Source organism: Cyprinus carpio, chromosome B19, assembly GCF_018340385.1.
Source record: "Cyprinus carpio isolate SPL01 chromosome B19, ASM1834038v1, whole genome shotgun sequence".
Lineage (NCBI taxonomy): Eukaryota > Metazoa > Chordata > Actinopteri > Cypriniformes > Cyprinidae > Cyprinus > Cyprinus carpio.
This window is the reverse complement of record NC_056615.1, coordinates 20,172,739-20,243,105: the sequence shown is the minus strand read 5'-3', so window position 1 is coordinate 20,243,105 and position 70,367 is coordinate 20,172,739. Positions and strand designations below refer to the sequence as shown.

General features: G+C 36.3%; 8 protein-coding genes and 1 pseudogene across 13 annotated transcripts; 6 read left to right on the top strand and 3 right to left on the bottom strand.

Annotated features, from left to right (window-relative positions):
- Positions 1–6,545: 6,545 nt before the first annotated feature.
- LOC109111889 (C3a anaphylatoxin chemotactic receptor) lies at positions 6,546–8,725 on the top strand. 2 transcript variants are annotated; one of them, XM_042745750.1, is made up of 3 exons: positions 6,546–6,739; positions 7,314–7,839; positions 7,935–8,725. In XM_042745750.1, the coding sequence occupies exons 2-3, from the start codon at positions 7,315–7,317 to the stop codon at positions 8,427–8,429; spliced, it is 1,020 nt and encodes a 339-aa protein (XP_042601684.1). In that variant the 5' UTR covers positions 6,546–6,739; position 7,314; the 3' UTR covers positions 8,430–8,725. The 2 variants fall into 2 exon arrangements, with proteins under 2 accessions (XP_042601684.1, XP_042601683.1); XM_042745749.1 differs by having other exon boundaries at positions 7,932–8,725.
- A 1,703-nt stretch (positions 8,726–10,428) lies between these two features.
- Positions 10,429–13,038, top strand: LOC109112360 (annotated as a pseudogene).
- A 1,244-nt stretch (positions 13,039–14,282) lies between these two features.
- LOC109111887 (C3a anaphylatoxin chemotactic receptor-like) lies at positions 14,283–16,944 on the top strand. The gene is made up of 3 exons (XM_019124879.2): positions 14,283–14,412; positions 14,818–15,370; positions 15,475–16,944. The coding sequence occupies exons 2-3, from the start codon at positions 14,819–14,821 to the stop codon at positions 15,961–15,963; spliced, it is 1,041 nt and encodes a 346-aa protein (XP_018980424.1). The 5' UTR covers positions 14,283–14,412; position 14,818; the 3' UTR covers positions 15,964–16,944.
- Positions 16,945–19,670: 2,726 nt separating this feature from the next.
- LOC109111888 (C3a anaphylatoxin chemotactic receptor-like) lies at positions 19,671–21,491 on the top strand. Its single transcript, XM_042745694.1, has 3 exons — positions 19,671–19,804; positions 20,247–20,784; positions 20,880–21,491. Exons 2-3 carry the CDS (start codon positions 20,248–20,250, stop codon positions 21,372–21,374), a joined length of 1,032 nt encoding a protein of 343 aa, XP_042601628.1. The 5' UTR covers positions 19,671–19,804; position 20,247; the 3' UTR covers positions 21,375–21,491.
- Positions 21,492–27,461: 5,970 nt separating this feature from the next.
- lim2.4 (lens intrinsic membrane protein 2.4) lies at positions 27,462–31,793 on the bottom strand. The gene is made up of 5 exons (XM_019124871.2): positions 31,386–31,793; positions 30,075–30,289; positions 29,470–29,619; positions 29,179–29,313; positions 27,462–27,795 (listed from the first exon to the last, which is right to left on the bottom strand). The coding sequence occupies exons 2-5, from the start codon at positions 30,247–30,249 to the stop codon at positions 27,734–27,736; spliced, it is 522 nt and encodes a 173-aa protein (XP_018980416.1). The 5' UTR covers positions 30,250–30,289; positions 31,386–31,793; the 3' UTR covers positions 27,462–27,733.
- Positions 31,794–39,449: 7,656 nt separating this feature from the next.
- Positions 39,450–51,777, top strand: usf2 (upstream transcription factor 2, c-fos interacting). 2 transcript variants are annotated; one of them, XM_019125302.2, is made up of 12 exons: positions 39,450–39,958; positions 41,183–41,226; positions 41,320–41,438; positions 42,735–42,854; positions 42,961–43,123; positions 45,985–46,072; positions 46,383–46,427; positions 47,339–47,397; positions 47,603–47,697; positions 47,793–47,921; positions 48,464–51,046; positions 51,300–51,777. In XM_019125302.2, exons 1-11 carry the CDS (start codon positions 39,921–39,923, stop codon positions 48,548–48,550), a joined length of 987 nt encoding a protein of 328 aa, XP_018980847.2. In that variant the 5' UTR covers positions 39,450–39,920; the 3' UTR covers positions 48,551–51,046; positions 51,300–51,777. The 2 variants fall into 2 exon arrangements, with proteins under 2 accessions (XP_018980847.2, XP_042600789.1); XM_042744855.1 differs by lacking the exon at positions 46,383–46,427 and having other exon boundaries at positions 39,455–39,958.
- A 6,418-nt stretch (positions 51,778–58,195) lies between these two features.
- Positions 58,196–64,158, top strand: si:dkey-211g8.8 (uncharacterized protein LOC108004533 homolog). Of its 4 annotated transcripts, none has more exons than XM_042744854.1 (6): positions 58,196–61,642; positions 61,760–61,868; positions 62,075–62,141; positions 62,439–62,510; positions 62,997–63,066; positions 63,156–64,158. In XM_042744854.1, the coding sequence occupies exon 6, from the start codon at positions 63,213–63,215 to the stop codon at positions 64,026–64,028; it is 816 nt and encodes a 271-aa protein (XP_042600788.1). In that variant the 5' UTR covers positions 58,196–61,642; positions 61,760–61,868; positions 62,075–62,141; positions 62,439–62,510; positions 62,997–63,066; positions 63,156–63,212; the 3' UTR covers positions 64,029–64,158. The 4 variants fall into 4 exon arrangements, with proteins under 4 accessions (XP_042600788.1, XP_042600787.1, XP_042600786.1 ...); XM_042744853.1 differs by having other exon boundaries at positions 63,153–64,158; XM_042744852.1 differs by having other exon boundaries at positions 62,371–62,510.
- A 407-nt stretch (positions 64,159–64,565) lies between these two features.
- On the bottom strand, positions 64,566–66,719 carry si:dkey-211g8.6 (uncharacterized protein LOC794045 homolog). The gene is made up of 2 exons (XM_019124863.2): positions 66,641–66,719; positions 64,566–65,921 (listed from the first exon to the last, which is right to left on the bottom strand). The coding sequence occupies exon 2, from the start codon at positions 65,879–65,881 to the stop codon at positions 64,895–64,897; it is 987 nt and encodes a 328-aa protein (XP_018980408.1). The 5' UTR covers positions 65,882–65,921; positions 66,641–66,719; the 3' UTR covers positions 64,566–64,894.
- Positions 66,720–68,580: 1,861 nt separating this feature from the next.
- On the bottom strand, positions 68,581–69,708 carry si:dkey-211g8.7 (uncharacterized protein LOC794123 homolog). The gene has a single exon (XM_042745644.1). It carries the CDS (start codon positions 69,632–69,634, stop codon positions 68,732–68,734), a length of 903 nt encoding a protein of 300 aa, XP_042601578.1. The 5' UTR covers positions 69,635–69,708; the 3' UTR covers positions 68,581–68,731.
- Positions 69,709–70,367: the final 659 nt, after the last annotated feature.

Here is a 70,367-nt window from a genome sequence, read left to right as displayed (position 1 = left end):
CTAACCGGAGCTACTTCTCCAAGTTTATGTCTACGGCGATTCACGCAGGTATGTGTTACTCCGCAGCGGTGACGACCCCAACAAGGCTACAATAGTCCAAAAATAATCACTTATTATAAATGTACGGTAGTGATTTGAGATAAGACAAAAAGGCGGTTTGGTAGATGAATTTATGATGTACTCTCTCATTATATACATTTTGCTAATTTTGAACACAAAAAAAGTTACATAGTGCTGCTTTAACTTCAACTTTAAGTTATCAAACTAAATTCATAACTTTTCTGCACCAGCACGTCTGACTGACCTGGATCTAATTTGTATCAGTATGGTTGCAGATTTAGCCTAAATTAACCTGTTACTCATTAGTGGCTAGTTTGTTGTTTTGTAATTACTGATCATCTTTTTTTAAATAAATTTGAAGTAAAATATTTGTTTGATCATTTTTCTTAGAATAACCTTGGTAACCTTTTATTAAATAATAGGTTCTAAAATCATTCCCTCTTTCTGAAGAACATTGGATTTGTATATTTAAGATTTTTTCTTTTTCTTTTTTTTTAAAGGTGTCAAGTATCTTTGTGAAAGAAGTCACTTTTTTTTTTTTTTTTTTACTTTATTTCACAAATCTCTTATACATCATCTCTGGCACAGCTGATAAGCATGAAGAACAGAAAGCTTGGGAAAGATTTCCCAACAATCATGTGCATGCACACATCCACAAACACTGGCTATTTATGTCTTTTATTTCCTGGAATAAATGAAGCCTGGAAAAATATCCTTTGTTATATTAAGTCATTATTCTTACTTGGGCAAAGATACAAACATGCCCACACATGGAGACTGTTTACCACCAGCATTTACCACGGGATGTATCACACTTGACCACAAGCTTGCACTGATATCATCATACAAAAGTTAATTTAAAGACAGAACCATGGAAACAAATGAAGGTGTAAATTATATCTAGTGTAACAGGTGTTATATATTTATTTATTAATTTCACACAAAATCTCTACCTTTGCTATTATAAATTATTTTATAGTTATATAATTATTTTGTATTCTGGCAATTATTCCTTTAATATTGATTTCTTTTATTTAGGATGTTTTTTGAGCTGTTTCTATACTTATATGTTCATTGTTCAGTGATTTTTGTAATTGTTAAATATAGTACGTGGCCATTTTGAGAGTTAGTTTCTGGTTGCTTTCTTTCAGTTTGTGGTAAGCGCAGCTGGGGAAAGGTGAGTTCTGCTGGAGCTCTCGCTAAAAAGTTAAAAATTAGTTTGTTTCTTGTGACTTATATGTATTTTTTGTTAAAAATACAGTTTAATCTTATTGAAACGCTAATAGAGGTTGTGTAACATGAAGTATGTATTTTCTTTTTTTTTCACAAACAATGCACTAACCACTCCTTGACAACAGCATTGACTCAAATAAATAAATAAATAAAGAAAGAAAAAGAAATAGAAAGAAAACATAAACAGCATTGTGAAAATCAAATAAACAGCAAATAGATAAAAATTCCTTACTGATCAATTAGTTCTTAATTCGTCTAAATATATACTAACAGGTGTCCATCTTTGTAAGAAGGGGTCAATTTCCAGTTGGAGTTGGGCAGTCAAATATTCCATTTTATAAATGGATTCAAGTTTTTCTATCCACTGGGCCAATGTTGGAGAATGTGGCTTCATCCAGTTAATTGTTATAGTTTTTCGTGCACTTAATAAGAGAACATGCAAGATATATCTCTTGTTTTTACTACACCAATCCTGAGGTATCCCTTCAAGCAAAAAGAACAGGGGAGTATAGGCATGTAGTTTTTTAATATGCATTTGAATCCTTTCTGCTAAAATTGAAGTTAAAATTTTTAGATCCTAGCAAAGAAGGCTTATATATAGGCCTATAACCTATACACTGAGTGGGGTCTTTCCCGGCTTTATGTATAACAGTTATCTCTGCCTCAGCCCATGATTTTGTAGGATCTCCTTTCTTTTATGTATTGTTGTATTTTAAATTCAGAATTGGGTTTTGGTTAATTTATTTATGAATTATTTATTTAATTAGGGAAGCCATCTACTCCCGGCGACTTATTATTTTTGAGTTTGCCAATACTTTTCTTAATTGGGCTAATCATTATTTTAGACTCCTCATCTGTCAGTCTATTTAGTTTTATAGAATCCAGAATTTTTCTTATTTTTTCTTCCTTGTTTGCTGTTCTTCCCCTTCATACAGTTTTTTATAATAATCTTTAAATGCATCTGCTATTTCTTTAGGTTGTGATGTTATAATACCAATATATGGATGTCTAATTTTCGGGACAACTCTACTAGACTGGGCTTTACGTAGTTGGAAAGCAAGTAGCCGGCTTGCTCTATTACCAAATTCATAGTATTTTCTGCTTGTATATCTTAGAGCCCCCTCTGCCTTATAAGTTAACAAATCATCTAATTTCTGTCTATTTTGCTTCAATAGATCTAAAGAATTTGTATTTCGGGATTTTTTATGTTCACATTCCAGCCTCTTTATTTCTTTCTCTATTTCCAATCGTTTATGTTCCCTTTGCTTTTTTAATCTGGATGTAAGTGCAATAATCTTTCCCCTTATTACTGCTTTAGCTGCGTCCCACAACACAGAGGGAGAAACAGATCCATTAACGTTTATTTTAATATAATCATCCCATTCCTTCTGTATTTCCTTTTTGTATGTTTCGTTGCTCAATATTGAGATATTTAGTGTACAGTATTTAAACTGTTTTTGTTGCCCCAAATTTAATTTTAAAATAACAGGACCATGATCTGACAGTAATTGGCTCTATACTGCACTCCACTACTCTATGCACTCTATGCACAAAATCCAGTCTAGAATAGCTCCCGTGTGTTGATGACATAAATGTAAAGTCTTTTTCTTTCGGATGAAGATATCTCCAAATGTCAACCAACCCTAGCTTGTTCATCATCCCCAAAGCTGTATTTGTTTTACGTGATTGGGGTCTCTTTTCTAATGGCAACCTGTCCATGTATGGGTTTTAGACACAGTTGAAGTCTCCACCTACCACTAAAATCCCCTCTGCTTTATCTGCCACAAGTGTGGAGATTTTCTTAAAAAAATATGGCCAATCTTCATTCGGCGCATATAAATTTAAAAGAGTTATTCTGATACCCCCAACTGTCCCCACGACCATAACATATCTGCCATTTTTATCCTTAATCAATTTTTCATCTGTAAGATAGACAGCCTTACTAACAATAATGGCCACCCCCTTTTTCTCCCTCCACCATAGGATGCACTAAAAACCTGATCCACCCATTCTCCTTTCAACTTTAAATGTTCTTCATCTGAGAGATGAGTCTCTTGTAACATGGCGATATGACACTTTAATGTCTTAAGCTGATTCAGTATTTTTTTCCTCTTCACAGGGCCACCTAGTCCCTTCATATTGTAGCTAACAAAAGTAAGCTTTCCATGGTTATTTAAAAAAATGCCTTCTTACATTGCCACTTTGGGCTGGTCACATACCAAAAACAATTATTGAGTCTATTTAAGTAAACATTTAAAGCATTACCGCTGTCAAGGAATAGGGAACAATGAACTTGAATGTCAGATTGAACTTCACATCCAACTGTTTGCACTTTGCACAAAACGGATTCGTCAGAACTGAAATGCAAAAAGGCAAACAGTTCCCAATTGAAAGTGGGCAGAAGGTTGTGACTCAGTCTCTCTGGGGCAAAAGGAACACTTGGCGTGTATGCGACCGTGCCATTGAAATAGCTCCTATGGGGTGGTCGCGGCCCAACGGGAAAGTATCGTCCACAGGTTTTGTGTCCAACATTATTGAAAAAACCAACAAAGTTTACCAGTCCTAATGTAGTCACGGTATAGATGTCAAACGCAATACAGTCTCTATTACATCCCTCCCATTAACAACCATGTGTTCTTACCTCTCTTTCATGGCGAAGAGGAGGGGAAAATAAGCAATTATTAAAATCTTGCTTGTATTTGTTCATGAAAACAATATATCATCTACTCAGGGAAGAAAGCTCTAACATCCGTGTCTGACAGCGTTGTTTGATTAATCCAGCGGTGGCCTCCTCTCTGTGTCTGCCACGGGGATTTTGACAGATCCATCTCCAATGCCTCGCATTCCCCCATTTGCGTTTTGATACCAAGCTCCTGTAGTCTTGGCAGGCCAAAGTAGAGAAAGTTTTGTCACCAGTTTTCAGGTTGATCTTGTCTGATCACGTCTCGCACCTGAGCCCTTCTTCTTCTTTCCTTTTTATTCATTCAGGTATGTTTTCTACCCACGTTTCTGTTAATATTGTTATCTTGAATTCATGTAAAATGTTTTACATGTTTACAAGTGTAGCAAAAAAATAAATATAATAATACACATTTAAATCAAACAGGTCATCTAACTTATACGCAAAGTCGCCAACATTTCCACCAGACCGTTTTTTCCCCCCTTGACCTTTGGAATTTGATGATAAACCACTAGTGGTGGAACAAGTGATTGTTCGTTCAAATACATGGCACAACACAAAAGGTTGTGCAGCTACACTACCAGAGGACCACCTAAATACCGACAGACATGTCACTCATTAGGGGAGACCGGGGATGGTAACACGGGTCAGTTGTAACACATCCACTTTCTCAAACAAGGAACAAGTTACAAATCACCTAATTCACTTCACACTTTCTCAGTTAAATCCTTATTCCACATATGAGAAAGTAAATCCCTGTGGCAGACACAGCAGATTTTAGAAGAAAAAAATTCATTTTGAGGTAAAAAAAACAAACCGAGTGGCGTCTCTAAATGTTCAAGTGTTCAAGTTCAGTTTTATTATGGCAAATTACATCTGACATTAACACACATGGATGTTATTCAGTTTTATAAATATGTTGCTAATGTATCACATACACAGAAACATACACCAATTATGTTGAAAAGTCAGTGTTAAAAAGCTTTCAAAATCCTTTTTTTTTTTTTTGGCTCATAGTCCTTGTTGCATAATGTTACATGTCACCCTGGTGAATATCATAATGTTACATCTCACCCCGGACTGTGGGGTGAATCGTAACATTTCACTTCTTGGGTTTGTACTAAATCATACATTTTCTGTTTGTTCTACAAAGATAACAGCTGCGCCATTTAATAGCAGACACTTGTAACTAGTTTGAATCACATGTTGAATGCTCTGGCTTAAAAGAACTTCAAGAGACAAACAGAAATGTCAAAAATGTTAAAACCATCCCTGGTCTCTCCCCCATTTTGTCATTATCTCGGCGAAATCTTGACTGTGTGTCTAAATTCTGAGCAATCCACATTCTGTTATTATGTAGGCCTACTAAGATTCTGTTTTATTATGTAGATTTTTTTTAAAATATGTTATGTATTTATTTACTTAATTAGGGTGACCATACACGTCCTCTTTTTCCTGGACACACTCTTAAAAATAAAGGTGCTTCCAGCGATGCCATTGAAGAACCATTTTTGGTTCCACAAAGAACCATTCAGTTAAAGATTCTTTGAAGAACCATCTCTTTCTTACCTTTTTATAATCTAAAGAACCTTCTTTTGCCACAAAGAACCTTTTGTGAAACAGAAATGTTCTTCAGATATTAAAGGTTCTTTATGGAACCATTTAGACAAAATGGTTCATCTATGGCATCGTGAAGCACCTTTTTTTTTAAGAGTGCGTGCCCTGGCTGGCAATTCAGCAAGCAAGCTGAAACCTGGACATTTTAGGAAATTTAGAAATAAGACATATGGTTACACTAGTTAACTGAATTTGTGTTGGCTTGCTGTTTTTCTGCACTTCTGTTAATTCTAAATAAAAAAATAAAGTAAAATAAAATACAAACCTGACACTGTGGCACAACAAAAGCTAAAAGGCACATATGTGCCCCTTATTGCTCTTAAATGGTACAAATTAGTACTACTGTATATAGGTGTCAGGATTCTGGACTGTTCTGTGTTGTGTTTTGCCCCTGTTTCTGTTCCCTTATTTGGTCATGTTCCTGTCCTCGTTTTGTTAATTAATTTGATTGTCATCCCATGCACCTGTGTTTCCCCAGTCATCCCCTGTATTTAAGTCCCAGTCTGTGCAGTCTGTCTCTGTTGGGTCTACTCATTGTGTACGTGTGTTTGTGCCAGTGCCCTTTGTGTGGATTTCCCCTGTGTTTCTAAGATTAAAGACTGTTTACATTTCCTTGTGCATCCTGTGTGCTCCTTCCTACAGCGTACCGTGACAATAGGGACATGTTAGTACTTAGTGTACTTTTAAGCACCTTTTAATAAGGTACTGCCCCAGGAATAGTTTTTTTTTTCTAAGAGAGAATTAATACTTTATACTGAATTCTGCTTAAATATATTATTAAATTCCTCAAGCACACACAGAGATTTTTCATGCTGTTAAATATATAGCACACACTTTAACAATTTAAAGCTTTGTGATTTCTGTGTACTCTGCAGAGTTTGATGTGTTTGTAGACAAAATGTGCACGTCGCCTCCCTCTTCCTGCCTGTCTTCCCTTGTTGCTAAAGAGCACACTTTAGAATGACTGAGCAAAAGATGCAGTGAGAAAACCTGTTCAGCATAAAATAACTGAATTGACAGTATTTAACACTCAAACATAGTCTATGCTGAACATATTGACAAAGTATTTTGCAATGCTGTTTATCCTGAGAGTTATTGCTGTTTATCCTGAGGCTGATTATTGCAAAAACACCTACTGACACTGTGCAGGTAAGAACATAATTCATCACCAGATTTAGTTAAACATTTTGAAAGACATTTTACAATATAGGATTAAGGACAAGGGTTAAATCATAGATATTTGTTGCATGAATAATATATAAAATATTAATGTTTAAATGAAAAATATTAAATAATTAAAAAAATACATTTAATTTTAAATAAAATGTAACATAAATGAAATACATTGATTAAATTGTAAATATATAGGGTGAATGAAATCCTAAGTGATCCTAAAAAAATCCTTAAAAAACTTTTACTGGTTACCAATGATTTAGCAGGGAAATTCAAAATCTATAGCTGAAATCAATGTTCCTTTGATGACTTCGTAAACACTATCAGTTATATAATAATCTGTATCCTCTTGGTTGACAGACAACTCTCATCATGTTTATCTAATTGTGAGGTGAAGCTTGTGGAACTAGCATGGTAACCGCACGCTTATGATGTACAGATTGTGTAGATAGATTAAAGATGAGTGCATAAGCATATGAAAGTTCCTGTAGACCTGTAGAAGAAAAACTGTAGAAGAGGCACCTTCTAAGGATTTATCTGTTCCTTGTAGAATGACCTCCAATATAACTCTTTCCCTTCACTCCAACTCCAAAATCTTAATGGACCATGAGAAAACGATGGTGGACATTGTATTCTACACCATCATTGTTCTCCTCGGCACCACTGGGAACTCTTTGGTCATCTGGGTGGCCGGTTTCCACATGAAACCCACCGTCACAAATGTATGGCTGGTTAATCTCGCTGTAGCGGACCTGATCTTCTGCCTGACACGAGCTATTTCTCTCACCAAAAAGCTTTTCTATGACCACTGGCCTTTTGGAGTTTTTCTCTGCAAGTTCAATGGTTTCTTCAAGTACGCCAACATGTTCTGCAGTGTTTTTCTTCTGGCTGTCATCAGTGTGGATCGAGCACTCTGCGTTTGCCATCCAGTGTTCACCAGAGAACGACGGACGTTATGTGCCGCTCGTGTGGTCAGTGTGGGAGTTTGGATTGTGGCGATGATGTTCAGCTCACCATACTTTGTGTACAGACAGGTCTTCCCTGACAAGAACAACTTGAGCTACTGCTCATTCAAGGTCAGAATGGTTTTACAGATTACTGCATACACAACCTTTCAGTACATTGCATAAAGATTATATTGAGAATTATATATTTATAATTTTATTAGCAGGAGAATGGAGCAGCAGAGGCTGGGATTTCAGCAAAGTATGTCTACTACTGCATTCGTTTCATCTGTGGATTCTTGTTGCCTTTCTTGGTCATCCTTATCTGTTACATACTAGCTGCTGTTGGGATACGCAGAACGCGACTCTCTGGAAAATCGAGGCCTCTTCGGATTCTTGCTGTACTGGTCTGTGCCTTTTTCTTATGTTGGGCTCCATACCACTTTCTAGGGCTGGTCAAGTTGGTGGACAAAAACAACAAGGCAGTAAAAGAAGGATGGACTATGGCTTCAAACTTAGCCTATTTCAACAGCTGCGTGAACCCGGTTCTGTATTTCTGCATGGGACTGGATGTTAGTCGACGCTGCAACCAAAGCCTGTCTGGGATTTTTCACAGAGCACTTATGGAGGAAGGACAAAGTCTTTCACAGCAAAGCACTAGAGAAGAAACCTATGATTCCATTCCAAATATTGCAGATATTGAGTTAGTCACTAAAGTTTAAGAGATTAATATCTAGACTAATATCTAACAAAATGTAAAGTTAATGCTTTAATATGTAGATGGAGCCTTTATGAAAATATTGCAAAATACTAGTAATTTGTAATATATGTCATGTTTTTTATACAAATGTTTATGTGACAATCATACATTTTTAGGATTGTCTATATTTGCTTACACATGTTTGTTTGTTTATAAACAGGATTACATTGGCCGGAAGAGAAAACAGAATTTTTTTTAATTGTTCATTTTATTTCTGTAATATTTGCCTTTGCAATAAATACACAGTATATGAAAAAAGGTGTCCGATGCAATTACTATTCATTAGAAAAAAATCAAGAATTTCAATAGTTCAGTAATTCAAATTCTGATATCCTTTGTGATTAAATAGTGAATCAAAAAAAGCTTAAACCTTTAGCTCTTAATGGCACAACTGAGCACACTGAACTAACATCTGCAGTGACAGTGCAACATTAAAGGTTGAGCAATACTGCAAAATAACAAAGTGAACAAATACAACATTGCTCAGAAGTGAGACTGACAGTAATTTCACAGAATATTCTGTGATTTTAAATATTTTGAAAATATTTTATATTAATTTGCATATTCGCCTAACCACTTGTAAGATTGCAAGTAGTCAAGTGATTTGAATATGATTCCTCTGCAGTTTTGAATGAGTTAGACTATGACATAGACTATGTCATAAAAAGCTGTCTTAAAAGTAAACCTCTATTAAACAACTTTAATTGTGCATAGTACATATGGAACAGTTGATTAAATGAATGATTCATTTAACAGAAATTTATGTTACAAGTTAGCATGATGAGCTCAAAAGACATGAGCAAACATAAATCGTGTTCTGTATAGGAATCATACAGAATCGGTAGGTAGACCTACAAAACATAACTGCTATACTTATCACTTTTACAAACATACATATTACAGTCACATATTATTGTATACTGATATGTTACATTCTGAAGCTGGTAGTAAAAATGTGACTAATTTATAATATTTACATACATTAAGATATTTTAATCGTGGACTAATTTAAATAATCTTTACATAGCTGTTGCATACATTTTCCTTAAAATGCTGTATTTTTATGAAACTTTTACCTGAACATTAGCTTTTTAACTTTGACTTTGGTCAGATTAATTGTATTTATAACACATTTTGTTTGTTTCACAAAAATTGTTTCATGTCAAATAATATCTGGCAGACTGTATCTCCACAGGCTTCCTAAATCACAAGACTCTTCCAAGAGTCTATCTTGTTGTTACATTTTGGTTTTGTATTTTTGTAACTTGAACAAACAATATAAATACATGAATAATATATGAATTTGCCAAAACCACACTTCACTTACATCATTTGGGTTTACGTAAACAAGCAAAGATCTGCACTTTTGTGCATGTCTCCTCCCTCTTCCCTCCTTTCTCCTCTTTGTTTGCAGTGAAGACATTTATGAATAACCAGATCCATTACACTGAAAAAGGGCAGATGAGAGCAACTGCAAGTCATGTCAGTGAATGAGCAACTGATTTATTTATCAGCATAGCGAAATGACCATATAATAGTCAAACACAGCTGTTGACTCATTCACAAAGGATAATCCAGTATTGTTCACTTCAAGACTGATGGTACAGGTAAGAAAATCAACATCATCTATACATCTACAATTCTGTATAGGTTTTACTATTGCTTTGCAATGCAGTCAGTGCAATAAATGCTTGTAAGTATCTAGGATTTGAATACACGTGACATAACGAGTGTCCTTAAAAAATTGAGCACAACAGGATTTTCTGCCACCTGATACACATTATGGTTGCATCTTCTTGCAAAATGATGAAAAATTTGATCTCTTTGAGCATTCAAGAAATATTTGAGAGAACCCATGGTGAATTAATATTTCAAGTTAGCTTAGAAATTAAATTGACATCAAGACAGATGTTTTTTTAAACTGAAATAACATTCATTGATTTATCTCTCTTGATTGTAGAATGAGCTCCAATATAACTCTTCTCCTCCACACCCACTTTGAGGTCTCAAACACTACAGCAGACATTGAGGCCATAATGAATAAGGTTAGTATTGTCTTCCTCAACGTCATTGTTCTCCTCGGCACCACCGGGAACTCTTTGGTCATCTGGGTGGCTGGCTTCCTCATGAAGCCCAATGTCACTAATGTATGGCTGGTCAATCTAGCCGTAGCAGACCTTATCTTCTGCCTGACACGAGTCATATCACTCATCTCAAGTCTTTTCTTTAACCATTGGCCTTTTGGACTCTTTCTCTGCAAGTTCAATGGTTTCTTCAAGTACGCCAACATGTTCTGCAGTGTTTTTCTTCTGGCTGTCATCAGTGTGGATCGAGCGCTCTGCGTTTGCCATCCAGTGTTCACCAGAGAACGACGGACGTTATGTGCCGCTCGTGTGGTCAGTGTGGGAGTTTGGATTGTGGCGGTAATTTTTAGTTCACCGTACTTTGTGTACCGGGAAGTCTTTCTCAGCAAGAGCAATTTGAGCCAATGCTCACTGGAGGTCAGAATGACTGCACAAATATATAAATAATCATGTATATGCATGATTTTATTTAGTAAATGTTTATGTATGTCATCATTTTGAATGACAGAATTTATACTTTTGTTTGCAGCACAAAGAAGCAGCAGAAGCAGATGACAATTCAGCAAAGTATGTCTACTACTTCATTCGTTTCATCTGTGGATTCTTGTTGCCCTTCCTGGTCATCCTTATCTGTTACATACTAGCTGCTGTTGGGATACGCAGAACGGGACTCTCGGGAAAATTGAGGCCTCTTCGGATTCTTGTTGTATTGGTCTGTGCCTTTTTCTTATGTTGGGCTCCATACCACTTTCTAGGGCTGGTCAAGTTGGTAAATGAAGACAACGTGGCTGTAAAAGTGGGATGGAGTATGGCTTCAAACTTAGCCTATTTCAGCAGCTGCATTAACCCAGTGCTCTACTTCTGCATGGGACTGGATGTTCGTCGACGCTGCAACCAAAGTTTGTCTGGGATATTTCATAGAGCACTTATGGAGGAAGGACAAATTCTTTCACAACAAAGCAATGGGGAATAAAGCTCCATTCCGAAGACTGCAAATTTGTCACTAAAATTTAAGAGATTTTACTCTCTGTTTCTTACTTGCTCTGTTTCTTGGTCTTCTTGAATGCATTATACAGCACTTTGGGCTGCTCTTGTAGCAGTAGAAATGTGCTATATAAGAAAATAAACTAAGCTAAACTTACTTATCAGGCCTATCAGATACCATAGAATTTAAAAGCATTTTTTATTAATAATATTTAACAGAATGAAAACTGTATGTACCTCAGTGTCTGGTCTTCTGGCTACACTATGTAAATGTTGACGCTCTAGTGGTTAATCAACAGAACTGCATGCATCCTGTGGAAGAACATTCTAACTGGAGCTACTTCTCCAAGTTTATGTCTATGGCGATTCACGCAGGTATGTGTTACTCCGCAGCGCGTGACGACCAGACCAGGCTACAATAGTCCAAAAACAATCAGTTATTATAAATGTACCGTAGTGATTTGAGATAAGAAAAAAGGCGGTTTGGTAGATGAATTTATGATGTACTCGCTCATTATATACATTTTGCTAATTTTGAACACAGAAAAAGTTACATAGTGTTGCTTTAACCAGTATTTGGAGCCTTTAAGATATATATGGTAAAATTCAATTTTAGATACTTTGTAATGTTACACTCTATGTAATCTAACTTAATGTATGTTAATCCAACAGTAGTCCCATCTACATTGTGATGATTGATTATGTTTGTCCAGTAAATAATCAGATGATGTATTTAAGCCCACCTGAGGCAGAAAGAGAGAGAAAAAAAAGTTATTATCAGCCTTCATTTTGTTTGTTTTATAATAATTACCTGCGCAATATATGCATGGCTATGCAAAAAGCTTCTGCTGCAATTTATCTTTGTTAGCAATACTGTTGTAGTCAATACCAAGACCAAGGCAGAGCGAGACCAAGTCACAACCAAGACCAAACCAGCACTCCTAAAATTAATCTGAAAGATACACATTTACTGCCTGACAAATATCTAATATTTAATCAATAAATACAATAAATACTCGAATAATAAGGCACTATATAGAGCTGGTTCCAAACAAATGAAATCACTAACAACAGAATTCATCTTTGCACTGCAGAGGCAGCACAGCAGCTACATCTGAACTGGTACAATTACAACTGTAGAAATATTGTTGAGATCAATGTTTTTAAAATACAATTTTGAATATAGAAATATGATGGCAAAATAAAATGAATATGATTATCAGACTAAAACCGCCAATAGCCTAGGTGGTGGCAAACCACTTGAGTGAGTCACAGAATTATTTAATGATTCGTTCAAAGCAGCTGATTTATTTAGTAATGAAACTGTGTTGCTCCAAAAGACACAACAGTTCTGCTATGGATTTGTTTGGAACTATTTTCCTTGCAGAAATAAGCAAAGAAAAAAAAAAGTTTTCTAAAATGTAATTCACTTAATGTTAATTTCTTGTATCATGTTTTGCAGTCATGCTCATATTCGTGAAATCAGCTCTCTTGTTCTTGTGATATTGCTTATAATTTAAAAACAAGATCTCACACAAGTACTTTTCTTGAATTTTTTGTGCATTTGTATTCATTTTGGTGAAATTCTGACTGGCAAAGCAGTATCAAATTAAATCATATTAGAAATAAGCTATTGATTATATTTGAAGCAGTAAGTTTTACATTATCACTTTAATGATGTTAACAAACTAATCAGACAATGCACCTGCAATTTAGTGATATCCCCGCAGTTGTGGTCTTGACTGGGCTTGAAATAAAATCCCAAGTCCTTTCAGTCTAAGACCAAGACCAGTTCGAGTACAAATGAGGACGAGACCGAGACGAGACTAAGACCTTCAAAAAATAATGTTAGGTTCAAGACTGAGACCTTTCTCGAGTACTACAACACTAGTTAGCAAAAAAGCCATGATATGTTTTCCCAGTTCAAATGTCTTTTGTGTTTAAATGGTAAAACCTGAATTTAAGTAATCGCTTTTTGAATACACCTGTTGAACAATGAGTGCTCTTAAAAGTACATTAGTTTGCAACATGATTTTCTACCACCTGATACATATCATGGTTGCATGAAAACAATGCAAAACAAAACAATATATAAAATGGCATTAGATGTATTTACACAGACTGTTTAATGCAGTTCAGGGGTGGCATGAATGCACTTTTTGAAGCAAGTGACTACTCACTTGAATGGGTTTTTTAATCATTCTCTCAGCCGATATTTGGAGAAAACAGCATTCTTCCTCCTTGTCTGATATTGCTCAACCATATGTTTACAAATTAAAAACAAAAACTCATAGAGACGGATGTCACGTCAGTGAAACTGCATGACAAAAAGAATGTGTTGGATGACAGAGCAAGAACTGTTTTTATTGTGAGAGTTTCAAAAACTGACCACAGAAAACTTCACAAAGCCAGAATCTATGAAGAGCTAAAAAAAGAAGCCTTTAATCACAAACACCAGTGCTAAAATATGAAAAAGATGGTGTCATGATCATAAAACCTGAACCAAGATGAACTTCAGCATCTGCCCTGGCAGCTCAGTCAGCTGACTTGAATACTATTAAACCACTATAGATAGCTTTGGAGAGAAGAGTAAGAATGTACAAAATGCCTTTACATTTTCCAACCTTCTTAGAATACTTTCATAAAGGGACAAACAGGAACAGGGAGGAGACATACACAAATGTATATACATATATCTCTCCTCCCCCTTCCTGTTTGTCCTGTTTTGTCTGCAGAGGAATAAATGACAAAATAAATGACACTAAAAAGCAGAGATGAGTTCACACTGGTGTGATTTCAAAGACACAGACACTTGTGACTCATTCACCAAGGATTACTGCAGCAGTCGATCTGTTTAGTAAAAAGACTTGTGTACAGGTAAGAACACACACTGGTTTATCAACACATTATTAATAGTAAATATATGTATGTATGTATGTATGTAAACAAACTACCAATTTTAAAAGCCAATGACTACAGTTGTGTTCATCTTGCAATTCTTACAAGACCAGTAAACCACACTTTGAATACACTTGTGGTGTAATGATCACAATAACGGTTTTTATCTTGTCTGATTATAGGACAGATTTTTGATATGAATATAAAAATATAATCACTTCAAGCATTTTAGAAACTCCTGTGGGAACTCATGGCAACTTAGTCTTTGTAGTCGGCTCTCAAACTGACGTCTTGAAGAAACAGATATGTTGTTAAACAGAAAAACCAAAGGAACATTTATCTATAATACATTATATATAATATATTTATCTGTCTTGATTGTAGAATGACCACAAATACAACTCTTCTCCATGGCATCCAATCTGAGGTCTCAAATCACCATGCAAACACTACAGTGGACACTGAAGACATTGTGAATAATATCAACATTGTCTTCCTCATCATCATCATTTTCTTAGGCACCACCGGGAACTCTTTGGTCATCTGGGTGGCTGGCTTCCTTATGAAGCCCAGTGTCACTAATATATGGCTGATTAATCTCGCTGTAGCGGACCTGATCTTCTGCCTGACAAGAGTCACTTCACTCATCAGAGATTTTTTCTATGACCACTGGCATTTTGGAGTTTTTCTCTGCAAGTTCACTGGCTTCTTTAAGTATGCCAACATGTTCTGCAGTGTTTTTCTTCTGGCTGTCATCAGTGTGGATCGAGCGCTCTGCGTTTGCCATCCAGTGTTCACCAGAGAACGACGGACGTTATGTGCTGCTCGTGTGGTCAGTGTGGGAGTTTGGATTGTGGCGGTGATTTTTAGTTCACCGTACTTTGTGTTTCGGGAAGTCTTTCCCGGGAAGAACAATTTGAGCCACTGCTCAGTGAAGGTTACTTTTATGTCTGCATGAATCACCTTGCATATTATTATGTAATCATTATATAATAATATATTAGCAAATATGTAAATTTATATTTATAATTTAATTTTCAGGACAAAGGAGCAGAAGCAGGTGGCAATTCAGCAAAGTATGTCTACTACTTCATTCGTTTCATCTGTGGATTCTTGTTGCCCTTCCTGGTCATCCTTATCTGTTACATACTAGCTGCTGTTGGGATACGCAGAACGCGACTCTCTGGAAAATCGAGGCCTCTTCGGATTCTTGCTGTACTGGTCTGTGCCTTTTTCTTATGTTGGGCTCCATACCACTTTCTATGGCTGGTCAAGTTGGTGAAAAAAAACAACGAAACTATAAAAGTGGCACTGATTATGGCTTCAAAGTTGGCCTATTTCAACAGCTGCATTAATCCAGTTCTTTATTTCTGCATGGGACTGGATGTTAGTCAACACTGCAACCAAAGTTTGTCTGGGATTTTTCGTAGAGCATTTATGGAGGAAGGCCAAAGTCTTTCACAGGAAGGCTATGGGGAAGAAAGTTCCATTCCAAAGACTGCAGATACTGATTGTGTTACTGTAGTTTAAAGGAACTTTTTACAAGGACGTTTTTACAATGAGATTGATAGCATGAAAATGTTTCTTTGCTGTATGCATTGTGTCCTCTACAGTTTCCTTTAAAAAGAAGTCATATATTTACAAGACAAAGCCAGAGCCAAAAAAGAATTTTAATATATTATACCATTATTGACCAATTCAAACAGCTTTGGAAATGTCAGTCTTTTCCCATACAAACAGATAGGAGCTGTACTTGTTTGCCTACTAAAATAAAGAATTTAAAGAATTGTTGAGAAAAGTTAAAAAATTCAAGAAAATACAATGTATTCAGATTTTCTTAGCTGTTTTCTGTTTTTAACGATTTGGGGGGAATTCTGATTTTTATAGTTTTCAAGAGTAAGTGGTCTTCTTCAGAAAAAAAAAAGCAATTGAACTTTTTTGCAGAAGGCCATTTTTACTTTTTGCACCTCACTTGGTAAAAATTTTTATTTAAAGAATTGTTCAGATGAGGAAGGACTATTAGTGAAAAGAGTGAAAGCAAAAACATTCTGCGAAAATTAATGTTTGAAAGAGCTGATAAAACCAAAGCCCAGATAAGACTGAATATGCACAGTGTTTAACACAGGATGTGTCAAACTTGCTTACTATGTATTTGAGGTGGTGTGAAACTGCAAGTCTACTCGCCCCATGGAGAAAAAAAAAATGCTTATGAACAGTTGCAAAGCAGCTGCAACACTAAAGATGAAATTATTCCAAAAACAGTTACATATAGACTACTATATGTGCAAGCTCTACTTTCCAACATCTTAGACAAGATGCTCTAAACTGTGTTTATGAGAAGTCATAATATATTGCAATGCTACAATATGTCAAGAGAGAAATTTCACAGAAAGTGTATCACAGAAAATAATTATGAAAAGTGAAATAAGTCTGGTATATTTATCTGTGCATAATTATACAAATATATGTGCATGTATAAAAAAGTCCTTTAATACTGTTTTAAGATATTAATTTGTAAGTTTATTTTTGCCGTTCTAAGGTATAACATTAAGGTCTGATGGAGGTCCTGATAGAACTTTCTGTTACTTGCAGTTTTTCCTTCTCCAGGTTAGCGACTTCCAACCACTCTCCTGGATTTATACATTCTGTGGGCACACATGTAGAATATCCCTGCAAAAGACAATTATCATATCATAAACATTTTTAAACATGAATGTTGAATATTAACTAAAATTAAATAACATGAAAGAATAAGAAATTATGTTTATTTAGCTTTTTTGTTTGTTCTAACCATTGGATGGTCACCATATATTTAATAATGAGAACAGGCACACTATTTTTCTTGCGGTTGTCATAAAGATGACTGTAAGAGTGATGCACTTTTAATATGAGTTTGGTCTGCATGCAGATCCTGGCATATTTTTTTTTTTTTCTGTGACAGAACTTTATCATAAGGTCAATCAAAGTCCTTTCAACCACATGTCATATATGAGAACATTTCATAACTTTTAACACTTCATTTAAAAAATCCCTTTATTATGTTCTACCATTTAAACTTATGTGAGTCATTGCAGTCCTTAAAGCAACTGTATCTATGCTTTCTACTAGAAATATCAGTTTCAGAATCAATCTGATAGTAGGCTGACTTCTAATCAGGCAAATTATTTTGTTTTTCTTGAAGTTTGGAGAGCGGGTAAATTCCGCCAAAAATGCGTCAGCAACAAATGCAGGTGTACAACCCACTGTAATTAAGACAGTGTATTCCACTCGCTTAACTAAAGGGGGCTCCAAAGTCACAAAAATACACAAAACTTTCAATAGCCGTCCATGAGGCTTTCTTTCACCAGCAAAGAAGGTGATGAGCATGCCGAACTGCTTGCCCAGAAAGATTAGGGTTACGCCAGTGTAGATCGACATAGCTAACAGCACAAACAAAGCTGGGTGTGAGAAAAAGTGATGGGTTAAAAATGAACAGAGGAAATGTAGTGCCAGCTAGGCTATATTTTTGACTTTAAGAGATACATTGAAGAGAGGGATAGTCATGTCCCAGTGTCTTTCATGCGAATTACCTTTTGTCCCAAAAGGTACTAACTCGACTTGATCAATGCAAATTCAAATTGCTAGTTCGTGTCTCCATTTTGGAGAATGTTTGCCTTGGTCTGGGTATTTAAGTGAAAACTGCAAAACGCTCAGGGCGATTCTGTAGTCAAAAACCTGTAGAGTGTCCACACACTCTATGTTATGTATCTTTCTAAAGTCAGGTATGCATCTTACTCTAAGATTTATCTTTGAGGATTTGATGTCTTTATATAATGTGTTTGGAACATTTGGTTAATGGTATGTCCTCTAGGACCCTTGCAAGCTAATATCCATACTTATATAAAGAATCTGGGTGTTGTTTTTGATTCAGAGTTAAAATTCGACAAGCAAATAAATTCTGTTGTTAGAGCTAGTTTTTCCAGCTTAGGGGTTTACATAAACTGAAACCTCTTTTATATTTTTGTGATCTAGAGACAGTTATTCATGCCTTCATTTCAACAAGGCTTGATTATTGTAATGTTTTATATGCTGGTGTCAGCCAGTTTTCCCTTTCTCATTTGCAACTGGTTCATAATGCTGCAGCCTGCTTCTTAATGGGGAAGAAAAAGAGGGAGCATATCACCCCTATTTTAGCACATTTACATTGGCTACCAGTTCAATTTCGAATTGAATACAAGGTTTTAACTTTTGTGTTTAAAGCCTTGCATGGTCTGGCTCCATGCAGTCTACATCTCAGACCTTATTTGTCCATACTCACCCCAGAGATCTCTTAGATCATCCTCTGATAATCTATTAACCGTCTCATTGTCTCGTTTGAAATCTCAAGGTGATAGAGCCTTTTCTGTATTAGCCCTTAAGCTGTGGAATTCGTTACCTCAAACTGTTTGGTTATCATCTTCTTTATCTTCATTTAAATCATCATTGAAAATGTATCTCTTTTGTCAGGCCTATTTATAAATGTTGGATATGTTGGTCTTAGTGAGTTAAATTCTTATTCCTGATTGTTATTTGGTTTTATGGGTTAAGCTGATGATTTAAATTTTAAACTCTGTATTTTTATTATTGTATTGTGTTTCTGTGAAGCACCTTGGTCAGCATTAATGTTGTTTAAAGGTGCTATATAAATAAAAATGACCTTGACCTTGATATATATATATATATATATACAGTCTTTATGATTATGACTGCATACATGTAGCATGGCAAGAAAAATTGTGTGCGAAAACTGAAACTGAATGATAGGGATCATCGAAGAATATAATACAGCAAAGTGAAAGCAAATCAAAATATTCACCTTTCATTTTCACAAAAGAACTTCACACATCAATGAAAAAGCTGCACAACTTTTAATGAAAGACTTCACTTTTAGAATATGAAACAGACTGTAATGATCATAAAACCTGAACAGCTGGAGCACCAGGATAAACTTCAGCATCAATAAGGTGAGTTGAATATTATCAATCCACTATAGAATGTTTTGGAGAGAAGAGTAAGAATTTGATTCCCTTCTCAAACAAATCAACTAGCAGATGTTTTTATAGACATACAGTACATACAACATTTAACTGGATACCATTTTCCTTTAATACGTCTTCCAACCTTCTTAGAACATATTCATAAAGGGATAAACAGGAAGGGGGAGGAGACATAGACACATGTATATAATTTTTGTTTGTGTGTATCTCTTTCCCCTTCTGGTTTGTCCCTTCTTTGTCTGAAGAGAGCCACCAAAGAACTAGCCACTGATTGATTTATCAAAAAATTACATATTAGTCAAATAAAACTCCAGCTAACTCATTCACAAAGGATTACTGCAGCAGTGTAAAAACAGGTAAGAACAACCACATCAATACTGGTTATACAGTATATATATATATAACCTCGGAATTAAACACAATTAGACATTTACACAATTCTTTCTGAAATTCCAAATATTTGTTTCCATGATATTTATAATTCAATAATAATACTGAATAATTCAAAATCTATAACTATAAACCCTACCAGTTGCGTTTATCTTGAAGTTCTTGCAAGATCAGACAAATACACATTCTGAATACACTTGTTGTGTAATGCTCACAATGGGGGTTTTCTCTTGTCTGATTTTAGATAATGGTGCAACCTTCAGGTACAAAATTATAAAAATGTTATCTATTTGAGCATTTTAGAGATTCCTGTGGGAACCCATGGCAACCTAGTCTTTCTTGTTGTAAACAAACTACTGATAAACAGACCAAAAGGAACATTAATACATTTATCTATCTTGATTGTAGAATGACCTCCAACACAACTCTTCTTCATCACTCCCATCCCCTTGTGAACACTAAGGTGGGCACTGAAGACACTGTGAATAAGTTCAGCATTGTCTTCCTGACCATCATTGTTTTCTTTGGCACCTTTGGGAACTCTGTGGTCATCTGGATGGCCAGCTTCCGTATGAAGCCCAATGTCACTAATGTATGGCTGGTCAATCTCGCTGTAGCGGACCTGATCTTCTGCCTGTCACGAGTCACTTCTCTCATCAAACTCATTTTCTATGACCACTGGGCTTTTGGACTCTTTCTCTGCAAGTTCACTGGTTTTTTCAAGTATGCCAACATGTTCTGCAGTGTTTTTCTTCTGGCTGTCATCAGTGTGGATCGAGCGCTCTGCATCTGGCGTCCAGTGCTCACCAGAGAACGGCGGACGTTATGTGCCGCTCGTGTGGTCAGTGTGGGAGTTTGGATTGTGGCAGTGACTTTTAGTTCACCATACTTTGTGTACCGTCAAGTCTTTCCTTACAAGAACAACGTGAGCCAATGCTCGCTGAAGGTTACTGCATGAATCACCTTTCATATTATTATGTAATTAATTATATAATAAATAGTAGCAAATATGTAAATGTGTATTTATAATTTGATTTTCAGGAGAAAGGAGCAGAAGCAGGTGACAATTCAGCAAAGTATATCTACTACTTCATTCGTTTCATCTGTGGATTCTTGTTGCCCTTCCTGGTCATCCTTATCTGTTACATACTAGCTGCTGTTGGGATACGCAGAACGCGACTCTCTGGAAAATCGAGGCCTCTTCGAATTCTTGCTGTACTGGTCTGTGCCTTTTTCTTATGTTGGGCTCCATACCACTTTCTAGGGCTGGTCAAGTTGGTGGACAAAAACAACAAGGCAGTAAAAGAAGGATGGACTATGGCTTCACACTTAGCCTATTTCAACAGTTGCGTGAACCCGGTTCTGTATTTCTGCATGGGACTGGATGTTAGTCGACGCTGCAACCAAAGTCTGTCTGGGATTTTTCACAGAGCACTTATGGAGGAAGACCAAAGTCTCTCACAGCAAGGCACTAGAGAAGAAAGCTGTGATTCCGTTCCAAATATTGCAGATACTGAGTGTGAATCTAAAGTTTAATAAAACTTTTTATAAGCAAGTTTTTAGATGAGATTGATGGCATGAAAATGTTTCTTTGTGGTATGCACTGTATCCTCTGCTGTTTCAATAAAAAAGATGTCACATATTCAAGATAAAGCCAGAGCTATGCATATTACTTTACTGTACCTTTATTGTCAGAATATTTTCTGATTCAGTTATTTAAACGTAATCTTGTCAAAAAGCTTTGAAAATGTCAGCCTTCACCATACAAATAAACAGTAGCTGCTTGTTTGCCAATACATAAAAAAAGAGTTATTATAATAATTTTTTTGAGGTGAAGTGAAGAAAAGTTTACAATTCAAGCTGACATACTGCATTTTTACAAATATTTTTGAGACTACTATTGTAAACCAAGAAGTATTGTAACACATGAAATTCAATATGAATTTCTTTGTTGCTGAGACAACATTTGGAGGAACTATGTTGGTTTGTTGAGTTTTTACATAGTTTGTAACAGAATAAGGAAAAAAAGAGGACATGAATTGCATTTTTAAAGAGGGTGATGAAATACAGTTAGGTGCATATACACGTGGTGTATGCCACAAGAACACCACCAGTTCCTGTGGCTCAGTGGTAGAGCATTGCATTAGCAGCGCAAAAGGTTGTGGGTTCTGTTGGAAACTCAGAATTGAAGACCAGGAGACTCTTGGTTATCTTCAGCAGGACTCTTTATTGAGAACGAGCTGCGTGGCGCTGCAGTCATCAAAAGTCTAACTAAGGCAGTGATACATTATAGTTTATATGCATCTAGGGGGCAGTGCTTAGAAATGGAGACAAAGCACCTGGGTGACGACCTTTAACAAAGCATGCAAGTGAAGTATTCAGGTATAGCAACCTGCCCCATTTCACCAGTAATCCAATCAGCATTTCTACTCAAAGACTGGGGCAGAGGCACCAAGAGCCAATATGAACAAAAGGTAATAGTCTCAGTAATCTAGTTCATTTGACTAACAGTAAGAGGACAGGAACTAACAGGAAACTCTTGCTACAAACATTGCTTAAGAGAATCATTTGTCTGATGTCATCATATTTACCTTGAATGCTCAATACAATGTACTTCACCTTAGTTTTTCGTGTGATGCTATGTCAGAACATAGGATCAGCGTATTTTAAACAAATTCTTAAATTTGTAATCCCACAGTCCCCCCTCTGAGAGTTCTAACAACTCTCACATAAACCTTCATAAGTCCATTCTATGGCTTATTTTTGTTAATATAAGCCCCATCTTGCAGTCATGTAACTTGAAATGGTTACAGGCACATATAACTTATACTGTGTCTTGTACTAGATTTACTTAGGTGTAATAGTTCTTTTTAGAACCATAACTGTGGACACATACGACACGGATGGTAACATGTTGTGGAAACTACATGATGACACAGAAAACCATGTAGCATAAGAGTAGAAGTCCTGAAGTCCATGGCACCTGAATAGCTGTGAAATCTGTTTTCTGTAGTCCATTTCCCATGTAGATTCACTCAGATGACTCTTTGTCCTCATGAAACTTGTTCATAGATGTCTGAGGTGAATCTCAATGAAAGGAAGGTTCTGAGGTTCTCTCAATGAAAGGAAGTGACAGTCACCTTCCTGTAGTTTTATTTACAAAGAATCTTTCATCTTTGTTGTACATTACTGGAGAAGTTAAGCACTCACAGCCCTAACAGTTAACACTTGAGCAAGCTGTGCCAACAGTTTGGTGAAGTGGGAAGGGGCTGCTTCAGAGCAGTAAGTAGACTGAGTAGGAGCTGAGTAAAGCTGTTCATTCCTCCTAATGTCTTCTTGCTTTTCCTACACTCTTTCATCCAGTGTCCAGGTTTACCACAGTAATTACAACTGCCTTCCTTCTTAGGATTTTTACGTTTCTTTCGGTGCTTTGTGTTGACCTAAAAGGATGCTGCTGCAATCTTTATTTTTGCCTTAATATCAGCATCTCTTTCCCATGTAGCTAACCTGTCCAAGTTGTTTTGCAAGCTTCCAGTGGACCATGTTATATCTAAGAACGGCAAAGCAGATCTGTACTCTGACAAAAAAGGCCATCAAACCATGCTCGAACTAGTGGTCCTTTATGATCCAGTACCTTCTCTGGAGTGTCAGCTATTCCACTGTATGCTGCAGCTGACTGACAAAACCTTTCAGTGTACTCACTTACAGTTTCATCCTTCTTCTGTACACAACAAGTGACCTTTGAACAACCCACTTTTAGTCCAACAATGTTCTTAACTTTCTCAGAGCTCCCTCTCTCAATTCATCTTTACTTGCATGTCGAAACTCAGAATTATTTACAGCATTTCAAAATCATTGAATTCGGACTCTGTCAAAAGTTGGGATATTAGCTGGATAACTTCAGCTAGAGACATATCATAGAGGCGCATCTTCTTAGACAACTCTCTCTTGAACTGAGAGAAATTTCCATGCACTGATAGCAAACTCTCAGCAAGTCTTTATATGGCATCGGGACCTAGAGCTGTACGGACTGCTTGTGACTGGAGTATGGGGGCTGCAGATGGAACACTTTCAACCCATTCTACCCTACTCTGAGCCCTTTGTCTTGCTCCACATACTTCAAATGCATTTACATCTTTCTCCATCCTTCCAGTATTGCCACTGTCCTACTGTCTACATGAAGACTGTAAGTCAGGATAACTTTCATCTGACTGGTGGTTGTTTAAATCACTTTTGGTTGAGTCCTTGTTATGGCCCACCTTTTTAGTGAGACAGGTCACTCGAGTATGCAGCTGTTTGTTTTGTTCTTTTAACTTAGCAATACATTGAGCTTGTTCATGTGCTATTGCTGAACTAAACTCTCTGTGGCAGCAGATAATGCCTTTTATGTTTTTCTTTCTGATACATGCTCCAAGTACCTTTTTCTGAATCAATACCAAATTTCTTTATAAAGTCAAATCTGACTGACTCTGTCCCTATTGCGTCCATGTGCTCTCCTAACAATGATTTGAACTCACTGTCTGTCCACAAAGGAGTAGCTAGTCCACCTTTCTTAGTTGTTGGGATCAGCTTAGCATTCCTTCTCAACATTTTGTAAAGTCTTTGTGACACAACAGGACACTTCTAACACTTCCCTGGCAAGCAGAGGATACACTTGTTAACATATAAAAAACTGTTAACTTTCCCTGGCAAAGCAGAGGATAGACCAATATGTTAAAACACACTGTAACTGCTGTTAACCTTCCCTGACTTAACAGAGGATGAACTTTCTTCCCTGGCAAAGCAGAGGATATCTAGTCTGTTAACGATTTGAGGTAAGAAGCTCTATCTGGGTCACGGCACCAAAACTGTAGGAAACTCAGAAGCGAAGACGAGGAGACTCTTGGGTATCTTCACCAGGACTCTTTATTGAGAATGAGCTGTGTGGTGCTGCAGTCATCAAAAGTCTAACTAAGGCAGTGATACATTGTAGTTTATATACGTTTAGGGGCAGTGCTTAGAAATGGAGACAAAGCACCTGGGTGACAACCTTAAATAAAGCATGCAAATGAAGTATTCAGGTATAGCAACCTGCCCCATTTCACCAGTCCTAATCCAATCAGCATAACTACTCAAAGACTGGGGCAGAGGCACCAAGAGCCATTACAAACAAAAGGTGATAGTCTCAGTAATCTGGTTCATCTGACTAACAATAAGAGAACAGGAACTGACAGAAAACTCTTGCTACAAACTTTGCTTAAGAAAATCATTTGTCTGATGTCATCATTTTTACCATAAATGCTCAATACAATGTACTTCACCTTAGTTTTTCATGTGATGTTATGTCAGAACATAGGATCAGTATATTTTCAACAGATTCTTAAATTTGTAATCCCACAGTTCAATTCCCAGGGAACACACATACTGGTAAAAAATATATATAGACTGAATGCACTGTAAGTCGCTTTGGACATTTTTTTTCATGATTTTTTTCATGATTATTTTACTTTATTTTATGTAAAGCACTTTGAATTACCATTGTGTATGAAATGTGCTATATAAATAAACTTGCCTTACCTTGCCTTGCCTTTAAGCTTCAAGGGGTTGAACAAAAATATAACATAAAATGATTAGGAATTACAATAATTTTTATACAGAGTTCCCCCCATTTTCAGGGGCTCTAATCAAATTGGACAAACAAATATAATCATAAATAAAAGGTTCATTTGTAATATTTTGTCAAGACTCCTTTGCAGGCAATGACTGCATTAAGTCTGGAACTCTTGAACATCACCAGAGACTGGGTTTTCTCCTTTGTGATGCTTTGCCAGGCCTTTACTGCAGCTGACTTCAGTTGTTGCTTGTTTGTGGGTCTTTATGCCTTTAGTTTTGACTTCAGCTAGTGAAACACATGCTCAATCAGGTCAAAATCAGGGGACTGACTTGGCCATTGCAGAATATTCCACTTTGTTACCTTCAAAATCTCCTGGGTTGCTTTTGCTGTATCTTTTGGGTCATCGTCCATTTGTACTATGAAGCGCCATTCAATCAACTTTGCTTCATTTGGCTGAATCTTTGCAGACAGTATATCCCTGTACACTTCAGAATTGTTCCGGCTGCTTCTGTCTTCTGTCACATCATCAGTAAACATCAGTAACCCAGAGCCACTGGAAGCCATACATGCTCATGCCATCAGACTGCCTCCACCATGTTTTTTTACAGATGATGTTGTATGCTTTGGATCATGAGCTGTTCCAAGCCTTATCCATACTTTTTTCTTCCCATCATTCTGGTATAGGTTGAGCTTAATGTCAGCCATCCAAAGAATACTTTTCCAGAAGTGGTCTGTTTTTTTTTTTTTTGGATGGTTTTTGGTCTAATCTGGCCTTGTTTGCACCTTGTGGTGAACCCTCTGTATTTTCTCTCATGAATTCTTCTCTTGATTGTAGACGTTCACAGTGATACGCCTACCTCCTGTAGAGTGTCTTTCTCTTGGCTGGATGTTGTGAAAAGGTTTTTCTTTATCATGGATAGGATTCTCCAATCATCCACCATTGTTGTCCTCCGTGGATGTCCAGGCCTTTTTATGTTGCTGGGCTCACTACTGTGTTCTTTTTTTCTCAGAATGTACCAAACTGTTGATTTGGCCACTCCTAATGTTCCTGCTATCTCTCTAATGGATTTGTTTTGTCTTTGAATCCTAACAATTGTCTGTTTCACTTGTATAGAGAGATTCTTTGAGAGCTCCTCGCATGAAGCAGGTTCACAGCAACAGCTTCCAAATGCAAATGGCACACTTATATTCATCATTTAAAATGAGAAACCAAAACAAGGATACACGAGATATACGCAGATATATGAAACATAAACAAAACAGTTTGCTTACGATTTTGAATATCAGTTAAATTGATACCTTTATTCATGCTCATGTCTTATGAAAATATAGCATACACATATTGGAATGTTTGTTGTTTCTTCCAATAAAGTCTTATATTGTCTTCTGGAACTCTGACTTTGAATATTTTTGCAAGACTTTCTACACTACAAAGACTACTTCTACTTTTTGTACATCACTTGGGAAAAAGTTCAGATGAGGAAGGACCACCATTTCTATGAATAAAAGAGGGAAAGCAAAAATATTCTGAAATAAATATTTGAAAGAGCTGGCATACTAAGCCCTGATAAAACGTAATAGCTGCAAAAAAATAAAAAAAAAAAATAAAAAAAAAAAAAATAATAATAATAATAATAAATATATAAAAATTAATATGTGATGAGGGTCTCAAAATACGCCCATTTACTGCTATATAAAAATGTAAACCCAGCTCCGATATTTGTTTTACTCCATTTTCCTCACAACTGCTTAACACAGGATGTGCCATACTTGCTGAATATGTATTTGAGCTGGTGTGACACTGTGAAACAAGTCTGATACTCATGTCTACGTGGTGAAAAAAATGCTTAGGAACAGTTGCAAAAACAACACAACACTAAATGTGAAATTATACTGCAAAACAGTTAAATATAACTACATGTACAAGCTCTAACTTCCAATGAAAGAGGCTCTAAAAATGTGTTTATGTGAAGTAATGAAATAATGTGTTACAGTGCTACAATATATCAAGACAGAAATTTCACAGAAAATGATTTGATGTGGAATTTTATTGAAAAAAAAAATTATGAAAAGTGAAATAAACACTTGTGAAGGCTGGTATTTTTATCTGTGCAGAATTATACAAATATATGTGCATGTGTAAAAAAAAAAAGAGTCCTTCAATGTGGTTTTAAACTATAAATTTGTCAGTGTATTTTTTAAGTTTAAAGTTATTAAACTTATATAACATTAGGGTGTGATGAAGTTCCTGATGATTTCTGAGCCAAAACTTTCTGCTGCCTGCAGTTTTTCCTTCTTCAGGTTAGCGACTTCCAACCACTCTCCGGGATTCATACATTCTGTGGGCACACATGTAGAATATCCCTGCAAAAGACAATTATCAAATCATAAACATTTAAATAAGTGTGAATATTTGTTCTAGTATCAAATAAAATTGAAATAAATACATGAAAGAATAAGCACGTACACGTAATGTCAATTATATTTACCTAGCTGTTTTTGTTTATTCCAAACTATTGGTAGGTCACCATATATTAAAGGGTTAGTTCACCCAAAGATAACTTTTTTTTTTTTTTTACATCAAGGGTCCTACCACAATCAAGGCACAGAAACGTAGCAAGGACATCGGTAAAATGGTCCATGTGACATCAGTGGTTCAACCGTAATTTTATGAAGCTACGAGAAAACATTTTGTGCGAAAAGAAAACTAAAATAACTTTATTCAACAATTCTTCTCTTTCGCGTCACCCAAGAGCGCCATTTTGGAGAGTATCACAAAGCTTGCACATGATTTTCCTACATGTACACAACATTTAGAGGAGAACACTAGCATGTGTCATGATACTCCCAAAATGGCGCCCTAGGGTGACGCGGAGGAGAAGAATTGTTTGATAAAATTATTTTAGTTTTCTTTGCACACAGAAAAGATTTCTCATAGCTTCATAAAATTACAGTTGAACCACTGATGTCACATGGACCATTTTAACAATGTCCTTACTACGTGTCTGTGCCTTGATTGTGGTAGTACCCTTGATGTCTATGGGAGGGTCAAAGAGCTCTTGGATTTCATCAAAATATCTTAATTTGTGTTCCGAAGATGAACTAAGGTCTTACGGGTTTGGAATGACATGAGAGTGAGTTATTAATGATATAATTTTCGTTTTTGAGTGAACTATCCCTTTGAGAACAGGCACACTGACATTTTAATGTGCTTTTTAACATGAGTTTGGTCTGCATGCAAATCCTGGTTTTATTTTTTTGATAGAACTTTATCATGAGGTCAAGCAAAGTCCTTTCAACCACATCCTTAGGTATATTATTTCCATTCTGTACCACGAGATCATTTCAGAACTTTCAGCACGCCATAAAACTTAATTTATTATGTTCTACCACTTGAACTTCTGAGTCAGTGCAATCCTTAAAGCAACTGTATGTAGGTTTTCTACCTTGAAATATCAGTTTCAAAATCATTCCCATGGTACACCTACTTCAAATAAGGCAAATGGGATTTTTTTAATGCTCCTTCCAAAAGTCTGTTTGGGGAGTACATAAATTCGATGAGCGGGTATGAAATTCCACCAAAAAATGCAGATTGCTTTATGGTAGCAACAAATGTGTGTACAACTATCCACTGTAATTACGACAGTGTATTCCACTTGCTTAATTGAAGGGGGGTCCAAAGTCACAAAAATACACAAAACTACATACAGTTGCATTAAATAGCATTCTATGAGTTTTTTTTATAACCTGCAAAGAAGGTCATGAGCATGGCCACCCATCCCAGTATGTAGGACCAGGAGAAGCGCCAGTCTCCGAACCGCTTGCCCAGAAAGCTTAGGGTTACGCCAGTGTAGATCGCCATAGCCAGCAGCACAAACAAAGCTGGGTGTGAAAAAAAGTGATGGGTTAAAAATGGAGAGAGGAAACGTAGTGTGCCATCTATATTTTTGACTTTGAGAACTTTGAGTTTTAAGTTATACTTAAATGTACTAAAATTTCACAGTCTACAGCTCATTGTGCCTGTGTTTTGTGACTCACTGGAGATGAAAAACAGGATTCCTGCTGCAAAGGAACGACTGAATCTCTCAAAGGCAGAAAAATTGGTAAATGAGAGGATGCCTGCCATGATGCCCGCAAAGCACGCCATTCCCGATAGGATCATGAATGCCCGTGTGGCATTCCAGTATGCTGGGGAAACAGACAAGAAACGATCATAAAACAACAGTCAACATGGGTATGTTCATTCTCTTCTCATCCCAGCCATATCTTATCACTGTGTGTCTGATTTTTCTCATGTGATCTTTGAATAACTGTCCCTGCAGAATCACCTTGAACGAACCAGAGTACAGCTCCTGTAATTTCAGATGCCATCTTATGAGACCAGGGGAACAACTTTGGAGCACCTGTTCAGAATATGACTGTGCAAGGCTCAGACAACACAAACCAGAGTGTGGAGCTCTGTATGGCACAAATATTAAAGCACTGCCATCTACAGGCAAAAATGGTCTAGAAGCTCAAATGCAAGTGCCAGATTTCTTGTATGATGTTGTTGAATCTACACATGACTTATAACTTCAAAATGACTTAAAATAGCCATGAATGCATAGACACATAAAAACTGGAGTTTGAATATATTTGCTTACCTATACTTGCTGTCTGCATGTAGCACTTGTTGGCCATGCAGTACCTCCACAGGCCCTGGTGGGCATAGCTGCCTGAGAGGCGATACTGCATCCAATAGTCTGTCGCTGTGGAAACCACTATTAGGATGTTCCCAATAATGGCACAGAACAGGCCACCGCCCATAAAGCTGTACATCCTGACACACGCTTTGACTATGCAGGAAGGAGAAAGTACACTAAACAGACAGGAGAGATGTTTTAATTTTACACATACAGAAATTAATAAATGTCACAAAAAGACTTCCTATAATAAACCAAAAACATAAATAAAACAAAATCAAGCAATTTTTTCTCTTCAAACCAGCTAAAATATCCACAGATATTTCAACACAAATTTTGTCATTCAACAAATGAAACATATTAATATTATTGAGTAACTCACTCAAGTTAAGCACAAAAGCATCTGCGCATGCTTGTTTTAAAAATAAATGAGTAAACTAGCATTACAAATTTTGTATTATAAACAATATCTATTTTTTAAAATTACTTCTCAAGCTTGCATAAATCATTTATCATGTTTTTTTCAACTTAAAAATACAGATGTTACATTTTTTTTTGCAACTGTGCAGGAAGGTGATATACACTAAACAGAAAGGATGAAAGTTTTGATTTTACACATAGATGCTTATACACATTAATAAATGGCACAAAAATCTTGTAAAACTAATAAAAAAAATATACAAATAATACATATATATATATATATATATATATATATATATATATATATATATATATATATATATATAACTATAATTTCCACATCTTTTGGCAAAAAGTGTAATTTAGTAGATTAAAAATATTATATTAAATTAAATATTAACATGTATTAATATTAATACATCAAAATTACCCAATTTAAACACAGAAGCATTTGAGCATTTTTAGATAAATTTCCAAAATAGCATTACGAATTTCGTATTATTTAAAAACATTCCTCAGGCTTCACAGAAATAGATTTCTTTATAGTTGCATAATTCATTTTGTTCATCAAATTTCTTCACACAAGAAGCTTAAAAATACAGATGTTACAACCTTTTCAGTATACTCCAACATATTGAAATGGAGAAGCCTGTCTCATTAAAACATGAGAATTATTTATGATATCCCAGGCTAGATAGTCATTAAGAGATAAAACATTTCTGTAATTTATGTAATGGACATGCTTATCTTAAGATAACTACCAGTTCCATTCACATTGTGTTGACATTTCAGTCAATGAACTGAATATTAAGAATTACAGATATATACAAAAAAGTTTTCATCGCTTACCTTGTTGATTCCGAGGCAAATCCCTCTTTGCTTATCCTCTGGGGAAAGAGGGAGTGAGAGAGTAGAGAGGGAGAGAGAGATGTTAAGAGGCAAAAGAGAAATAGATAACCTGTGTTGCCCTTTTTGTTGATGGTGGCAAAATCCTTTAAATGCTACCTCCTCTGTCCCTGAAACAAATACACTTGAACTGGTTAGGGCAGGGGCCCTGGTGAGTCTGACTTTTCACTATGTGTATGCATGAGGTCAATGGTCCTCCTTTTGTTTGAAGAGTAGACTGTTCTGTAGCTGCACACATTCAAAGGATTGCATTGGTACAGCTGTCAATGCAAAACGCTGAGTTGCATGCTTGCTTTGACAGGGGCCACAGCGTGGATACCCATGGCATACCTATAGTTTAAAGTGCAATAAACTCAGTGTTTCCTATTCGCAAATCAAATTACTAAATCCGTTTTTAATAATAGTTCAAACATGAGGGAAATTTCCATTTGGATAAAATTATGATCTGTAAATGTGTTAATGAACCAAGTCAGTGCTTACGAACAAGCTTTTATATACAGAGAACCCATATACATATGACTCATGTGATGTGTCAAAAACAGGTTAACTGTATGACTGACAATCACATCGGTTTAATCAAATCACATGACTTAATTCCTATAAATAACATTACTGTATATACAAATGTACTGTTGAGTGAAATTCTTGGGTGCGTGCTTTACAACAAAGCAGTATTACCTAAAAAATGCTGCAAAATCCATTCATTTTCTACACTGTCTTATAGGTTCAGAAGCAGTGCTGGGGCATAAGTATAAAAAAAAAATCACATATTAAATATTTATTAAAGAACAAATAGATCAGATCTCTGTGTGGAGCACTGGCTGTTGTCAGACTCCTTGTGCAAACAAAAATATCACTGGATTATTACAGTTAATGGCAAAATTAATGTTTGGAAATGTAAACTGATATCTCCTACTGACACACTACAGCAAAAGATAGAAATAACTGACTTAAAACCATTTTAGCTGGAAAATACTAGTATTCTAATAATTTTGGCCACCACTGTATGTATATATATATAAAAAAGTGACATGATATACAGCCAAGTATGGTGACTCATACTCAGAATTCGTGCTCTGCATTTAACCCATCCAAAGTGCACACACACAGCAGTGAACACACACACACACCGTGAACACACACCCGGAGCAGTGGGCAGCCATTTATGCTGCGGCGCCCGGGGAGCAGTCGGGGGTTCATTGCCTTGCTCAAGGACACCTCACTTGTGGTATTGCCAGCCCGAGACTCGAACACACAATCCTAGGGTTAGGAGTCAAACTCTCTAACCACTAGGCCACAACTTCCCCACAAATGTATGTATGTATGTGTAACCCACCAAATCAGGGAGGGCTAATAACTAGCCACAAACTGTAGTGAAAGCTTTATTACTTTTACAAGCAGTTTTATTACAATTCGCAGATACCAACTTTCACATAAAATAATAAATATCCAAAACATTAAAGACCAACCTCATTCAAGGAAAACAAGGAAAGAGAAGAACACCTTTGACATGCCACAGGGCTCCAAACAGGGCACAACTATCAGTGTGAAAATACACAACCACTAATTTAAATAAAAGAGCACTGGGCAATTCACCACAATAAAAAAATATAGTAACAATAGTCGTGCTAGTCCTGCAACACAAAAGCTTATTGTAAGTACCTTGAATTGAGCATTTACATCTTTAATCCAATCCAATACCTTTAAAATATCTGGATCTATGAAAGAGGAATTAAAAACCAACCGGGTGGTTCTCCTTTAAGAGACCTATAAAACAAATCTTTATGAAAACAACCATCTTCATAAAATGTTCATTAGAAAACTCAATTCTTAGTACCTTTGAACATTATGCACTCATATCATTCATTAATTCTGAAGACTGTGTTGCCAGGCCAATCACCAGTAATACAAGCGGGATTCTTTAATTAAATGAAGATGACCTAACACACAAATTACTCTGATCTTAGCGCACGCTTGTTTGTAACGTCAATAGATGAATGAGATGAGAGAACGCAATACTAATGTGAATCTATTTATAGAAGGTGCAGATGTAATTAAGCTACCCCACAGACTTATGGAAAGTGTAGTCCCGAACTCATTCATCACCCTGTTACATATGTATGTATGTACGTACAGTACCTTGCGAAAGTATTCATACCCCTCCATTTTTTCTCATGTTTTGTTGTTGTTGCCTTATGTTAAACTGCTTTAAATTACTTTTTCCACATTAATCTACACTCCATACACCATACTGACAAAGCAAAAACAGAATTGTCACAAATAAGTAATAAGTACATTGCATAAGTATTCATACCATTAAGTAAAAATTTAGCTGGAGCACCTTTACAGTCTCAAGCCTTTCTTGTTTGATGCAACAAGCTTTACTCATCACCATTCATTTTGGCAATATCTGCCATTCTTCTCCTCACCTCCTCGCCTCTCAAGCTCTGTCAGGTTGGATGGGGGCAGACACATATTTTCAGCTTTCTTCAGAAATATTTGATTGGGTTCAAGCCCAGGATGGGGCTGGGCCACTCAAGGACATTCACAGAGTTTCATAAAAGCCACTCTTGCTGTGTGTTTAGGGTCGTTTTCCTGTTGGAAGGTAAACCTTCCACCCAGTCTGAGGTTCTGAATGCTCTGGACTGGGTGTTCATTAAGGCTATCTCAATATTTTGGTGCACTGAGCTTTTCTTCTACTCTGACGAGTCCCTCAGTCCCTGCCGCTGAAAAACAGCCCCACAGCATGAGGTTGTTACCAGCACACTTTACTTTTGGGATGCTACTCTGCAGGTGATGAGCAGAGCTGGTTTCCTTCAAACAGGATGCTTGGAACTGAGGTTTATCAGACCAGAGAATCTTGTTTCTCAGAGTCTGAGGGTCTTCATGTGTCTTTACTGAAGAGAGGATTGAGTCTTGCCACACCACCATAAAGCCCAGATTGGAGGAGTGTTGCAGTTATGTTTGTCGTTGTGTAGATTTCTCCTGTCTCCACATATGATCATGGAGCTTAACTAGAGTGACCATCAGGTTCTTGGTCACCAGTCTAGACAAGGCCCTTCTCCATCAGTTGCTCAGTTTGTGCCAGGAGGCCAGCTCTAGGAAGAGTCCTGGTTGTTTCAAACGTCTTCCATTAAGAGTAACAGAGACTACATGCTTCGGTGACCCTTCAATGAAGCAGCATTTTTTTCTAAATTCTTCCCCAGATGTGTGGCTTGACGCAAACATGTTTCTGAGCACTACAGGCAGTTCTTTTGACCTCAGGGCTTGGTTTTTGCTCTGATATGCATTATTAGTCATTAGACCTTTTATTAAAATGTGTGTGCCTTTCCAAATCATACCCATTCAATTGAATTTGCCACAGGTTAACTTCACTTGAAGGGTAGTAACATCTACAAGCAATATGAATGCTGCTGAGCTTAATTTCAGCTGTCCCAGATAAGGTAAGAGTTTTTATTTATTTTATTCTTTATTATAAATTTGCAAATATGTTAAAAACCTGTTTTCCCCCCACCATTATGGTGTATGGAGTGTAGACTGATATGGAAAAAAAGTCATCTAAGGCTGAAAATTGTTTGAAAAAAAAATTGTATTGTAGGGGAGAGTGCTATAGACAATGAAAAGTATCTTTAATGGTGGTTTTGCCAAACATGTCAAAAATTATAATTGGATTTTGGAAAAAATATTATAATTGGAAAACCGGGAGGCTTGTGACTGTCCCATAGACTGCCAAGTATGTTACACTGTCATGGTCCAGAAAAGTATAAAATCATCATCAGAATACTCCATCTGCCATCAGTGGTTCAACCGTAATGTTATGAAGCGACAAGAATACTTTTTGTAAGCGACGAAAACAAAAATAATGACTTTATTCAACAATTACTTTGTCAACAGTCTCCTCTGTGTCTCTCCATATCACCGTATGCTGCATATGCTCTTCTGTATCATCTTCTGTATCGGTTTTCTTTCAAATCAAAGCTTAATACACCTAGAAACAGCGCACACTTGTGGCGTGGCTGACACAGAAGAGCAGACGGTGATGTGGAGAGACCAAGTGTGCCTCACTAGTCCTCAAAAGTGAAGCCATCGTGTTTCGATCGCCCCCATGTGGCTGGTCACAGTATAGGTCATAAACCCCGCCTGCTCCATGTAATCTAATGGGATGAGGGACAAACTAAATAATTAAATTTCACTTTAAATATTATGTTTTCTAAACATGGTTTATGTCATTTGATGTAGATTTTATCACGCTGATGTATGTTAGGGTGTTCATTTTTAAAATAAGTTTGGTTTTAGTTAGTTATGTGATGCTATAAAAACAGGAGTGTGATGTCATGATTGACAGCTGAGACTGACAGCTGAGACTGACAGCTTCTCTGAGCGAACTGAGGTGCCAATGGACTTTTTTCGGGGTCTTCAGGAAGAGACTGGAGTTGTATTTACCTTATTTTAACACAAGCCTCATACGAAAAATCAGCAGACAAAAATTGGACCAGTCAGGCTATTTTAAAAAAGGGTCAGGGGCATGCGTTTGCGATTGACTCTGCGGGAGTGTGGGTGGGACGCGGCTCCAATTCACTCTCTACTGCGCAGACCCCGGTCCTGAGTTTGCTACTGCGCAGGCTCCGGTCCCAAATCAGCGTAATATGGCTGCACCCTATTGAGACAATTGCGGCTTCACTTTTTTTTTCAATGGAAGTGAATGAAGGTGCGTCGTCCATCATTCTTTACAGTCTATGGGAGAGACACAGAGGAGACTGTTGACAAAGGAATTGTTGAATAATGTTGTTATTTTTGTGTTTGTTACGGTTGAACCACTGATGGCAGGTGGATCAACTTTAATGTTGTCTTTTATGATTTTGTGTTTTTTTACATTTTATCTTACTTGGCAGTCTATGGGACAGTCACAAGCCTCCCGGTTTTCATCCAAAATATCTTAAATTGTGTTCCAAAGACGAACGAAGCATTTACGGGTTTGGAACGACATGGGGGTAAGTGATTAATGACAAAATTTTCATTTTAGGGTGGAGTATCCCTTTAAGGTGTGAGCTAGATTAACAAATATTGCATGTTCAAATCCATCTTTCCATGTTGTCAAATGTCTTTGGCTTTAGCTGATCATTTAATATTATTGTATCAATTACGTTAACTTCTCAAACTATGTACATAAAATATACTGCGTAATTATGACAAGGGAAGGCTCAAAATTAAATAAAGACATTTGCTCAATTTGCCATACAGCACAGCCTCGTGGCAACAGCAGTGCAAGTTCAGGAGCAGAGTAGTAGCTGAGTTCTATTGGGAAAACAACGCTTTTACTACCAGCAAAATCTCATGTTTATTTATGAAAACATGTTACACGTGTATATCGGGTAAAATAATTCTGAGCGTTTGTGTAAATGACGTAAGCCAGTTTATTCACATTAGCGATTAACAAACGTCTATTTCTTATCCACCACTCTTGCATTCATGTCATGTGGTTTGACCAAAAACCCGGATTGGATCGCGGAGGTCACCTGAGAAAAATCACCACTCGTCATATTCGTGATTCCCCGTGTTCATGTGACCAAGGAAAAAAAATCGTATATTTTGTGCACGTTATATGTTTTGAATTGCACACGGACAGATTCTAAATGATGTCGAAAACACAAGGTAAGGTTCACTCGTTTATCAAATGCCATTTCAAAGCGTCATGTCAAAAATTATAATTGGATTTTGGAAAAAATATTATAATTGGAAAACCGGGAGGCTTGTGACTGTCCCATAGACTGCCAAGTATGTTACACTGTCATGGTCCAGAAAAGTATAAAATCATCATCAGAATACTCCATCTGCCATCAGTGGTTCAACCGTAATGTTATGAAGCGACAAGAATACTTTTTGTAAGCGACGAAAACAAAAATAATGACTTTATTCAACAATTACTTTGTCAACAGTCTCCTCTGTGTCTCTCCATATCACCGTATGCTGCATATGCTCTTCTGTATCATCTTCTGTATCGGTTTTCTTTCAAATCAAAGCTTAATACACCTAGAAACAGCGCACACTTGTGGCGTGGCTGACACAGAAGAGCAGACGGTGATGTGGAGAGACCAAGTGTGCCTCACTAGTCCTCAAAAGTGAAGCCATCGTGTTTCGATCGCCCCCATGTGGCTGGTCACAGTATAGGTCATAAACCCCGCCTGCTCCATGTAATCTAATGGGATGAGGGACAAACTAAATAATTAAATTTCACTTTAAATATTATGTTTTCTAAACATGGTTTATGTCATTTGATGTAGATTTTATCACGCTGATGTATGTTAGGGTGTTCATTTTTAAAATAAGTTTGGTTTTAGTTAGTTATGTGATGCTATAAAAACAGGAGTGTGATGTCATGATTGACAGCTGAGACTGACAGCTGAGACTGACAGCTTCTCTGAGCGAACTGAGGTGCCAATGGACTTTTTCGGGGTCTTCAGGAAGAGACTGGAGTTGTATTTACCTTATTTTAACACAAGCCTCATACGAAAAATCAGCAGACAAAAATTGGACCAGTCAGGCTATTTTAAAAAAGGGTCAGGGGCATGCGTTTGCGATTGACTCTGCGGGAGTGTGGGTGGGACGCGGCTCCAATTCACTCTGTACTGCGCAGACCCCGGTCCTGAGTTTGCTACTGCGCAGGCTCCGGTCCCAAATCAGCGTAATATGGCTGCACCCTATTGAGACAATTGCGGCTTCACTTTTTTTCAATGGAAGTGAATGAAGGTGCGTCGTCCATCATTCTTTACAGTCTATGGGAGAGACACAGAGGAGACTGTTGACAAAGGAATTGTTGAATAATGTTGTTATTTTTGTGTTTGTTACGGTTGAACCACTGATGGCAGATGGACTATTCTGATGATGTCTTTTATACTTTTCTGGACCTTGACAGTGTAACTTACTTGGCAGTCTATGGGACAGTCACAAGCCTCCCGGTTTTCATCCAAAATATCTTAAATTGTGTTCCAAAGACGAACGAAGCATTTACGGGTTTGGAACGACATGGGGGTAAGTGATTAATGACAAAATTTTCATTTTAGGGTGGAGTATCCCTTTAAGGTGTGAGCTAGATTAACAAATATTGCATGTTCAAATCCATCTTTCCATGTTGTCAAATGTCTTTGGCTTTAGCTGATCATTTAATATTATTGTATCAATTACGTTAACTTCTCAAACTATGTACATAAAATATACTGCGTAATTATGACAAGGGAAGGCTCAAAATTAAATAAAGACATTTGCTCAATTTGCCATACAGCACAGCCTCGTGGCAACAGCAGTGCAAGTTCAGGAGCAGAGTAGTAGCCGAGTTCTATTGGGAAAACAACGCTTTTACTACCAGCAAAATCTCATGTTTATTTATGAAAACATGTTACACGTGTATATCGGGTAAATAATTCTGAGCGTTTGTGTAAATGACGTAAGCCAGTTTATTCACATTAGCGATTAACAAACGTCTATTTCCTATCCACCACTCTTGCATTCATGTCATGTGGTTTGACCAAAAACCCGGATTGGATCGCGGAGGTCACCTGAGAAAAATCACCACTCGTCATATTCGTGATTCCCCGTGTTCATGTGACCAAGGAAAAAAAAATCGTATATTTTGTGCACGTTATATGTTTTGAATTGCACACGGACAGATTCTAAATGATGTCGAAAACACAAGGTAAGGTTCACTCGTTTATCAAATGCCATTTCAAAGCGTCATGTCATTCATAATGATACTCGCGAGGTTGTCATAGCAATAGGCTAGTTAACTGTTAGATCTCATTTGAACTTAAGTTTCCAGTTTAATCGTTGAAAGTCTATCGCAATAATTTAGACTCCCTAACGTTACTTGTTCTGTTTCTACCCCTTAAGTTAACGTTACCTGCGAAATACATGCCGTTTCGGAATACGTAAGTTACACAACCATTAGTGTGTTCTTATATTTGTGTTTACCTAAAATATTTTAGCGTTCCTTTATTTCAACCTAAACCGCACTTTGTTTAAAATAAGCATTCCACTCCATATCTTATTAACGGCAGCGCTATAATGTTGCAGTTAGAAAGCTCGCGGATGGATACGCGAAGACCGATAGCAAAGCAATATAGCGCGGTTCTGTAATAAGGCGAAACGAGGTTTTAAAGTACCAAACGCTTCGAAATAAACCGGTAAATAAATCCAGTGTTAACGCAGGCGCTATAAGTTTGAAAAGGAGCAACTAAGCGACTCAACAGGTCGAGGACTCGTCTTAACAGAAGGGCGGGAGTGAGTAACATACGCAACAACAACCGGTACACCTTCCGTCTTCCTCTAGAGCGGTCTCCATTTTAACTCCTCGCCCAGCCTGCACCTCACGTGTCCTGGACTGTCTTTCTCACATGACCCGTGTGTTTGTCCCCGTGATCAGCGCTTCCATCTCCCGTATTTCAAGTGTCGCTGAATATCGCATTTTTAAATCCGCTCGCCTTCATGGATATGCTCGATCAGAGCTTGGACACCTCGACGAGGTGAGAGCGCGTCCTTTATGCACGGCCATCCTCAAGGCCCCAGACAACCATTTTCTGCTCTGTTTTTATAGTAGGGCAGTTAGCAATCATCTTTTAAGTTTATTTTCTGACTTTTATCAAGTTTTGTGCATGCCACTAATATAGTACATTACACGTAAGATACGAACAGCACGAAGAAAACAACACATCGCTGTCGTTTTAACATCGACGGTCGACATATTTATATCACTATTAGCCCGATTGCTAATTTGCTGATTTTTGTCTTTGAAAATAAAACCACAACTCCAAGCCGGTGTACCTTTCCTATTTACAGTAGTCTTCAATATTAATATTTTCTGACATATAAAAGCCGTTTAACTAATGTTCAAGTAGAAATGTCGTGTTTAGTACTGTCGGAACAAAAGCTCTTCAGCAGTTTTAAGCATTAACGTTAAATTCCTTTCAACCTGCAAACAACCCCCAGTCTTTTCATTCAGAGGCTTTATATGTTTAGATCTGTTTTTTAATCCAGTGTTGTTTATTTGGCTATATATATTATCTACAGAAAACGTTGCTATTTGTATTTTTGAATTTTGCAGACCACTTTAAAAACAGTGAACAGTTTTTTTTTTAGTGATGAGAAGGGGGCGTTCACCGTTTGTTGACCAATTTAAGGAGACGGATCTTGATGATTTAGGTCAGATTTATATCTAGAACATCTTTCTCAAGCCATTTTAAGTTTTTTAAATAGATTTCCAAATAGTTCAAACGCCTCTTTAATTAATTGCATCAATACCGAATGTAGTAGCTATGTCTGATTCGTTACATAACGAATCGTTCTTTGAGTCGGATCTTTTCAATGAACCGATTCGCGATTCTTTCAGAAATCTGAGAATAAAAAGGGAGTTAAGTAGCAGTATGACAAAAAAAAAAAGTCACATTAAAATGATCATATCTAAATTTAAAACACGCAAAAACATTTTCTTAAGAGAAACATACTTTTTTATTATTATTATTATTATAAATGCAAATTATATCTAGGGACTAAAGGACTGAAACACAAAATTACATAAACACTATTAATGTAAACAATATTATTTTTGAACCAGTGTTTTGGGTTAATCATTTAGCAGAAATGACTGTCAAATTTCCATCACTAGAATCCGCCAAAAGCCTATATGATCTCTAGAGCTTCCTTTGAGTAGGTTCATAAGATGACCCAGAACATGCTCTTTCTCTGTGCAGTCACGCCAAACAGGAAACTGAGGAGGTTGTTCATCTGCAGGAGGGTAAGTAAAAACATGCAGCTCTGAATGATGTGTGCATGCAGTGAATGATGCATATGTCAATACACCGCTGTTCGTTTGTGGTGCATTTCTCAGGAGAGGGGGTTGGGGCGGAGGAGCAGGCAGCGGTTACCATAGCAAGTGTCCAGCAGGCAGCAGCTTTTGCAGACCACAATGTTCAATACCAGTTCCGGACAGAGAACACTGGTGGACAGGTCAGTGCGACCTTTGACCTTTCCAGGGTTCAAACTGGGGTCATTCTGTAATAAAATATGACCTGTAGTACTGTGTCTCAGTCACAGCTCTAATGAGAATGCTTTTATGTCTGTATAATACCTCTTATGTTTGCGAGTGTCATTTTAGAATGATTTATTATTATTATACTATTGAATTTAGTATTCTTTATTACTATTAAATAAAAATTGGGTAACACTTTATTTTAAGGTGTCCTTGTTACACGTTATTTGTACTTAGTACTGTAATGACAATAAATTATGCATAGAAGCAACCTTAAACCAAACCCTAATCCTAACCATATAGTAAGAACATGTAGTTAATTAATATTCATCAGTACCTAAATATATAATTACACTGTAACAAGGACACATTAAAAGTGTAACCAAAAATTATTTACGTATTCTGTATTTTTGTAGTATTTTAAATTTTTTGTATTTCAAATGAGCTTTCATAGTTATATTTTCTGTTTTGTGTTTAGTTTAAGTTTTAGTAATTTTACATTTTTTATTATTAAAATTTGTATTAGTTCTGTTTTGCCTTAATTTCTGTCTATTTCAGTTTTAGATTTAGCGATTTTTCGTACTTCAACTTAAACCGATTTTATTTCGGTTAGTTGCCAAGGCAACATTTCTAATTTTCATTTAAGCTTTTTCTGCTTAAGTTTTTCATCGAATATTTATATTTCACTTTCACTGTACTCTGTGTCGGTTAACAAAATCTATTTTTTTTTTTATAGTTACCAATAAGAACAATGCTGTATAAACCAACAACAGTTTATAGTCAACAGGAAATAAAAACTTCCTGTATTTACTTTCATAACGCATATTCCTGGTGTTACTGTGAAAGATTCATCGGTGCCTAATATACCGAAAGAAAAAAATCTGTTTATTCATATTCATTAATAAAAATAAAATAGCTCCCTCTGAAACTGCTATCCCTTTTTGCTGACATCATTAGGCTATTGGATAATGCTAAGCACCAGCCAAATAGCTATATAGGCATTATTTTAGCAGACTTATATTCTAGTATGTGATGTCCATTGTTTATTATAATTTGATTTCTGATAGACAAAATCAAGTCCAATCCTGCTTTTTTATTTACGGTTGAATATCCTATTTGATTCAGAAATGTCAAACTATGAAAGTAAGTTTCAAATTGGAAATCATTTTTACTTTAATGCATTTGTGTTATTTATATCCACAAAATTAGATTATGCAACTTAAAGATATGAAACATTCTTACAAAGTTCACCCTTGTGTTCTGTCCTGATACAGGTGACATATCGCGTGGTCCAGGTAACAGAGGACCATTTGGACGCAGCAGGAGATGGAGGAGCGGCAGTCAGTGTAGTCTCCACAGCCGCCTTTGCGGGTGCACAGCAAGCCGTAGCACAGGTGTGTATAGAGCAGACTGGACGGAAGCATGGGGAACAGCAAAAAAAGAATGCAGTGTCAACTTTGTCTGCATGTTTCTCACATTTCTATATCCGTCTCTCTATAGGCTGTCATCCAGAACCCTTTTAGTAATGGAGGCAGTCCAGTGGGGGAAACAGTGGGGGGGGAGACACGCTTCGCCTACTTCCCAGCAGCAACTGTCAGTGACGGTACAGCTACAGCTGTCTCAGTGCAGGCCACGTCTGATCCGACCCTCACACAGGCTGGAGGTCAGTCTCACATGCTAAAGTCCAAAAACAGTGTTTGCCATTGATACTGAGCATGTTTAACTGCTTTACATGTTTTGCTGGTTTACATGCAAATCAATAAATCCGTGATGCAAGTAAGCTGCATTTAGAAGAATTGTATGTGAGTTGTGATGGTAAATTTAGCATTAAATCCTAGAGTATTCTAAAATGTCAATGGGAAACATGCATAGTTTTTACAACTATACCACTTGTCCTATGGCTGCAGGAGATGAGAACATATTTTTTTTTATAATTTCTTTGGTCAGAAATGATTCAGAATTTGCAAAATCATCCTACCCACCATAAAACACTCACTGTAGCTGGATGCACTTAAATCTGCCCTAAGGGTGCTTTTCTGTAACATATTACACATTCTATATTCCGACGGAACACCGATTAAGGTGTTTACATGCAAAGAGAAATATCAATATGTGTCAGTCGGTTTATAATGAAGCTGTTTATAACCTTATGTCAAAAAACTAAAATGGTTTAGCACGGATGACGACAAATGTTGTAGGCTTAAAGGAATATTTCACCCAAAAATCATTTACTCACCCTCATGTCGTTCCAAACCTGTTTTTCCCTACTGTGAAAGTCAATGGGGACCCTCAACTGCTTGGTTCTTCAAAATATCTTCTTTTGTGTTCAACATAAGAGAGAAACTTATAAAGGTTTGGAATGACATGAGGCTGAGTAAATGATGGCAAAATGTTCATTTTTGGGTGAACTATTCCTTTAAGTCGCATAATTGGTCGCGCTCAGTGTTAGTAAGTAATGTTGGTTCTATCTGGCATTGCATAATAGATAATTAATGTGTAATAGCTGTTAAAATCATTAGTATGCAGGGCATAAAGTTCTTCGGCACCGTGCCGGATCTCAGGCTTGTGGCGTTTTGGCTGCGGGGAAAAAAGGTCGTCCTACACTTAAAAACACGTTGATATCACGTTCGAGTTCATGAGTTCGCCTACCAATGTATAAGAGGAACACAGCTTTCACTCTCAACCAAACTAACATTACTAGCCAATCAGATGTTTTTGCTCTTATAAACACGAGACGTGCATTAACTGATAATTGGAAAAGAATCCTGGGTCTCTAGGGCAATACACTGAAAAAGCTGCAAGGTGCAGTGGTCAAAGATTTCCATCTAGTGTCGTATTTACATAGAAAAGCTATTAAAAAAGCAGTGGAGCATTGTAAACAGCTCAGAGTAATCAAGTCATCTCCATAAGAACTAAATGATTGCCAGAATGAAATTTACCGGGATTTTTGAAAAGGTCCTGTTCACATATGATCTCTTAATGGTAATTTACCAGTCAAGACTGTATGTGTGAAAGGGCCTAAACTCTTCCTCTGCATGTGCGGTGAGTTTGGGTTGCATAACGTTCATCTGGGAAAACTCACTGATTTGTAACATAAATCATTTAAACCTATGCCAGCACAGGATAATACATCAACACATTTCTAAATATGTGATTTATTGTAGTTTCTGACTTTGCATGTGGCCAAATATTAAAATTAAATGGATTTAAAAGTTGTTGACTCACATGAAACATCACCAAGCCATTGGCGCCCTCTGCAGGTATTTGTTATAATTTTAGGCATATTATATTGTTTATTTAACAGTGTTGTTCAATAAAACCATGTACTTGTTATTGATACTTTATTTGAGGCCAATTATTATTGCCTCATTGTTACTTTATATAGAAATATATTCATATTAAAGGGTGTTTTTCCACTTCGTTCTATTTGTATTACTAAAAAATATCAGATTACTCACTTGTCAAAATAATCAGTAGATTACTTGATCAGCAAAATAATCATTAGTTAAGCACTAGATTAGTTAAAACATTTCAAAATACAACTGCATTGTTTTACTTTTTGTGATTAAAAGACAAACATTTTGTCATTTGAAAATTTCTTAAAGTATTAAAACATTGTCTTGTTCTAGTTGAACCAAGTATCTGCATTTTGTCTCACCTTGTGAGCTAAGTGCATTGTCACACCCCTATGTCTATGAGCGTGAGAAAGCTCATAATTTTCTAAGTGTATGACATAGCTTTCATTCTTCAGGTCGATCATATATTCATGAAAAAAAATCAGTTTGAATAAGGAAAGCGATAACTTTGCCATAGTATCCTTTCAAATCTTAAAGTTGCCACAGTCATTGCATTCTTTGCATGTGCTGCACTTTTTGTACCATTTTGTTTTATTAGTTTATTTATTATAATTTGAAAGATAATAACAATATTGTCTGATAAGTGAGATCTGAATTTAGTCCTTGAAAACCAAAAAAAGTAGTGCAAGTCCTTGAAACTCCTGGAATTTTATTTTGCAGTATCTGTACGAACCCTGTTTAAGTTACCAGTTCTTGGACCATTTTAATGTTTTTTTGTTGTTGACCTGTAGATTTCTGTCCTAAACTGTGTTTTTATATTTCATATTTTATATTCATTTCCTAGTATTTCATTTAACATTGTTTCTTTTTAACAAAACAATTTCAGAAGTTTCATGTTTTAGATTGTAGGTCATCTTGTACCCTGTCAAGGACAAAGCTAACCAGCAAAACATGATATCAAAAGCATCCTGAATGTTACATGTGTTGCCACCATATTGTAGAGTAACCTTTTTTTTTGGTTATTGCTGTTTCAAATATCCCACCATAATCTGTAGTCTGAGCCTGTCAAGGGCTAATGGCAATGGCAGATACATTACTAGTTAGTTTCAAGGAAAATCATTTTCTTTTTTTGTTTGCCAAATAACCCAGTGTATATGTCCGTCCCCCCAACCCCATGAAAAAAGTTTAGGTTAAGGATTTTTTTTGTTTGTTTTTTTGTTAACCCTAGGTCAGTTTTACGTGATGATGAGTCCACCAGATGTTTTACAGACTGGAACACCACGGACCATCGCCCCTCGTACACACACATACTCTACGTAAGTATGATCATGGGTCAACATCCCTCACTTTTCCCAGTCTGTACAGCCCAGTCCACCCTTTGATCCTAGTGTTATATACATAATGATTTGATCCCTTCACGTTCCCCCAAATTAATTTCAGTTTGCAGAACAAGAGTGAAATTTCAAATCAAATCCTGATTAATTTTCCTGTAAAATGCCTCAAATTGAGAATGTGGCATTAATTTAAAAATGCAATGATTTCACATAAATATGCAAAGTATTGTCCAATCAAGTGCAGTCAGAAAAACAACCGAAAAAATTTGTCCCACTTGCCTGCCATCCCCAGAGACCTTGGTGAACATGAGACTCTTCAACACAGCAGATCAGACTGGTGAGGAGACCTTTTACATCCCCACGCCCTTTCAGCTGCCAGCATGTATTTCTCTAGATACTGCCGCTATTGAGCAGCTGCCTTTTTAAAGGAATTGTTCACCCAAAAATGAAAATTTGCTGAAAATGTACTCGCCCTCAGGCCATCCAAGATGTTTCAGAGAAATTTACATTACTTGCTCACCAAGTAATGTAATCCTGTAATGGATGCTCTGCAGTGAATGGGTGCCGTCAGAATTAGAGTTCCAACAGCTGATTAGAACATCACAATAATCCACAAATTGTCCACACCACTCCAGTCCATCAGTTAACGTCTTGTGGATTATTGTGATGTTTTTATAAGCTGTTTGGACTCTCATTCTGACGGCACCCATTCACTGCAGATGATCCATTGGTGAGCAAGTGATATAATGCTAAATTTCTTCAAATCTGTTCCAATAAAGAAACAAACTACATCTACGTCTTTGATGGCTTGAGGGTGATTACATTTCCAGCAAATTAAAATTTTTGGGTGAACTATTCCTTTAATCCAGTACTGTGTAAATACTATAGATGTGTTTGCTGGTGTTTGAGTTTTCTTCATGTTCGGAAGACATCAATTGAATCAATTCTAACATCTAAAAACCGAAATGAGGAAAAATCAAAGGGTTACATGTTTTTTTTTTAGGCTAACCTATTTGTCCAGATTTAAGCAAATCTTTGGGTACAATCAAATTGACCTGACTAAAATTTGTGACTCAATAATGAACTGTTGTTATGTAAGTAAACGGGCTGAAGAAATGTTTGTTTTCAAATAGGCTTAAGTTGTGTTGTGTCATGCAGATTCATTTGGTGTTTTTGGTTGTTTAATGGTGCAGTAGAACAAGCTAACACAAGTCTCCTCTTTTTTTCTTTTCTCTCTTACTTGCGCAGGAAGATTGATGGCCCCCGGGCGCCTCGTGATGAGAGAAGGAGAGCACAGCACAATGAAGGTGAACTAATACATGTCTTTTTTTAGAGCTCAGAATATGTTTTTTCATTGAAAGCAACATACACAGATAACTCATTCACAAACCAGGAGCATGCATTAGGAAGAGAAAATGGGGTCAATTTGGATTTCATATCGGCTTTCAGTGTATAGAACAGAAGTAGCTCAGTTTGGACTGTTGCTAAATGGTTTTATTGGTGTTTTTGCAGTGGAAAGGAGAAGAAGAGACAAAATCAACAACTGGATTGTCACACTGTCTAAAATCATCCCAGACTGCAATATAGACAATACCAAAACAGGAGCAGTAAGTAACTTGCATGGCACCAGATATTCGGTTCTTGGACCTGTTGTACCTCTAAGACCTGCTAATGTTAATGAACTGCTTGTCCTCCTCGCTAGAGTAAAGGAGGCATCCTGTCTAAAGCATGTGACTACATTAGAGAACTCCGACAGACTAACCAGAGGTTGCAGGAGAGCTACAAGGAGGTGGAGAGAATACAAGTGGACAATGAGCTACTAAGACAACAGGTATTTTTGTTGGTGGGAGTTGTTTATGTAGGATCTACAGTGGGGTCTCAAAGTCAGATTACTAGTATATATATATATTTTTTATATTTTATTTTTAATTAAGTTCAATTTTAATAATCAAAGAATTTTTAATCAGTGCATTTATAAAATTATAATTTAATACTTTATTAAAAAGTAACAATAGTTTATGAATAGTGTTTTTTTTTTCCATAAATTGTTTTTTTTTTTTTTTTTTTTTCTGGGTTCTAATTTTGTTTGGTTGGTTATTTATTTTTGGTCAAAAACAGCAGTATTTAAATGAATGCTTACATCTTTAACAATTTAACCAATCTTTTAAAATGTAATCAAATGACATTTCAACAGTTCCTTTCCATTTTTGGCAAATAAAGTGCTGCAAAAGAGGTTTAAGAGATATTGTGTGATATCCTTAAAAAAATGCCTCAAGTAATTTAATTTAATAAAATAAATTAAATCCTAAGTGTTTTTACTGACCAAGTCCAATTAGACACATGGTAATATGTTGATTGTCCATTGTCCTGCAGATTGAAGACCTGAAGAATGACAATGCACTGCTTAGAGCTCAACTACAACAGCATGGCCTGGAAATCAGTGAAACTACATCACAGTGACAAAAAAAAAAAAAAACATTCTCATAAATAAACAGTCTCAAGTGGAGAAATAACCCCTCAATGACACCCTTTTTCACAACTCATCATAGACTTAAGATGTGCTGACACTCAAGTAGGGTATGAATGCTTATTTGATACACAGACACATCCTTCTGACAACCGACTCTCTGAACATTGTGAAAATAATATCTGCTGTACAAGCACATTTTGTTTTCTCCCTCACTTTCAAGAGCACTCAACAACCTGGACTCGATATGGAATAACCCTCTTCTTCCAGAAGTATCCCGCTTGCCACAAGTCTTTGTCTTTAGTTTGAATCTCGGATTTGTGAACCAGTTATATGCCTGCTCATGCCTAATGCTCATATTTTGTTCTGTTTGAAACATTTTGTGGATTTTATTTTTGCTACATCGTGGAAATGTTACTACTGTCTCTAACATGACAGAAGTTCTTTTTCGAGGGTTCTGTGGTATTGTATTTATTAGCTTTCAAGAAATCGCGCAGCAGCAGGTATACAAAATCTTGGCTAATTTTTTTAATTTGGTTTTGTTTTTCTGTCCTGCAGTCTTTCCATATATCAGACTTTGTGAAATGCGTTCATCTGCCTGATCCGAGACTTGACATTGTGGCACATCAAGACTAATTAACAGTATAAATTTGCTTAGAAAATAAATGAAAGTGCAAAGAGTATGTTTTCATATAAAATAGAGACTTATGATTATCTAAATCTGCATTACCTGTAAATTTCAGTTTTCAGAGTCCATTATATTTAATGCACTGTGATTTTAGTGAAGGATGAACGAGTAGCTCAGGGTTTTGAGGTGCAGGAAAATAGCCAAGGCTCTGGAACTCCCCACTAACCTTGTAACCCTGCACTTTTTGCTCTTTGGCTTTAACATACTAGAAACATGTACTGTATATATCATGTATTTCAATCAGATATCCTTGCGTCATGAATTAATTCGAAGAAATTTTCTTTTATAAGCTCTAATTCCCAGGCTCATTTTTCTGCAGCAAATAAAATAGAAGATGCACAATAGAAACAAATAGAATTGCTACTGCTAGTAGTGTTCTGGCTTATTTTGTTGAAGCTTATCTTCCATCTTATTTTGTAACAGTCCTTATTTGGGTTAAGACATTGGTCAACAACGTTTTGAACATTAAAATCAGAGATGAGCTTTAAAAATGATCAAACACAATTCAGTTATAAGAGTTTGAGCATTAATATCTGACAGCAATTGGAGTTATTGTTAATGAGCTATGCATAAGGAAACCAAACCGTTTAAAAGCGAACAGATTTATTTTCTTTGTTAAATTCAATATGGTGTCTAGCTTGATTAGGGTCTCTTCAAGCCTGTGTTTTTCCCTTCCTAGCCAGATGGGCTTATTGCAAAGCTGGAATAATATAATGTCGGGTTACAAAAATATTACTTTTGACTAGCACATTTTAGTTCATCTCTACCCATCTCTAGTTTTGGTTAAAAAAAAAAAGAAAAAAAAGAAAGCATTAGATTTTAAACAGCCTTAAGTTAAACCTCAAGCAATCAGTGATCATAGCAAACCAAGTGCTGAACCAGTGAAACAATCTATGTTTCAAAAATTCCACATAGCAATAAAGAGAGTGCACAGAAACCTTATTAAACGCTCTGTCCTCTTCACAGTATGAATGCTGTACTTGAATGACTGTTGATTTACAGAGTCAAGAACTGTAGTCTAATGCACTGCTGCTTTTAAATCAAATCTTAGAATATTTTTATTCATGTCTGGTTGAATTGAGTTACCCTTAGCATGCCATTCTTACCACTGGTTTGATATCTATAAGCTATAAAAAGCACTTGCTTTGTTTATACCTGATGACTGTTGATGTTTATGTATGTACTTATATAAAAAGAGAAACCCAGAGTAACAATGTAGTTTTTTTTTTTTTTTTTTGTCTTTGGAAGCAACAAAAGTGCTGAAATAAATTTAAATTAACTCCAGTGCAGTTAAACATTTTCTTATCTGTTACCACTCCAGTACAACAACATGAAAAGACACATTCAGTAGCCGTATTTTGTTTCACTGGTTCTCACTGCTAAATGTTTTTAGAGGACATCATGATCACACATGCAGATCTCATACAGTTGCTCTATTTATCATAAAATTTAATAAGCAGCATCCGTCTATCATTCTATGAAGTATCTTAACTGTGCTTAGAGGTCACGATTGAACAATAGAAAAAAAGAACTACACGCACTCTCTAGGCTTTCAGGTGTGTAGGGCACATGTCTGTTCTGCTTAGTGAATTAAGTTTCATTTCTCGAGAAAGAGAAACACAAATGGGACGTGTTATTTTTAAGGCAGGGTTTGATTCCAACATTTCTACAAATTACAAAGTTTCGTTTATAGACATTAGAGACAAAACTCTACATGTGGTCTGTTCCGGAAGGGGTAATGACTATATAAGCCCAGCATGAGATTAAAAGCAACACATGCAGGCAGAAAGCGAAGGACTGGGTAAGAATAATCTTGTGTTTGAGTAGCAGATATTTAATGATAAAGCACTGATTTCATGATGAAGCTATGGAAAATGCTTTGTAGCCTAAATAATTATATCACAGTATGAGTTCACTGCAGATGTTGTGAATAAGGTAAAGAAAAATATGGATATTTTTTTGAAGAGTGTGTGGGGGGGTCTGGTTAGGAGGACCCCCCAAAAGCTTTGACTCAGTTCGAACACTGTACATATCTCTTATGTTGCTTTTTTCAGTTTTGTGACTTCAGTCTGACCTACAATTAGCTGCGATGACTTCCCGAAAACACAGGCAGTTCTGTTTGGAGCCAATGGGAGATAAACCTGTACATAATCTTCCTGGAATTGGTCGTGCGCTGGGCGGGCGACTGCAGGACAGAGGTATAAGCCATGCACGGGGCATCGAGGGCCATTTCCTGGTCTTCAACCAGAACCAGGAGAAGTTTGGAAACTGGCTTAAAGACACCTGTGGGGCAAATGCTAAGCAGCAGAGGGACTGTTACAATGGTCTGAAAGAATGGACAAAAAATAATATGTAAAGAGTAGGGATCGTTTGCATCTATCATCTGTAATGATATTCATCTGTTCTACTCTTGAATATATCATCTAATTCTGAAAATGTCTACTCTTAAATTAATCTTATTTCAAATTTCGGATGAATGGCAAATAATCATGTATCAATGGAAAACTTTATAAACGATGTTTACTTGGAAAATGTTATTTTTGTCATTTCTATTTATGCTTGGCAAGTGTTTTCTGAAGTCTGCTTTTTATATATTCATGTTCTTTAGAGTCTGCTTCATATGAAATCCCTTGCACAATTGTTTTTCATGACCGCAAGCTAATTTTCTTGTCATCCAAATTAATATTAATAACAAAAAAACCCATCATTGCACATCAAGACTAAATTACAGTATAATTTTGCTCAGAATGTAAATGAAATTGCATGTTTTCATTTAAAATAGAGACTTATATCTTAAACTGCATTACTTATAAAGTTTCAGTTTTCAGAATCCATTGTGATTTTAGTGAAGGATGAACGAGTAGCTCATGGTTTTGAGGTGCACTTTTTGCCTTTTGGCTTTAACATACTAGAAACGTACTGCATACTAAATATCATGTATTTCAGCCAGTTGTTCCTACATCATGAATTAATTCAAAGAAAAGTACTTTATAAGCCCTAATTCCCAGGCTCGTTTATCTGAGACAACTTAAATGGAAGAGACAGAATTGCTACTGTTATAGTGTTCTGGCTTATTTTGTTGTATCTTGTCTTCCATCTTATTTTGTAACAATCCTAATTTAGATAGTTTAAAACATTGATCAACAACAACATTTTTGAACAATAAAATCAAAGATGAGCTTTACCAGTTTAACTCCTAGGTTTTAAGGCCAGTAGTCCAGTCAGGGTAGTCATATATTTAATTTTTTCAGTCACATGAAAAGACATGTATATTCATTGTGGCAGAGTTATTGTGTTTCACTGGTTCTCACTGCTATCATACAGATTGAGAGGAACTCTATATATGGTCTGTTCACGTAGGCAGCAAAACAAAATGCAAATGGCCAGGAAAAGCTTTCATACAGGTGTGGCCTTGTATTTCTGTGCTGAGCAGGGGAAAAGACTGGGTGAGTGTGTAACCGAATTATTAAGCATTATTAAGATTTTTACAGATAAAATTCTTGATTTCATTTTAAAGCAGTGGAGGATGCAAGTGGGACTCTTAATTTAATATGCTTTCTTCTATCATCATGTTAATACTTTTTCTGTTGCTAAAATTTAGCTTGAAATGCATCCTAAACTAGCATGGGAATGCGTTTTACAGAATAATATAATTGACAGATCAGAAAGTCTCATTTTATCTATTCATCTTTCCTCTTTACAACTTTAATCTATAAATCACATATAAAATACATGCTATATTTCATTATTTAATCATGAATCTTTACAGATCTAACAAGCTACATGCTAAGCTACAGATTCAGTTTTCTCTCAGACTTTACAACAAATGTCACTTTCAACCTACTGCAATGACAACGTCCAAAAAACACAGACGTTTCTGTTCTGAGCCAGTGGGGGATAAACTTGTGTATGAGCTTCCTGGAATTGGTCCTGTGCTGGGAGGACGATTACAGAACAAAGGTATAATACGAGCGCAGGACGTCCTGGGGCGTTTCCTGGTCCTGAACAAGGATGAGTGGAAGTTTAAGAACTGGCTTAGAGACTTATGTGGGGCAAATGCAAAGCAGCAGAGGGACTGTTACAACTGTCTGAGAGAATGGACAAGTAATAATTTATAAAGTGAAAAATGATTAATCAGGTAAAACTAATAATATTGAATATAGTATTTCTGTTCACATTTAAGACCATATGTAGCCTATGTAGGTATGTAGGCCTGTGTATGTATCTATCTATCTACCTACCTATTGTCACAGAGTCAACATAGCCAGCTCCAATCACCAGAATACTGATCCCGCACACCTGGCACTCCTCATTAGCGCTCCCTATATTAGTTGGTTTCTCACAATCCCTCAGAGTCTGGTCTCATCGTTCTATCCAGAATGGCTGCCTGACTCTACATGGTACTCAAGACTCTCAGCAAGCCCACCCTTCCTGCATTGTCCATTCGTCTGTTTAAATATTATATTATATCAATTTTACTCAACATTCAAATTCAGAATTCAGAATTGGATTGGTACCTGAGAATACTTTTTGAAGGCGCATCCCATCACAAATTCCCATGTCTCAAATCATGTTTTCTCAATTTCACTTCACACAATATACATTTTATTGTGATACATATTTTTAATGCATAAAACCATTAAATTATGTGTCTCAATCTCCAGTCCACCCTGTTACAGTGGTGCCACTTGCCCTGCAAATGCCCTGAATCACATGACTTGCTAAGTGTCATCATTTCCTTGGAGGGAAAGCAACTTCAGTCTTAAACTTCTCTGTATTCCTCATTTTTAGAAGTCTTCTCTAATAGGATAAAACATAACATGTCCACCAAGTTGTGTCAGTTTATATTGGACATTAAAATTTGTTCAGATTTTTATACAACTATTAAATATCTTGATAAATGTTAGTCATCTTTTGGCATGTTGTTCTTTTCTAGTTGGTATTGGGTTTTGTTAGTTTAAAATATTCACCCTGTTACACATTGCATTTTTAAAATGTCTTGTAACAGGATGGAGAATCATATGGAAGGTGTATTCTGTGGAAGTTTATCATCGTGCTGATTTATTTAATCACACAAGCCACTTAATCTGTTAAACATCATTCAATCAACATCTCTAATCATAAAACCACCCGCACACTAATGCTGCGTTCCAGGCAGGTTTTAAATTTACTACATTACATTTACATTTAGTCATTTAGCAGACGCTTTTATCCAAATCGAAAGTTTTTGAGCCTTCAAACCACGACTCACGACTCTGTGGCTTTCCAGGCAAGTCACGCCAAACTGCCAGAGCACAAGGAATTGTGGATTACATAATTTTTTTTATATAAGCATGATTATTTGCATGGTCAAGTTCAGGTTTACCAAACGTTACCTTAACGTTAGCTATGCCAACAAACATGTGAACAAACAATTGCCCAGAATTATTGCACATCTGGCTGTCTTTATATTGTTTTATCGACGGATTGTACAGGTTCGAGTAGCAACGACGGGCTTCTTCACACAGCCTGCGCATGTGCAACTGGTACTTTTGAAGCCTACTGACCGCGCGGACACAAAAACTGGGAGGCACGCGGATGTCCGCTCAGACTGTAAAAAAGCTCAGAGCCTCCGCGCACACTCTCCGATGACGATTTTTTACGTCACGCATACCATAGCGGACACGAGCGAACTCGCGGACGCGGAAAGTATAGCACAGGCTTCACGGGTTGCCTGTAACGCGGCATTAACCCTACCAGCTCACTGGAGTCCCTGGTCAAAAGCCATATATGTGAAAATAGTCTGTTAGGGCTTCCATATTTTCTTGCGCGAGTTCTCATTCCTTTGCTCAAAGAGTAAGTTCCTAAAGTTTCGTTTCTCGAGAAAGGGAAACTTAGGCATTACATGACAATCATAGCCAATAGTCAGTTTTGTCTTGAATCCCGGCAAAAAGTCAGGATGTGACATAAAATGAATGATTTATTCTGCAGTAGGCTATAGGATGTGAAACTGTACAGTAAAATAGAGACAACTGATCATCTTTTCTTGTGTGTGCAGGGCTACTTAAGTATTTTGGGGGAAAATATGTCTTATTGGTTGGAGACAATGATTCTGCCCATTTTTGCTAGAAAACACATTATGTTTGGAATGCTGTTGGATTATAAAAATAATTTTTTTTTAATTAATGTAATGCTGATTCTGGGCATTTTACTTTCGTTAATGCAAATGCATGAAGAAGAAACCTAATTTTTCAGTAGGCTATTCAAAAGAACTGTGACAGTAAGACAGTAGGCGGGGCTTCCTTATCACAGGCTGTCATTACAATTCACTCGATGAACAGGTAGGTCGCACAAAACTACTGGCTTTATCACCTAAACATTATTTTAATTTAAAATATATTTTTAAAAGAAATGTGTGTTAAGATAGGAGAGCACTGTAGAATAGATAAGCTAACATGAATTTTAACATTCAGTTATATGTAGACTAGCTATTATCTCTTGAGGAAATAGGAAGTCAGGAAAATTTACCATTAGATTTTTTTTGACAAAAAAAAAGTACTGTGAAAGGGCTTCTGGATATGATTTCTGGGTCATTCCTACAGTTTGGTGAATTATTGAGCAGGCTTGGTGAGCAGAAGAGACTTCTTTGAAAAAAATGAAAATCTTACTGTCAAACTTTTGACTGGTAGTGTATATACAACAGTTTTTAATGGTCCTCAAATCTAACTGGCTGTGAGGAGTGATATTGTAATATCGTAACTCCAACCGTTTCACTGTTCGTACTATTTCATTTGTGCAATTTCTCACCTTGGCCAGTTCTTTTATAATTGGCTGCTGTCTATTATGTCTCTATAGTGGTTATACATTATGTTTTATTAACAAGTGCCTTGTCCACTTCCTGTCGCGCGCACGCGCTCTCAAGTGGCCAAGACCGCAAGTGTGGGTATTTGGACAAGCAACGGCTTGGGAGGAGTGCGTCAGATACTGTCTGTATATCAGAGTGTTGCCTTTATACTTTTGACTGAATTGCCTAGCAACTTTTATGATGGCTGTTGTTGTTTATTAAATATTATTATTCAATAAATTTTATTTTATATAAATGAGAGTAGTATTTAAAGGGGTCGTGACATCGATTTTTTATTATTTTAATATGTTCCTTGATGTTTACTTATAATGTTAATGACATTTTTTGCACAAAAAAACTAATAAATATGTGGAAAAATTATTTTTTAACCCTCATTCTGACCCTCTGTCTAAAACCTATTTTAAGGGGCGGGTACTTTATAAGGCTTGTCAGGAATCGGCCACTGTTATTAATGGCTAACGTCATTGCATAGGAAACAGTATCAACGCCCCCTCGCTATTGCATGTGAGGGTTTTGACACCATTAAAAAAAAAACAAAAAAAAAAAAAGCTCATTTCCAGATAAAGCATTATGAAATCGTTTACTTATGGTTTGTGTGGCAGCTGCAGTCAGATCTAGTACTGCTTCATCTTTCAACAAATGTTTCTTTGTGAACTCTCTATGACACTGTGACTCATTTACAAAACAAAATGCTCCAATCCATCCTCAGACACGATCCGGGATGCCATTAAAAATAAACTATCCACTTGTTGCTTATGCTGGGATCCTGGTAGTATCCTGGGATCAAGGCAAATTAGATTTCTCATGTCATGACCCCTTTAATAATAGTGTGTGTGTGTGAGTGTGTCTAGTCTGTGTTTTCAATGGTTTTAGTTCTGCTCCCTGTGACCTAGTTGACTTTGAGTTGTCTTTATTCATCATTATATCCACCTGTGTCTGGTTAATTAACTCATCAGTTCCTTTCTTTGCTTTGTTTAAACTCTTAGTTCTCCTTTTGTTTCTATCCGTTCTCATTTATAATAGCGATGGTAAAGTTTCTGAGTTTGTTAGTTATTCTTCCTAGTCGTGCGAGTGATTTGTAAATGTTACAGTGAGTGTAACATTTACCAAACGTGTGTGTTCGTGATGGTGATTTTAGTTACATTATTCCACCATTAGATTCTGCCATTGCGACAATAGACTGTTTTTCTAAACGAGTCCCCGATAAATAGTTTTATATTGAAAGAAACTGAAACAGGGTTGTAAACAAGGAAGTTATTTTTACGTTTAGCAACACAAGTAGCTGTGTGATTATGGCTGTACAAAATTAGCAATTTTGAATATTAGTGTGTGTGTGTGTGTGTGTGTGTGTGTGTGTGTGTGTTTGTGTGTGTGTGTGTGTGTGTGTAGCCTATACACACACACACACACACACACACACAAAATAATCAAAATTGCTAATTTATAAAAAAAATATATGTATATTTATTCCACAATGAAGTTGAGAAAACATACTTGGGGACTTGTGAAGTGTGAGGGAATGTGTACTGTTATTAATAATTGCAGATGATGTTCTGAAACAATCTGACATTTTTCACAGATACAGTAAAGGACGGTCTTCACACATGGCTGAGAATATGGTATTATTTTAAACAATATTATTATTATTTTTTTTTTTTTTTTTTTTATAGCATATAACATATATTTTGTGTAGTAATTACATGTATATTTATATGCATGTGGCAATTAATATCATGCCATATTGACTCAATCCTTTGCAGGAATTACAGAGACAAAGAAAAAGGAGGGTGGCCATCAAGGATGAAGGGAGGAGCAAAGAGTGCAGGACCGCTACTGAAACAATAACACCATCAGGTATCAAAAAAGATTCACACAGTGATAGGCAGTTTAACAAATGCTACACTAACTAAACAAGACATTAGCATTCTTTAGGTACAGCACAATAAAAAGTGCAACATTTTTGTTTGTTTGTTTGTTTTTAATCAGAAAAACCACAGCAGGGTAAGATGATCCATTGCTTTTCATCCAGAAGCACACGGAGCAAATCAGCGTGTTTGTTTTGTCTTGTCAATGTGTGGTTTAAATGTTATTTTTGTAATATATGTTTTATACTGTGTAAAAAGGTTCAAGGGTGGTTCCACAGTTGCTCTTTAGAAATGGTGGGTTGAATATCCAATTCATAACACTTTAGATCCAAAGATGGGTAAATTATTAAAGACAAAAAAGTGAAGTAAAGTCTACTTTTTCTAGAAAGTAATATCCACAAATTAATTTATAAATACACTGTAAAAAAATCCAGTTGTTTTTATAGAATAAAAATGGCAGCTGTTGATGCCAGAATCATAAAAACATAGATTCATCCATAATTGATACATTTAATTAGCCCAAAAATAACACAGCATTACCAATTGGTTCATGAAATAAACCAGCCATTTTCTAGAGAGTTTTGGTCATTTTTATTAAGAGGTATGTTTGAATGGAAATTATGTATTTCTGGCTGCTAAATGTGAAACTTGATATTTATGTAGTCATGTGAACAGTGTGTGGTAGTTACTCCAAAAATTTAATATATTACTCATTCCTAGTTACTCATTTCAAAAGTAATATTATTACTTTACTTATTACTCTCTGGCAAAAGTAATTAGTTATACTACTAGTTACATTACTTTTCTTTCACACCCCACATAAATTGTAATTGCTTATTTTCCCCAAATCCGTCTGAATATATTCTGCCTCGTCATTTGACCAAAATCCACATAGGATCACAGTCAGAAGTTACTACAAACACTCAGTGGTGATTAATAGTAACATTTAAGTGTTGTACTGTGTTAGTTGTTTAGCTTGATTAATTGTTTAGCTTGAAGTTAATTGTAGCACTAAATTCTCTGTTACCCATATTATATTCCATGATGTATTTTATCAAAAGAAATCATATAAGCTCATAAGAAAATGTTTCATTTTTTTTTAATACAATTTATATTGGGATCAGAGGGAGGTGGTGGGCAAATTGTTGGACTTCAAACCAGTAAGGATTGAGCCATCTAAAGTAACAAACTGTTTTAGGAATGGTAACTGTGATATTATTACTTAAAATCAAATTAGTAATTAGTTACACTACTAGTTACTGCACAAAGTAATATTATTACTGTAACTAGTTACTAGTAACTGTTACTGCCCAACACTGCATGTGAACAATGTTTTTAGAAAAATGTTGGCGGCCAGATGTACATAGTGGAAAAAGTACCTACAGAGAGCCATCATTCTTTCAAAAATTATTACAATATATGATTGAATTGTAAATAACTAATTAATAAATATATTTATATTAAAATTTGGGATAAAAATATCTCATTCTGATAACAAAGAACAAACAGAAATGGCTTGATAAGTATTCAGCTCCAGCTGAACCTGACAAAATTCCTGGAATAAAATCAAGGCTACTATGTTCAATTGAAAGCTCGCTCCAAACTTGACAACTGAGGCTGCAATGCCTGCAGAACTTCGTTGGAGGTCACTGACATCTTTGATGTATGTCCATGGATGTCTGGCTACAGAAATGTGTGAGGGAAAAAAAAAGCAAAAAAACCAAAAACAAAGCATTCTAAGCAATCTTTCCGCTCCCTTGTCTTGGAGGAACTTTCTCAGGATACCTTCTTGGGATCTTTTTTCATGACATTACGCAAAGCTGATAAGCACTGACTTATCCTGAAAGCGGCAGGACCAATGATGATGATGCAGGCTGATTTTCAACCGTTTGCTGAGGAAAAATTGCCAAGTTGAATGAGTAATACTGTGAAACATTCATACTTTCACCACAGGGTTTAAGAATACTTATCAAACCATAATAGATGTACAGTGCTTGAAGTGGGATGGTACTCACCAATATGCAGCAGGCCTACCAGCAATTCTATGCTGTGCTGTTTACAGTACCAGACATTTTTCTGTCATACTGGCAGCTTAGTACTCTTTTCTGACCTGCCTGAGAAATGCAGATTCAGTGTCTGCTGCATGGACGTGGACACGCTGGGTCTCTCGCGCGTGAGCGTGGACACATTGGGTCTCTTTTCACTTCAAGCACTGGATGTATTGATATTAAAAGAGTGAAAACTTTCTGTAGGTACTCTGTTCAAGCTGTATACTTCTGTCTTTGTGGCCAATCATTCAAATGGAACCACCTTTTAAAATACAAATCAATAAAAATCTACAACAAACTGAGCAGAGTAAATTATTAAAAAAAAAAAAAAAATTCATTTTCACAACACATTTTCTGTGTGGACCTGGTTTGGACTTCAGTGGACGCAGTTGTTACGCAGCGTGATCGGAAAAGGTGGTCCAAAGACGTGTCTACATGCAGCAAGAAGTTTGCGATACAGTAAGTGTATCAACATTTGCTACAGGACAATTCTCCTATATGCTAATGTGTCAGTAGCCCTTGCTACACTGGATTTGTGGTGTATGAAGATGGACTCACCAGTCAAAGTTAGATCTTCGAAATAATGCCATTATTCATTATTTCATTTGGAGTGGGAACCTTTGCAGAAATCATGAATATTGGAGAACTTCTAGCGACTTGCAAGCTACATTTTTCAGTGATAACCCCTCAGTATGCTTTATATTGGGACGCATCCTCCTCATCCCAGTTTGTCAGATGGTTTCTGATTCAGTAGATGAAAAATTCCAAGTGGGAAGAAATAGATGATTGCTTTCCGATAAAGCCTTAAATCAAGGATAAGATGGGACACCTGCAAGCACTTTGACCCACTGTGATGCTTAATATTATACGTGTTGTGTAATATGGAAAGTGAGTGATATATCAGTGTCATGTCCTCAGTCATGCATGTACAAACATGCAAAAGAAGCTGGTAGATGGAAGAAGAAATCACAGAAGATGATTTCAAGATTTTTTGGAGGGAAGTTTTCTTACATCACATAACAGATCAAGAATTGTTGTCAGTGAAAGGATTACTAATAGAAGAAACCTTCATTTTGATGCAACTGGCATTTTATTCAAGATTTGTCTTGTGGATGTTTTTAACCAGCTTACTTGGCAACAGCGCTCAGATGGTTACATGTATCCAAAAGCTTCCATCTAAAAATATTTGGGCTACTTCTCCTGTTTTGAAGAAAACAATCTGCAGCCTTTTTGGAGTGCATTAATTATGCACTTCATAATACAGTATATTTGGAGAAATGTTCTGCTGCTGTTTTCATGGATTTCCACGTTTACATCCTCAACCTGAAAAGTGGACATTGTGGCAGCATGGGCTCTGAACATCTTCTCCTCTACTTCTTCTCAAGAACATCCAATGGGGAAGACACGTCGAGAAGCACACCTAACCAAACATCCACACCACCTTCGGCGTTCCATGTATTAAACAAAAAACACCTAACAAAGAAGACCAAATCTAGGTAAGTAGAGTGCACGAGTGATTTTCGAATATGGAGATCGTACATAAACACTAATAGAAAAACTTTTTCAGCATCAATGATGGTGCAAAGACCTCTTCTGAAAATGCAGTCCCAGATGAAAACCCTTCTGCCAAAAGCCTGGAAGTAAGATATTTTCTATTCTATTTTATTTTAGGTCACAAGATTTTCATAAAATATGTATCTACACATGACCTTTGTCATGACAATTACATTATTCTCATCTCTACTTCAATATAAAAGCTCTGTGACAACTGTCCTCGGTGTGATTCAGAAGTGTGTTTACCTGAAACCAACCAGAACACTGAGCCTTCTTCTGTGAAGGATGACGCGAGCCAACAGAACAAAAGAGGTCCAAAGTTACTCAGATGTTTCATTGATTGGGCAGTCTGTACATTATCAAAGCATGTGTAGGGTTAGACTATTACCTTCAGAGAGATGTTTGCTAAATCATAAAGTCAGTTGCTCTGTTATCATGACCTGGTCACAGATATGAACGTGCAGGATAAATATGGTGTAATCTGAATTTGAATTGCTTGTTCTTTTCCTGTAAAACAGATGCTCACAAGATCACCTTACTCTCCAGTAAAGAGGAGCCATATTTGTCATCTCTCAGCTCACCAAAGTAGGTTCTTTACTTCCCTCAGTTTGTTAATACAGTAATCAGTTACATCCTACTATTAACTTTACATTGAAGTATAATTTTTGATTAACAATTATGACCTAAGCAATGACTTTTGTAGTTTTTATTTGAAGCAAGATAAATTGATTAAAATAAATGTTTACTGTAACGCTTTTACCAAGTTCATAAAGGTAGCGGTTTCTTTCCACGTGTTTGTGTGTTTATTATACAGTAAATGTGGCTGATACATGTTGGAACCGATATGATGTTCATTGTTGTCTGCTTCTACTGGACTTTCAGGAGATGTTTATCTAACTGCCCTTCTGAAGATGAAACTTTTAGGGTGGGAAATGGCAAACGAAAAAGAAAAAGGTCTAAATTAAAGAGTTTCTTAACACTTTTATTAGTGATCAACACTCACTTTCATTTAACTCCAAAAACAGTACTACATAAAACAAAAATCGTTACACTTTATTTTAAGGTGTTCTTGTTACAGTGTAATTATACATTTAATTACTAAGTAATATTAATTAAGTACATGTACTTGCTAAATGGTTAGGATTAGAATTAGGGTTTGGCTTAGGGTTACTTGCATGTGATTATGCAGAATTTATTGCTATTACAATAGTAAGTACATGTAACCTGTGACAAGGACACCTTAAAATAAAGTGTTAGCTAAAAATGTGTTAAAAAATACAATATAATCTGTTACTCAAATATGTAATAAATCATTTGAGAAATTAAAAATTATTTACCAATCTTATATAACTTTTTTTTTCTTGATTATCACTTAATACATAACTAGATCAGATTTAATGCGCTACTTCACAACCTAACTAGTGTTTATTTACATTTTAGTGACTCCAGTCAGCCTGAGGAATACAAAAGGTCTGAGATCGGCTCGGATTGGGAGGACAGAGGGAACAACGTAAGTTTTATCTGTTGTACAATTATCGTTTAACTATCAACATCAATACATATTATGCAGCTCATTTTTGTATTTGAATTTTCTAGCAGTCCAATTGTGATGAGAATGAAAACAAGCCAGTCAATCTGTCATTCAAGCCAGAGCAAATGAGAGAGAAGAGGTTTTTGTATGAAATTGCTGAAACATTTGGTCAAAATTCAGAAGATGAAAACTCCTCTGCAAAAATGCCGGATCAACCGTCTGGAGTGCATACATCCTGGGAAAGATGTCCTGTTCATCAAATTAAAAACATTGCCGATACGAGCATCGAAGACTTAAACACTGACATCAGTGAGCCAATCAGAATAAGCAATTTTTTCCACTATGCCAAAGTAATTGATTATCTCATCAGATTTTGGTGGAAACAGGAAAAGCATGAAAGACAGGATGTCACCATTTTAGTTGGTGGATACTCAGTACGGTTGCAAGGAAGCGATCTGTACTGTTGTCCAATCAAAAAATATGAACAAGAGATACAACTTCACGACAAAAATCTTAATTATGCAAAATTGAAACCATCAGAAAAAACTGCTAAAAACTATTCTGTGACAATTTGGAACTACATTAAGGGCAACCATGACAAAGTTGAATCCTGTGTACTGACACCTCAAGACGCCACTGCAGTATGCGCAATTTTGTTCTCAGAAGTTATTAGGTATCCTAGCATGTTTTTCCACAACATTCTTTTGATGCATTTTTATAAATCATGGCGTGAGTTTTGTGACTATCATCCCATGGTAACAGGAGGTTCATGGAAACATCAGAATAAAGAAGGAAAAGTTCCAGAAAAAGTTTTAAAGAGAGAACAAGAAAACCTTGTATTTTTAGCTAAGAAAATAATGAGAGATGAGGGAAAAAGAGGCACTCTATTCCAAGTTACCTTACCAGCTGAAGAACCAGAACCTCTCATGGACTCATGCTGATTGCAAAATGTGTAAATAGAATACAAATATTAACTGGGGGCTCTTTTTGAGAGAGGCTTTTGGGGTATGGGAGCTGAACACGCAGCAACCCTTGAAGTTTCACCCGAAGAGAGGTCTCCTAAACCATTAATAAAAAAAATAAAAAAAACTATTTTTATAATATTTATTTATTTATTTATTTATGATTTTATATAATATTTATGTATTTATAATGTAATTTTATGTGAAATATTTTAATAAAAAAAATTTTATTGACTTCATTGTGTCTTTTTGTGAGTGGTCATGCATTACATGAGAGGGGTGATAACATTTTGCTGTGAAAAATAATAAAAACAAACTGCAATAACAGTATGAAAAGAAAATTAAACAGTCTGTATTATAGTATTATTGATTAGACATTTGTTATCAGCAAATTTATGGCCTTTACATACAAAATACTGTGCGATCATTAAAGAAGAGTCTAAAGGCTAAATACACTGAAGTCTGTGTAAACTGTGGTTATCAGCTGCTCTTTTAATGTCTTTTAATATACAGCTTTTACCATAGAGAAAATCACTTTATGGAGACTAATAACATAATTTGATAATAATTATTTTACAATTTACAGTATGTACTTTTCTGTGTATATCTATACAGCGTAAACAGAGAAAAATCACTTAAAGGAAATCAACACAAGTGTAATTTATCCATTAATTATATATCTTTATTTCTCTTGAATAAATCTATTTTTAAATCCAAGTTTAATCCAAATGATCATTCAAAATTCAAAAACTTTCTGAATAAAGTGTGCATTCTCACATCAATTTTTTTTTATCTCACCTCTCAGAAAGTAAATGCAAACAATACTTCTTTCTGTAGCTCGATTCTCACTTCAGGTCAAAAGGTGGGTTTGTCTCCTTGTAGGCTTCAGCTTTGGAAGGGCCAGCAGAACAGCAGCTTCTGCATTCTACAATGTGAATTTTCTCCTTTAGACCATTAACACATGAGCGTATGGCACTTCGAACAGCAGCCGAGGAAAAGTAAAAGATGATGGGGTCCAAACAGGCGTTCAGAGTGCTGGAGATCAAAGCAAAATGACGCCACCATTCACTATTACCGTGAATGAAACCAACCACGTGCGAGACGTTATATGGGCTAAAACAGACGGTGAAAACCAACAGCGTCCCCATCGCCAACCCAATGGCCCTGAGTCTACGGCGTCGTCCGAGATGAGGCAGATTGGAGAGGATTCGTATGAAGTTTATGTAGCAGAAGCAGCAGATGAGGAGGGGTATACAGAAAAGCACGAGAAAAAGCTCCAGACGAGCAGGAAGTAGAATGTTCAGCTGTTCTACGGTGAAATTATCGTAGCAAATTCTCAGGTGAGGATTGGGTTGCAGCTTGCTGTAGCTCGAATTATCACTTGAGGGTATGTATGGCACAATGTACACGATGCTGAGGTTAAGAGATCCCAGAAGCCAGAGGAAGCAGCTTGCAATCACAGCGTTGCGTGGTCGGCGGCCTAGAGCGTATCGGATTGGAAACGCAACACCTAGGTAGCGCTCTATGCTAATCGCGGTCAGAAATAACGTGCTGGTGTAGATGGTGGAGAAGAAGAGGAAACTGCTAATGGGGCACAGGTAATATGGCAGGCTCCAGTTCAAATTGTCAGTGGCCTCCTTCATCTTGAACGGCAGGACCGCGAGGAAGATGAGGTCAGATATTGTCAGGTTTAGCAGGAGAATGTCGATGGGGGTTGGCTTGCGTTGAACCTTTCGAAGGAAGGTAAAGAACGCCAGGATGTTGGCGGGAAGGCCGATCAGGAAGGTGAGGATGTAGACTGATAAGAGAAGCTGGTAGTTTAACTCGGCCATTAGTCCGTACCTCACAGATGGTCAACAGGTGCTAGAAACACTGTGCAGAGAACCGAAACAGCAGAAGTCAATAAGGAATACAGCTTTGCTCTTGCTGTTGTCAGAGGTTAATAATGATGAAAAACCTTTAATAACCCTTTTTGAATAAAATGATCATGTAGAGAATTCTAAAGTAATGGTTTTAACCAATGTAGAGCAAATCCAAAGAGCAATGCATAATGCATGCCATAATATATGAGAAAAAAAGTGTTTTCATAAGATATTTCTATGACATTCTTGGCTTTGTGGCTTTGTGACCTCTCACTAATTTAATTACCTTTTTACAAGCTTTAACTTTTTAATCAGCTTTAACTAGCTTTTCTTATTCTGCAAATGAATGCAGAATGATGAATGTCTTCAAAACTTGTATTTTATGTATCCTAATTATAGAATATTAAACAATATTTTCACACATCATTTAAGATGTTAAATAATAGTAGTACTACCGAAAGTCCATTTCATAATGGATTGTCATATTTTATGATTGAACATCTGCTTTGGGACAAGTGTAAAACAATGAGATCAATACATAAAGGGCATTTGAAAAACAGCAAAATAATTTTTTAGAAGCATTGGAAAAGTTTCCAATATAGTTTTAATATGATCTTTATATGACAAAAAAAAAAAATCATTTAAAAAATCAAGCTTTTAAACACATGCCTGGTGTTACAAAAATATTCTCTGTTTGAAAAGTAGAATAAATAAAATAAAAATACTGACCTTCTCAATGTAGAAAAATAAGGATCCTCAGCATTTTGTGTCTTCCCAGTTTCACACAAAGTATCCGCGAGCTTCTTTCACCTCTGTCCTAGACATTCTGAAAGTGTGATTAGACTATGTGATGGGTGCAATGACTCAAAACAGCGGAAATTTAATCAATTCAGAGCATAATCTGCAACACTGAGGCTCATCAAACAATGTCTCTTGGCAACCTTGGGAACAGTCAGTGAGAAGAACACAGGAAGTTGTCGTAACTGCTCTATATGGGGTATATGAGGCCCCCAATAACACTATCTTGTCATATGAAACATACTGGAAAGATAAGAAGCAAGTGTTTGTCTTGTGTGTGTGTGTGTGTGTGTGTGTGTGTGTGTGTGTGTGTGTGTGTGTGTGTGTGTGTGTGTGTGTGTGTGTGTGTGTGTGTGTGTGTACATGGAAATTCTTTATTAATTAGTAAGGATTCAGGTATTATGCAATGGTTGAGTATAAGCTTATTTGTGTATCATTCAAATTTTATTCCTGAAGCTATTGAAGTCAATATTTACTAAAATCTAGAATGAAAATTTGCTATATTTATGTTGGATCTTTTTATAATGTGTTTGTCTGGTGAATCCTTTTCAGCCAATGAACTCTAGATAAAGGATTTTTAAAAAATGAATAATACAATTTAATTTGATACAACAAAATATAATCAACTAAATAAAGGCTATATTGGTTCTAAAGTTAAAACATCTATGTGCTATTTATAAAATGATCATGAGACTAATTAAAATTACATTTTACAACTTCCACCAAAGAGCCTATTTGCTGTAGTTCATGGTTACTCATTCCTACTCCTGAAGAATCGACTTCCTGCGGAGTTTAGTTCCACACCTGGCTGTAATTTTCAGGTAAACTTAGTGAACTTGGTAAGCTGATTCAGTGGCATTTAATTACAGTCCGCAGGAAATGGGTTCTAGGAACAGGAAGTATTGCTCTATTGCCATAGCTTAAATCGATAGTTCAACCCTAAAATGAAAATTCTTTTGTAATTTACTTAGGCCATATGTTCTTGTAAACCTGTACTATAACTTCTTTCTTCTGAAAAACACAATATTGCGAAACATAGGCCTACTGTAGATAACTACTGAGGCATTTCTCAAAAATAAGTTATTTTATGTTCCACAGAAGAAAGAAAGTGATTGGAACGTCATAAGGATGAGCAAATGATGACAGAACGCTCACTTTCGTTTGAACGTCAAAAGAACACATTTACAGAATCATCATGATTTCATTATTTGAAGATTAAATTTAATAGATAACACTTCCTTGAAAACATTTGCAAATTGGTTTGTAAAAGGTGAGAGCATTTTTTGTTGCATTGCACCTTTTTGAACAGCAGGTGCCGCAAGCTTGTAATGTTTGTGATTCATTTATGAATTGATTCATATGACTAGCCTAACAGTTCCGACAACTTTGGGAACTTCGACCATAGACTCACAGGAAGTGAAGCTGGAAATTTACCCACTAGTCATCGCGCATCACTCCAGCATAAGTTGTGAAGGTAAGAAAAAGGCTGAGGCGTTTTAAAGAGTTCATTTTGTGTGGTCTGTACGCTATAAAGTGAGCATGCATATAAAACACACATTCAATATGAGCAAATTGCGTTTATTTTCATATTAAACATCACAGCAGACATTAAGACAATTTATATTAATTAAATAATAACTAAATATTTTTATAAATACACTTGGATGTTTTATATACACCTTTATGTTAAATGAAAGCAAGATAAGTTATTATTTATTTACTAATAATATATTATGTCATCATACTAGAAAAAAACTATCTAAAAGATGTGCTACTGTTGTCTGTGACCTTGCAGGGCGACTGAACATATCTTGTCAAGTGAAATTAATTTCAACAGATATCCTGAAACAAGGTCACAAAGATCGGTGTGATGCTCACAGGTCAGTTATTTCAGTCATATTTTTCCAAGGTATAGGATCCTTTACTGCTCATATAGCCTACCATTACAAATGTGTACACCCTAAGTGTAGGTTATATGTCTTTGGACATTTCTTTTGTGTGACTGAATCAATTGAAAATGCATCAAATAGGCATAAAACTGCACAAGGCCTTTGCACATACTTTGATGGCCCTTCTCATATCCTTAGAGATACAGAAAAATATAATAGGATCAAAACATGTGTTTAAAGTGCTCAGCATTAAAGCTTTCATGCGCCAATCTGGATTTTCTTTTTTGATGAAGCCTACTACATGTGATGCATTGTAGGGTGCAAAACTAATGGCAAACACAAGGAGAGTCCCCACAACCAGTCCAACCACCCGGAGTTTACGCTGTCGCTTGAAGATAGGACACTTCATCAAAATACGAATTAAACTGATGTAACAGAAGCAGCAGATAAGGAGGGGTAGAAGGAAAAACCCCACTGCTATCCCGAAACGCACTGGGAGCAGTTCTGTCAGCTGTTTTGATGTGAAGTTTATGTAACAGCTCTGAGGTGCCTTCAGAGAGTGATTATTAGTGGTGTTGTCCGCTTCATTAGAATCTAAAAATGCTGCCTTGTAAGCAAATACTGAAGCTACTGCAATAATCACCCAGGTGACAACACATATAACTGTTGTGTAAACGATTCTTTTTGGACTTTTATACCTCACTGGAAATGCTGCACACACATAGCGCTCAGCACTAATTGCTGCCAAGAACAGGCTGCTGGAATAAAGAGGAAGAAAGAACATGAGCACACTGAAGCGGCACAGAGCCTCGGGCATTTTCCAAACCATGTTATCTGCATCCTCTTTCATCTTTAAAGGCAAGAAGGTGAGGAAGACGAGGTCAGAAGCAGCGAGGTTCAACATGAATATGTCAATGGGAATAGGTTTACTGTGAATCTTGCGAATACACAAGCAGAACGCCAGCACTGTGTTAGGAAAACCAATCAAGAATGCGATGATGTATATGGCGAGAAACACTGTCAAATCTTCTGACATTGTTGTCAGCCTGTGATGAAGTTTTTCACTTTACTGTAGAAAACAACCCTGGAGTTCTTAAAACAGCACCTGTATAAACACACAGTTTTGAGATCATTCTCTTAGATTTTTTTAATACTATGAAAAAAATTACTAGAAAAAAGTTCTTAAAGATACTAAAAACATAAGCGGTTTTATTTGGAACTTACCAATAGGTATTTCTCTCTATTATTTGTAGTCTCGATCAAATCATTGGCTCTTTTGCAATGTGCTTCCGTAATATACTCCAGATGGCATAGATAAAGTAAACTGTAGTATGATTTGCATTCTGTCATATTATGAAAATATGTTTAGAATTGAGCAACTGTTTTTTTGTTTTTGTTTTTTTTCAGTACAAAAGCTAATTGAAAATACAAATAACCAGACGGTCTACATTCTATATGATCAGCGAAAAGCACAATTACTTAAAGTCTGGAGGTGAAATAAACGGATAGTTATTATTATTCAGTCTCATTTCGTTACAAACCTGTATACACCCCCCCCCCACACACACACAAACATTTTTAAGCACTGTTGTGCAGTTCTTCCTATGTTTGATGGTCTTAGTGAATTTGTCTAGCTCCAAAGTGACACAAAACACCATGAAGTTACTTAACATTATCTGTACTCCAAATCTAGAAAAATAGCATTTTTTCTTTCCCTTTTATAGTTGTACAGATGTGAATATTATGAACTGCTAGTATGGCAAGAGCAG

Coding starts and splice junctions, on each gene's coding strand:
- si:dkey-211g8.8 (XM_042744852.1), top strand. CDS start 62,374: ATGTGGCTGATACATGTTGGAACCGATATGATGTTCATTGTTGTCTGC. Junction 62,511..62,996: donor GGCAAACGAAAAAGAAAAAG/GTCTAAATTAAA, acceptor TTTACATTTTAG/TGACTCCAGTCAGCCTGAGG. Junction 63,067..63,155: donor GGGAGGACAGAGGGAACAAC/GTAAGTTTTATC, acceptor ATTTTCTAGCAG/TCCAATTGTGATGAGAATGA.
- lim2.4 (XM_019124871.2), bottom strand. CDS start 30,249: ATGTACAGCTTTATGGGCGGTGGCCTGTTCTGTGCCATTATTGGGAAC. Junction 29,620..30,074: donor CATGCAGACAGCAAGTATAG/GTAAGCAAATAT, acceptor CTGTTTCCCCAG/CATACTGGAATGCCACACGG. Junction 27,796..29,178: donor GCTCATGACCTTCTTTGCAG/GTTATAAAAAAA, acceptor TGTCTTTTGCAG/GGATATTCTACATGTGTGCC.
- LOC109111889 (XM_042745749.1), top strand. CDS start 7,315: ATGACCTCCAATATAACTCTTTCCCTTCACTCCAACTCCAAAATCTTA. Junction 7,840..7,931: donor TGAGCTACTGCTCATTCAAG/GTCAGAATGGTT, acceptor TAATTTTATTAG/CAGGAGAATGGAGCAGCAGA.
- usf2 (XM_019125302.2), top strand. CDS start 39,921: ATGGATATGCTCGATCAGAGCTTGGACACCTCGACGAG. Junction 41,227..41,319: donor GGTTGTTCATCTGCAGGAGG/GTAAGTAAAAAC, acceptor TGCATTTCTCAG/GAGAGGGGGTTGGGGCGGAG. Junction 46,428..47,338: donor CAACACAGCAGATCAGACTG/GTGAGGAGACCT, acceptor TTACTTGCGCAG/GAAGATTGATGGCCCCCGGG.
- LOC109111888 (XM_042745694.1), top strand. CDS start 20,248: ATGACCTCCAACACAACTCTTCTTCATCACTCCCATCCCCTTGTGAAC. Junction 20,785..20,879: donor TGAGCCAATGCTCGCTGAAG/GTTACTGCATGA, acceptor TTTGATTTTCAG/GAGAAAGGAGCAGAAGCAGG.
- LOC109111887 (XM_019124879.2), top strand. CDS start 14,819: ATGACCACAAATACAACTCTTCTCCATGGCATCCAATCTGAGGTCTCA. Junction 15,371..15,474: donor TGAGCCACTGCTCAGTGAAG/GTTACTTTTATG, acceptor TTTAATTTTCAG/GACAAAGGAGCAGAAGCAGG.
- si:dkey-211g8.7 (XM_042745644.1), bottom strand. CDS start 69,634: ATGTCAGAAGATTTGACAGTGTTTCTCGCCATATACATCATCGCATTC.
- si:dkey-211g8.6 (XM_019124863.2), bottom strand. CDS start 65,881: ATGGCCGAGTTAAACTACCAGCTTCTCTTATCAGTCTACATCCTCACC.